The following is a 71,707-nucleotide window of genomic DNA, read 5'->3' on the forward strand; positions in this document are numbered from 1 at the left end:
TGGGGAGAATGGCTCTGATTCTACTGGCTTCTGGAATGTGTATTCTGAGCTGTGGTTTTCCCCATTCTGGGCTATGTGTCTATACAATCTCATTTGCTTTCCACATCACAGAAATTAAAATATCAGGTTTGCTGATGGTACCTCATGTTGTTTTCCATGCTGCAAAAGACTTTTCTTTTTTTATATCTTTATTATCTCTTCATTGGGATCCTAGGGAAGAGGAGATGCAATTATATGTGCCTAAAAATAAGGTTAGAAGCGAGCCACCCTGATGGCTTCATGTAATCTTGACCCCTGAACACATTTTGGGGGCCAGGAGTATGCATCTAACTGAAGCCAGAATAATGAGGAGTTTTGCAATCAGGTATGAGAAACAGAAGTAAGTCTCTAGTTAATAGATGCCTTAGTCCGTATGGGTTGCTATAACAAAATAGATACCACAGACTGGGTGGCTTATAAACTATTTCTCATAGTTCTGGAGGCTGAAAGTCCAATCAGGCTGCCAGCATGGTCAGGTTCTGGTGAGGACTCTCTTTCTGCTTGCAGACTTTTAAACTTCTCACTGTATCCTCACATAATAGAAGAGAGGAGGGATCCCTCTGGAACCTCATTCAAAACGGCACTGACCCTGTCTATAAGGACTCTGCCTTTCATGATCTAATCACCTCCCACAGATCCCCACATCCTAGTATTATCAATTGGGCATTAGGTTTTCAAAACATGAATTTGAGGGAACACAAATACTAAATTTATAGCAATAGATTCTGAGGGATAAAGGTCAGAAACTTTGGGGGCGGGGAGCAGCACCATGTTTTCAATTCTGTACACTAGAGAGCATAAGAGAAGCTGAGAGGCACTGAAAAAGCATAAGGCCCAATTTTACTTGATCCTTGGTTTCGCTAGGACACACTGTATTTTTATAGTAAATGCCTCTCTTGCTTACATTAACTCATTGTGAATTTCTGTTACAAGTACAGAGCCAGAAATCTAATACCATTTTGCTCCTTTTGGAATGTGTTGTTATGGTCTGGCTGGCTCTTGGGGTAAAGGTGGCATCAGAAAGGAGTTACATCAAGGGGCCAGAGTTTCTACCACAGTGCAACAGTGGCCATGACAGTGACCTGTGCAGATAATAAAAGCCTTACTTGCCACCCTTGTAAAATGAAAACTTACAAATATGATGCAGCCTCTTTTCTCTTAGCCCAATTTACAGGCATCTGTCTATAATATGAGGGGAGGGGTATAACATGTCCCCAACTTCCCACAAAGGTAATATGTATTTTTTAACTCAGAAATACTATGTAACTTCAAAGATATATTAGCTTGTTACATTTGAAAAATGGCAAAATGTTCACTAGGAAACAGAAATAAAACCCACCATTATTTTGTTCAAATAGTCTGTGCTTGCCCCCATCCCCTTAAATTTTTACCTTAACCATATTTGTGTATGGTTAAGCCTTACACGAAGGTTTCCTCAGCCCTAAGGAAAGCATTTTCACACTTAAAACCAGCCCCTTCCCCTAACTTCACATTTTCTTTTCCTTAACATATCTGTTACCAAACTTCACATTTTATTAAAGCTTTTACTTTTAGGAATTGCTATCTTACTTGCAGAGTTTTAAGAAAACAATTCTAAACTCTCCACAAATAGATTAATACAACTTCAAAATAAAGATGCAGTTTGCTCAAATCAATATAGTGCCTTCTTGGTTAAAGACTTGAGGGCATAACCAAAGTCATTGCATGGTTTTCATCCTGTGCTTACAACCAATGAGGAGCTTAATACCTTTACAATAAATAAATAAAACAGGACCCGGCTCAAAAATATCACTGTACATAACCTTAACTTCTTGCTCTCTGCACGGTCGGGGATGGGTGGGGCAGTTTCTCCAGTAACGTAGTGACTGATGTCTTCCAATATATTACACGACCCGAGGACTTGGAGTGGGAGTTGCTCAGGAATTTGAACCAGTTTTGTCACGGGAATTGCGGGCCTCAGCTTGCGAGTTCCTGACTGCGGCGGCCTTGGTGTCCGGTTAGTGCTTCAGAACCTCTGGGAGTGACGTGCGACCGCGAGGGCGCGATGGCTTTCTGAGCTCTTAAGTGTCCTAAACTACTCTGGGCACTTGTGGTTTGGAGAACTCAGAGGGAGTAATAATCTATGAGGGGAGGGGACAGGGCAGGTTTGTTGTTTTAGTAATCCGTTGTTTTAAAACCTGAGGTGACAAAATACCGAGCCAGGCAGGAGTCGAACCTACAATCTTCTGATCCGTAGTCAGACGCGTTATCCATTGCGCCACTGGCCCCTCATAGTAGAGCGGGATGGGGGCTATACAAACCATAGAGTAGGAATCCTTACCGAATGGTCACCCCCAACACCCAGCAGTGAAGGAAAAGTCAGACAGGCATGCAGCAGAGGCGTCAGAGTCTCAGGATCTTCGCAGCACACGCATTGGGTACCCGAGTTGGGAATTTTTGCTGGGTGAGTACCTCCTGTCTGGAGACTCAGGTTGTCTTTCTGCGCACGCGTAAAACTACGTAGGCACGTATCTCTCCCGCCTCCGAGTCGCGCATGCTCAAAGATATCTCCTTCGAAAATTGGGCAAGCTCTGGTTTTTATGTGTCGAATCGCTGGAGCCGAAGACTGGTCGTCGGTCCCTTCGATAGCTCAGCTGGTAGAGCGGAGGACTGTAGTTAATCTCCAAGTTATGAGTCATCCTTAGGTCGCTGGTTCGATTCCGGCTCGAAGGAGACAAGTATACACTTTTTTTTCTTTTCCCTCAACATTGTATGACTTAGATTTTTTTTTTTTACGTAGTTACGGTTTTCTAATACATTACATTCCAAAGAACACTGGAAGGTTCTAGCACTTTAGCTCGAGTTTTGGCTTAGCGCAGCATCTCCGGTGTGAAGTCTTTTGCGGACCCCGGAAGCAGGCACCACCGTCCAAGTTTCAGGCGCGGCAGTGAGTCTGCGCTCGGTCGGAGACTGCGGGTCAGAGCTGCTTGTTTCCAAACGGTCCTTGGCGTTTCCCGAGCCCCTGAGCCACGCAGAGAAAGCCAGCATTGCCACGCCGCCGGCTCCCCGGAGCCTCGGACTTTCTTCTCACAGTCCCCGGCAGGGCCAGCGCCGGTAGCGGTCGCTTCGCTGCCTGCTGCCTTGAGGAGGTGGGAGGTCCCCCGAGAAATATCTTGTGCTCCGGAGACCTGGAATCAGGAGGAAAACACACGAAAGCAAGAAATGTGTAAAAGTTAAGGAGAAAAATCAAAACTGCTTTCTCTCACTCCCTTCGATAGCTCAGCTGGTAGAGCGGAGGACTGTAGTGATATATATGCTGTCATCCTTAGGTCGCTGGTTCGATTCCGGCTCGAAGGAGAAGTTTCTGTTTTGTTACTTTCACTTTAGTTTTGAGGAAGTTCATAATCGAGAATACCTATTCTCGCTCCTAAACGTGCTGACGTCTCTCTAGGGGAAGCGATAAGAGGCAATGACAAGCAGTGGGGGATTAGCTCAAATGGTAGAGCGCTCGCTTAGCATGCGAGAGGTAGCGGGATCGATGCCCGCATCCTCCAGTTTTTCTTTTTCCGGAGCCCCGTGTGGTCATTTTTCTTTCAACTCTGAATGTTGTTCAAAGTCAGCCATAGGGCAAGTGAGGAGTACGGCAAGTTTGAAATTTCCGTTTTCTAGAACTTCCAGACAAGGGATATGAGTGCTGGCAGTTTATCCTTCAAGTTTTAAAAGTTTCGACCCACTTGCTTTGGGAAGTTCACAAGATTGGTTCTTTTTCTCTCCTCAAACGATGACAGATTGCAGCCACATCTTGTCATTTCAATTACTTTGTGATTTCTGATTGATGGCTGCTCTTCCGGTGATCCATCTACGACTAAGCTGTCCATAGTTAAAATAGCTGACAGATGGAAAATCAAAAGTAACAAAAAAAAAAAACCAAAAAAACACACAACTTGGAAAAGTGCGCTGACTACTTAGAACTTCTGTTGAACACTGGCAACGAGGACTATTTTGCTCCATCTCAGCTACTTACAATGGTGTGCCTGGCTCTGAGCAAATGGGAGTATGAGGCAGTGAGTGCATGAAGAGGAGAGGAGCGGTGACCAAATGGAGAAAGGCCATGGACCCAGAGTTTGCTGATGAAAGAGAGTACTAATGCCATTTTTTTCCTGAGAAATAACTGTACAGAGTTAAAGACAGGTCATCGCTAAGGAAATTAATTGGAGGAAAATTATACAGGATCTGGCAGAAATAAGGCCAGCTTGAATGTGATTGGTAGGGTAGTAATAAGAATGTTATAATTTATAGTTTTAATTTGAACATTTCATCTAAAATGTCATATGGTGTCCTTGAGTGCAACAGTGTTATGTTACAGAATTACATGCTTATGATTTTGTAATAAAAAGGGGTGTTATTTGTGCCAGACTCTCTATATAGGGCTGCTCTTGGGTGTAGTCTATTTTGTTAAAGACAAGACAAAAAAAAACCACATATACACTCACTGAAAGATTCAGAGATTGAGCAGAACACACCCAAAGGGTTTTCTGGCCATAAGGTCTCCCTATCTTAATTTTCTAAAGTACAGCCACAAAAAAGCTGTTGAAACCATACTGCAGTTCTAAATTTAAAACATAAATTTTATAGACAAAGGCAGAGACATTATCATTTTTTAGTATTACAATTAATAAATGATCATTCTTTTATCCAATGTTCACTTTAGGGTTCTAGGCAACCTGTATGTTTTTGTTACCTGGTACAACCTGCTCTATTTTTTTTGATATACCTTTCATTTTTTAGAACAGTCTCTGTTTTTATCTCATTTTATTCTTTTCAATAAAGTCTTTCAATGGAATGTAGAGTGATTCACTTAAAATATACCCTCATCATTTGGGGGGAAACAAGTTATAAAGTAGGAAAAAGAACTCTTTTATCAAATAATATATCCCAAATTTGGGGATTATGGGTGTTCTAGCTGGCTGACAGAAGGAGCTGGCATGAAACTATATAAACGACTAAAAGAGCAAGACATGCACAATAAGGCAAAAGAATGGGAAGGAATACACCCAAAATCTAGGTGGAAAACACATGTTTAGGGTATATGAGTGAGAAAGTACTCAAACAAGGTCTTAGGATCAGAAACCTGGGTATGGAATGGAATTCATGACCAAGTAGGATTTATTCCAAGAATATGAGTGGTTCAACATTCCAAAATCAACATTAACTCATCATAGCAAATAGACTAAAGAAGAGAACCCACATGATCATTTCAGTAGATGCAGTAAAGTATTTGACAACATTCAACATACATTCCTGATTTTTAAAACTGTCAGCACACTTGGAAGGGCAGGAAACTTCTTCAAACCAATAAAGGGCATCAATGAAAAAACACACAGCTAACATACTTAATAGTATGAATGCCTTCCTCCTAAGAACAGGAACAAGGCAAGAGTATCCATTCTGGTGTTTCTAGTAAGTGCAATAGGCAAGAAAAATGAAGTAGAAGACTTAGATTATAAAGGAAGAAGTAAAACTATCTCTATTTACTGATAGCTCATTTTTGAAATATTGATTACATGTTGAAATGATAATAGTTTATATGTTTGGGGGTTAAATAGAATATATTAAAGAAATTAATTCCATTTGTTTCTAATTTTCAGTGTAGCTACTAGAATCTAAAATTATATATATATATATGGCTCATATATGTCACATCTTATTTTTATTAGACAGTTAGGTCAGAGAGATAGCTAAGGGCCAAATCAGGTCTTAGAGATCCACAGTGAAGATTAATATCTTTATCCTAGGGATAATATGACCGTTAATGGTATTTAAATAGGGAATGATACATGAGAAATAGATTGCAGAAGGCAAGACTGAACTCAAAGAAATAGGTTAGAAGCCTGGGATGAAAGGGAGGTAGGGGAGGATTGTGTATGCTAAGGATGGAGTCATAGAGGACCTGAAGCCAAGGTAAGACATTTAGACATGGTCACTGGGAAGGCCTCAGTTAAAATATTTGCTATTTATTGATACTGTCACTATTTATTTCTGGCCAAGGAATGTTCAAAGGAAAGCACAGTATGTTAGTTTTCAAAAATCTCCTCAGAGATGGTTACAATGAAGAAAAAATTTATAAACAACAGATTTGGAAAAGGAGTAATTATCAAGATAAAAAAAAAGCTTTCAGTCAGAAGTCTGAAAACTACCTAATGAAAGAAATGTCAAAATATTGGCTTCTGTTAACTACTTTTCAAGGTAGCTCATTTCTCTTTAATTTTAGGTTTTGTAAATTTTTTTTCATTAAAAATTTAAAAATCACATATCCACATGGCCTATTGACAGGTAGACTGCTAAATAGAAAAGATTGACAATGTAGATAGAAGGAAAATGTCAAGTATTATCTAGATATGGGCCAACTCCTTACTATAAGGAAATTTATTTTCTCTTCCACCAGAGCTGTTCTTTGCTTCAAACTGTATCTTTGTTTTACTTCCCTTTATCCCTATCTGACCATAAGTCCTCTATTTATTTGATGACTTACCCAGTTTCTTAGGGACCCATCTTTCTTCCTCTGATCCATCTGGAGGATTGGGAAACTGCTGGAGGAGGTGAGAGCAGTGGTGGTTTTGCTTCAGCTTTTAAATGTTTAAACATACTCCTGCCGCAGTCTGGTGGAACTCAGGCATGAGGGGCAATCAGGACTTCCAACTAATTGGCCAGAGTTGCTTCAACCCCTTGTCCTAGTGTGGGTTAGGAAAAGTGGAGGAACTGCAGAGTCCAGGATACCTCCAGGAGACTAGCCTGGTTTTCATGTCTCTGTGGAGGCCCAGGTCCACTCCAAATCTCAGCGACTAGAAGCTGATTTCAATTCTAGTTCAGTTCCAGAATTCTACGTGTCTCTCAGACTGTGTGAATGATTTGGGAGTGGACTAAAATTTTCTGCTTCTTCTCTAGAACAGGGTGCTTCTCCCATGTCTCATTCTCAACTCACATGCCCACCCTACAGATTACTGGTCTCTGAGAGTGGGGCGGGAGTGGGGGGAATGGAGGAATGGAGAAAAGCAGATGAAGAGGAGAAGTAAATTATTATCCATCAGTTTCACTCATATTCCTATGGGTTTCTTGCTGGTTTCCTGTGCAGTCTTCAGGGGCAATTCTAGGAAAAAATAAAAGGCAGAGAGAGCAAGAAGGAGCAGAGGGAAAAAGAAGTAGTATCAACTCTATATTAAATAATCAAATTGGGGATTCTCAATATCAAAATTAATACTGTTTCACAGGGTTTTTCTTTTCCCTACAAATTCTGCAAAATTAGGTTATGAACTACACTCATTTATAGATAAAAGAACTGAAATCCAGCTAGGTGAGGTCAGTTCCCTGAGACTACAAAGCAAAGTGGGCATCAGTGCTGAATAGGCCTGTCTCCTGACTCACTGTGGAGCCTCTCACCACTACATGGCTCATTGCTCAGACTCAGCATCTGAGTCATCTCTGTGAGTTCTACTTTCACAGTTGACCCGGAATCCATTTCCTCCTTTCCTTCCTCACTGCCATGGCCTGGTGCCAGGGCTTTGTGACCTCTTACATAGACTATTGGCAACAACCTCCTATCTGGTCTCTAGCCAGGTCACTCTCACTCTTATCTGTCCCAACCACCACTGTGAGATTAATCTAGCCAATGTACAATTCTCATGGAAACGTCCCTCTGAGAAACTTTTAATGACTTCCTGATGCCTAATTTATTAAGTGTTTAAAACTCTGCAGCCTGGTGTGATATGGCCTGTCAATGAGCCAGCACCGTGCTCTGTACTCCAGTCCAAAGCACCCTACACCCTGATCACTCCAAGCTCTCTGGTACTCACTGTCTTTGCTTCTGTGCCTTTTCCTGGGAAGCCCCACCTATGACACAACTAAGTTCCTCAGTAGATCAATTCAAATGCTACCCCTCCCATGGAGCCCTCCTAATTCCTCTACCTCTGAAATTCTATAACTCTATGTAACATGTTGTCTTGTACTGTGGCTCTGTATATGCATATCTCATCTCTAATGTTAGACTGAGCTCCTTGAGGACAATGACCTGTATCTAGTTTGTCTTTCAATCCCCAGGACCCAGCACAACACATGGAACACATGGAAACACATGATAAACAATGTTTTTTGAAAGAATGAATTCCTTTGATAAGGATAGACTCTGCTACAATGTATATCATCAGTTTAAGTGTTTTTCTTTAGGTTGCAAGGCCTTTTAGAGTAGAAACTTTCTTTCATATTATGCTTAGGCCTTCATAGCCCATGCAGTGATAAACACAATTAATTACCCAGGCTGACTGAACTGAAGTAATGCAGTAAAAAGATTTCACCAGTTCCCTTCTTCATTGTAGTTGCTCAATACCTATTGAAAGGATAATAAAATTCTCCAAAGATCCCTGAAATGTTTATGAATATGTATAACTTATTATTAGTTAGTGGGGCTTTTAGATTTTCAATAAGCTTTCAGTATGCACAGCACTAAAACCACACAAAACCAGTCACACCAACCTAGTTTGTACTGGCAATTAAATGCACACCAGGGATGTGTAAACAAAATATCTTCATTGTTTGAGAGTTTTCAAATCAAGAAGAAACGAAGCTGAAAATTCATCACATAAAAAATAAATATGTATTTCTTTTTCATTTTTAACCTGATTTAAATTTTTAATAAAATATATACAAGGGGGATCCCCTTCCCCACCAAAACCAGAATTATCTTCTGGAGGGCAGACCCCTTATAGTACAAGCTTCCCCTGCCAGATGAGTGTTCTGGGAAGCCAATGTTGTTGTGAGAGGCTGTATTCAGCCTCAGTCAAAGTCTTTTTGAAGACTCAACACATTTACCCATTTCATGATGGGTGATTTACAAGCGTAACTGCCCACACTGCACTGAATGTTCATCAGTTTTTTACCAAAAACAGCATGAACTCTATGCTCCACCCTTCTTATTTACCTGATTTCACCTTGAGCAACTGTTTTTTGTTTCCCTGGATGAAAAAAAAATCCTCAAAGAGAAACGTTTTGCCGATGTGGAAGAAATGAAACAAAAAATGGCCAAAGCACTAAAAGGCATCAAAATCATCGATAGGAATATTGCATCAAATGGAAAATATTTTTTGAAGGTGACTGAAGTTTAAACATGTAAGAATAATCACACAATTTTTTTATAAATAAATTCTGGGTTTGGGGGGTCCTCCCTTGTGTTAATGAGACAATTGTTTCAAAAAATCTTGGCAAATATCGAAATTGATGTTTATGACCCAAGGGCAGACCAAGATCAGAAATTACCAGAGAAACTACCATTTGAAATATCAACTTGGAGGATGAGGCATATGCAAACGGTGCAGGTATTTCAGACCAGGTAAGAAACAGGTATGGAAGCAGGACTTTGTTTTCGCTTCAGTTGGCAGTGGCACTGATATCCGTCACCTGTTATATGTCAAAAAGAAATAATGGGTCTGCTAACCCATGTGCCAGTTACTTCCTCATTACTGATAGTTGTTGCACCTTGTAAAGATTGTCCAATTTCCTTTGTACTTGGGGGTGTACGTAGGGGTGGGAGTGAAAGTACAAGATGAAAGAAGGTTAAAGGAGAGGAAAAGCAGTGTAAACCCAAAAAAAGCATACTAGAGTTTTATCATATAGCTTTTAAAAATAATTGAATCATCCACTGGTATTTGAATTTTTTTTTTTACTTGGTAGACACTTTTATAGTGAAAAAGTTTGAAAATAGTTTTTAAGTTAGGATATTTTCTATACCACCACCCTTCCAAAGGTGAAATATTTAACATTGAGCAAGTCTTTTTAGATGATTGTCCTTGTGCAGCCAGGATAATGATTTTCAAGACATGTCTTGCTTACTTTCACCAAGAAGATATGATCATGTTGCTTTGGGTAACTCACTTTCTAAACTCTCAAGACAGAAATGGCATTTGTTATACAGCTAGACTCTTGCTTAGGATGCATTCTTCCTAGCCCTGGAAAAACCCGTCACCATGTCCTCACTGAAGACTCACAGAGGGCGGCGCTCAGTGACGCCACAGTATGCACATTCACATTTGTTGTTGACAACTGCCCGCTTTCACCTCCTTCTCACAACCCCGTCTAAATGGGGTTTGTAATCCTTCTTCCCACTCACTCTTTTCACTCCCTGGGGCAGGAATGTTGGATCCTGTTCTCTGTCACCTGTCAGAATCAGTCCTCCTGTCACTGGCTTATATGGACAAGTCAGCCTTCTGTCACGTGACCTCAGCTGCTAAAAACAGCACCGGCTCCCACTCTGAAACTGGGCCTGAAACAATGTCCTCCACCAAAAGAAACATGAAGGACACTTGATCACACAAGCCTTGGAATTATTTCCAGGAAACACTTGTAGAGACCATTCGGAACAACCTTTCCCTGGCAGTGCACACGGGGACGGCCAGGAGATGAGCGCATCTTTGAATTATAAGTCTTTTTCCAAAGAGCAGCAGACCATGGACAACTTAGAGAAGCAACTCATCTGTCCCATCTGCCTAGAGATGTTCACGAAGCCTGTGGTCATCCTCCCCTGCCAGCACAACCTGTGTAGGAAATGCGCCAGTGATATCTTCCAGGTAGGTTTGTTTGGAATGTAGGGGTGGAAAACATTCCTCTGAATCAAGTGCTTAACTTTGAGGTGAACTCCTTTAGAAAACTTCAAAAGGCTGCATTCATTTTCAAGAAAAACAAAAATGTTTTCATGATTTGCTTTGTGTTTTACTGTCAGCCTTGTCTTATTCCCAAATCTAATTTTATTTCAACACTAAGAATCATATTTTTTTTTTCAAAAATGGAACCTGTTTCAAAATTGTAAATGTCCAAGATATTAATGTTGGAGTTCTGGCTGGAACTGAAAACATTAGATGGGAAAATCATCTCATGCTGAAAATGGTACATTGCAGTTGACTGTAGATGAGCACTGACTGGCTCTGTTTTAGGGCCACTTGTGGATGGGGCCCTAAGGGATTATCTTATGGCAAGCTTAAAGTAGAAGTTGATGTTGTGTGTAGTCACAGACAGTGAAGAGAAGTCTCAGAAAAGCTACCCACGGCATTACTCAATTCCTCTTTCTTTGCTTGGCAAGAACAGGCCTCTAACCCGTACCTGCCCACAAGAGGAGGCACTACTGTGGCATCAGGGGGCCGATTCCGCTGCCCATCCTGTAGGCACGAAGTGGTTTTGGATAGACATGGGATATATGGACTTCAGAGGAACCTGCTGGTGGAAAATATCATTGACATCTACAAGCAGGAGTCCACCAGGTATGATTGTTCCATGTATGAAACCCATTTGAAGTTTTATTTATTTGTTTGGTTGTTTTAGTGGGTCACTGCATTGAAGCTTGTTTGGCAATCACAGGCTAATTGTTTTGTAGCAAAATGTTGTCCCAAGTCAGTCTTTTCCAATGGGAGAGAGAGTTACTTATAGGAGGAAAGAAGGGAGCCAGTAACCATGCTTTTGTATCAATTTAAGAATGAAGTAACTCAATACTAATCCAGTCCAGGTAGTGACATTGAAAGAGGCATCAGGCTGCCCCACCACATGCTTTATATTATATGCACTGTAGACATTTCTGTACTTCACAGGTCCTTTGTAGCTCTGGAAAGTTATAGCATAGTATAAAATTATAGTATAAAACTTTATGTAAAAACTATGGCATAAAACTTTACAGAAAATCACAGAAATGGCATCTTCCAAAATAGTTCATTCCTAGTTCAGACAGTCTCACCTTAAAATTATCTAGATGATAACAATAAAAACAAAACTTTCTAACATGTTATGGTATTGAGTCTGAAAGTTACAAAGGAAGGCATAGTCCTGGCCTTTAGCAACTTAAAGTTTAGAGACATGGGGGTGGGGGGGAGACGGAGTTCATGTTATGTTTCCCTACCTCTAGATTGTATTACTGCACACTATTAGCATTTACGTGTTGCTTGATTGACATGCATTATATACTCCAATCATTTTTTTAAAAGGGAGGCTTCTTCCTTATCAAATCACATTGCTCACTCTATCAATCTAGAGTTCCTTTCCTAGAGACAACATGGTGAGAGCTCATTCCTCGAAGTCATGATGTGAATAGCCCTTTTTCAATTGTATACAGGTCAGGTGGGTCCGCAAAGCCTGAAAGCAATATTGAGACCATCTGGAAATGACCTCATTGTGATTCTTACTAGGAGACATGTATTTATGGAACATCTGCAGGGCTCTGACAGCCTCACATTCTTGGAAGGAAAGCCGCTTTATAAATCTAACATGTAATTATTGTAATCACTATGGCTATTAGTTTCTGGTTATGATTCAGAACTAAATTAGGTAGTGCCAGGATATAGATGGAGCTGGGGAAGAAAAATGATGGTTGGTACATATTGCAGAGATACGGAGTTGACTATCCCCCTTGAGCCCAAAGTCTCTTGAGAAGGAAAGTACAATTGTTGCTGTTGCTTGGATTTCACTATATTTCATTACTTTAAAATGCAAATACATAGTGTCTCTTTAAAAAATTAAGCAGTTATTAAGGGGATTTATACAACAACTGATTTAGTGCATAGTACAGTGCCTTGGACAGAACAGTTCCTCCATAGGTGCCAGCTGATTAAGCAACACCACAAACCTTCCTACATATTCTAGTTATCGTAATAATTTTCTGTTTTACTGCTTGCCACATTGAGAGCTTGAAACATGTGAAATAACAATAATTGCTATGAAATCCAGAGAAGAGGAGATGTTACAACTCGTAGCATTAGTAAAACTACAAGACGCATTAGTTAACTATGAAGTCTGTGTGGTGCGTGTGCCAAAAATAGTGCCCAGGTGAGCAAATTGTCTAAAAGCAATGAACCAAATGCCCAACAATGAAGCTCATAGCTGAGTGCAGTAGGGGTGTTTTTGTGATTATCAAGTTCTTCTTATGCTATTGTTTCTTAACTTGAGACTTGCCTTGGGACATTTTTGTTACTTGGTAGCAAAACCACAGGTTGCACAAAGGGCTCAGATGAATGTTTGGGTGTAAATCCAGTTGTTTCCTAGAGTCTGGGGGTCTTATAAGCCCAGAGTCATGGGCTTCAGGGCATATTAGGGAACCCTGGAATATACAGAGTGAGGTGAACCCAGCTCTGACCTGAGGTCATTGGGCTTGGGGGCAGAAAGGGGAGGAACTGGTGAACTTTGACTTTCTACAAAAAGGCTAGAGATTGTAGGTCTGGAAAAACTTGACTTCCTTATCTAGAATTCTGCATGGTGCTGAACTAGCCACAGTCTGGGGGAATGACAAGGGAAGAAACTAATTTCACTAATATTAATAGTGAACATAATAATTAACTTTAAAATACAGTAAGTAAAATTAATATGTGTTGAGTATGTGTCAATCACTGCCCTGGGTGCTTTACACATAAATTATGTGTAATTCTTGAATTCTCAGAACAATCCTGTGAGATTTGACTATTATTATTATTACCTTATTAAAAATTTTTAATATATATGATTTTAAACATTCAAATAGAACTACAAGGCCACTTATTTTAGTGGGATTTCAAGAGGAAACATAAATAAATAAATGCATGTGTTTATTTAAATTCTGCTATATTTTATTAGTAGACCCTTAGCCCAACTTTTTGATATGAGCCTGAAAGAAGTTAAGTAATTTGCCTAATCCCCTTATGGAGAAGCTGAGCTGGAACTAAGCTTTATGATTGGTTTGACTCTAAAGCAGAGTTTGACTGCTTGAAATGCCTCTTTGAGACCAGATGCCCATCCCTTAGGAAACTCTAAGATGGTCCCAGCAACCTCAGAGACCAGAGAGTGCCGCCTACAGACTCCATGAGTCGAGCCTATACAAAGGGCAAGGGCCCCTGCCAGCACCTGGCGCTGAGCCCTGAACCACACTGTGAGCTGAGCCGTCCTCATGTCATGAAAGAGCATTTACATCTTTATTCAACACACCGTGTTTGTCCCAAGTCTCTTACACCTTTTAAGTTGTCTAAAGGTTTTCATTATATGCTATTTGTAAGTGGGAAATGCCTCTGGGCCTATGTTGCCACCTAAACAAGGACAACCTAATAAGGAACATGGGAAGTAGTTGCCAATCTGTATTGCCTTATGAAAAATAAATTATCACAATAAGAAACTAAACATAGAGCCTAAGGCTATTTCCATTTCTTCAGTGTTTACATGTACTGAAAAAACCGAGTTCTTTCACAATGTCTGTGGTCAGAGCTGTTGACATCAGAACAGCACAGGGGTGCAGGCCACCTCAGGGAATGCCTTGGAGAGACGAGCTGCAGCAGCACCGCCTGGGCCATTTTCTAGTAAACGTGCTCCAGACACTTTCTTCACATTTACTGTGAGGTGGAATCACATGAGAGGGAAAGTTTTAGGGGTGAACCTTTGCCCAAACAAATACCAAATCACCACTCCTAGTCTCTACATAAGCCCCAGAGAGCTTCGTCATTTATCAATAAAGTCTTTAGGCTGTTGTCTGGTCTTTCCGCCACTCGTGAGTGCTAAGTGACCCCAGGCTTTCCCCATATTCCACACGCCATTTCTGAATGAGTGGATTGATGTTAAAGCTTGGGGAGTACTATCCATTAATCTGACAAATTCTCTTTCGATTCTCACTCATTAATTCAATAAATATTTCTTGAGCACCCACTGTATGCAAGACATTGATTGTTCTGGGCACTGGGGATCAAGCAAAACAGGAGACAGACCATGGTCCCTGCCCTCAGAGAGCTCATATTCTAGTGGAGGGAACAGACAGACCTGAGAGGCGAGACATGTTTTCTTGAGGGTGTTATTTATTTTCCTCTGTTAGCTTCCAGGCACATGGCAGAAATCAGGCTAGGAGGTCACTGACTTCATGGAAACATATTGCTATGAGATGAAGCAAAAATTCCTTTTATAAAAATTACATTCTGAAATCTTGAAGCTGACAGTCCATACAATTTCCTTACCAGATCCAGGGTTCTTCTCAGTCTCAAGCACTTAACTTCAACCTAGTGACTTAAAGATGAGAATCAGCATATTCACTACCTTGCTCTGCGCTCTGGGTCTGCAGCTACATTATATTACATATCAATATTAGTGGTTTTCAAACATTTTGATTCATGTCTCATAGGAGGAAGTGTTTTGCATTGTGATCCAGTGACCATTACATACATGGATGAATACAGACAACAGATACAATGACATATATACTTTTGTTTCAAGTTCCCATATATACTTATGCACATAAGTTGTACCTATATATGTACAACTGAAACAAAAGTTTCATATATCAATACTCAATCCTTACTACATGTAGTTCACAGTATTGGCTATTTTATTTTATTTTATTTTATTTTATTTTTTATTATTTTATTTCATCTTAACAATGCTGGTCATGGCCCCCTAAATTGATTTCATGGACCATAACATCTTGAAGTTTTTAAAAAGTAGACTTTGATAACAACTAAAAAAAAATCAATTCAAAATCTGAGATACTTCTAAATAACCATATATTTGGAAGTATGAGACAAGGTTTGGGACCTGTATTAAATTTTTCAAATACTTCTGAAAACTATTAACAGCCTCAGTCTTTGGACAAGATATATAAAAATTCTTGATTGTGGTGTGAGCAGGCTACATCCACACCTCCCACCACACTCTCCAGAGGGGACCTAAAGCGCCATACCTTGGTGCAAATGCAATCTTGATCATGACACCTAAGCCATGATGATGGTTAGGAGAATATACAGGGTGCTCTCCTGTGTGTGAACTTGGGCTGCTACAGGTGATTCCACAGCTAACAGGTTATCTGTTAGTAGCAATGACTTGTCCGCTTCCCTCCTGGTTTCAATTCTTCACTCCTTGCTTGTCATCTCACTAGCACATGCACAACCAATGCTCCATTATTATCTGCTGCAGCTGGAATAAGTTTTGGTTAGTGCTGACCTGCTGGGAAAACTAAAGCTTGGGGCTTATCTGTGACATTTGCATTTCCAAGGTCCACCATGTCCCAGAACAGAATTCTGCATTTTTCTTATTGCTCATTTAGTATAATTGTTCACTTTCACTGAGTACATACTACGATTCTTAACCACTGCCAAGTCCTCAGGAAGTTATTTACATTTAATTTTCTTGGTGAATGTCAGGTGTTCTCTTGAGAAACTAGTGGCCTATGGAGACAGTGCTAGGGTACTCTCCTAACTTTTAGGAATTGTGCTAGCTGGTTTTTGAACCTTCAATAACATGAAATCTGCCTTGCTCAGAATATTCACACCACCAAGGTTGGCATATGCTGCAGATCAGAGTCTCCAATGCCTCATCCCTACCCCAGGCTGGTTGTTAGAGGTTTGTCAGCACACGACTGCTACCCTTGCAGGGAAGCTGAACGTGGACAGCTCTGGGAGCTTGTGGAATGTGGTCACTAGCTGGGGTTTGCAGTGCTGATGGCCCATCTTGGCTCTGCCTCAGTGGGAGCTGAGGAATTTTTCTGCTACTGTTCCCCAGACCAGAAAAGAAGGCTGACCAGCCCAGGTGCGAGGAGCATGAAGAGGAGCGCATAAACATCTACTGTCTGAACTGCGAGGTGCCCACCTGCTCTCTGTGCAAGATCTTTGGGGCACACAAGGACTGCCAGGTGGCGCCCCTCACTCACGTGTTCCAAAGGCAGAAGGTAATAGAGTCCCTCCTGCCCCTCCTCCGAAGCCCCTTTCAAGTGCCCTTGCGATTGGCTTTCTGCCACCAAAGCCACATGGGGACACAGGGCCTTGAGATAGGAAGGGCAGAGGATCCAGCGGAAGGGATGCTGAGCCCATGTGGCCCGTGGTTGATTCTCTGGTGGGTGTTCTGGAAGGCCAGAGATGGAAGGGATGCGGAGGGTAAGAAGGAGGTTGCAGGGGAAGGCTCTCTATTTTGGAGCCCTTTGCAGGTTGCTGGTGATGAGCAGCGCTGTAGGACCATGAGCTCAAGCTATTCAAACATTATTTGAAATTCAGACTACAGATAAGGAAAGGACAAGTTTGTTTTTGGTTTGTTTTTTTTTAAGATTTTATTTATTTTTAGAGAGGGAAGGGAGGGAAATAGAGAGAAACATCAATGTGCGGTTGCTGGGGGTTCTGGCCTGCAACCCAGGAATGTACCCTGGCTGGGAATCGAACCTGGGACACTTTGGTTCCCAGCCCGCGCTCAATCCACTGAGCTACGCCAGCCAGGTCCGGAAAGGACAAGTTTTTATTCCAGTCACAGGGTATGTTTCTGCATTCACCAACAAAAAGTTCCTTTTACCTACTACTCCCACCCACATACCTTGTCTTCCTCACTCTAGTGGGGCAGAGATACAATGAATGGCATTTGGTCAAAGAACAATTTTAAAACAGTGCCTTGTGCTGGCCCTCGAGGCTAGGTAAAACTGCCCTCCTAGACTTTCACTCCAGGCCAGTTGATAAAGGCCTCTTCTAAATGCCCCTACCCCAGGGCCTCCAGGCTTAGTCCTCTCATTCTGACCAAATGTGGCATCTCCCTCAGCTTATCACTAACCTGTTGGTATAGTTTCCCCCATGGACAAGTAGGAACTTCTCTATGTGATCCAAATAAATGTATAGAGTCCTGTGCTCAAATGGGTGCAGCCACTCCTGGCACCTAGGATTTGAGCAGCTCCCTATCTCTGCTTCTTTCTATTAGAGTCATAGATTCCACACTGGGCAACACCAGTTCTCACTGTGAGCCCTAACTGCTAAAGAAGCAGAATTCAGTAAGACACCTATTGATACAACATTTATTTTTAATCCACTTGTAATTTATTCCTTCCTTCCTTCCATCCCTGCCCCCAATTCTTAGTGTGCTAGAACTGAATAGTACCAGTGTCACACTGCTTTTCTCAGAGCCCTGGAGACTCATATGGGATGGATAGAAGGACAGATGGCAGGACTTCTATCCCACTCCTGTGTGGCCAAAGCAGCTTCACTCTCATCTATTTATTCCATTTAAATAAAGGATTCTGCAGTTTAAACTGTTTTGCAACCACTGCTCTTACCACTTAATGTGTAAGAAAAGTAGATCACACGTTTTGCCCAACATCATAGAGAAGATAAAGGCAGAGATGAATCAAGTAGGTTTCCCCATTCTGTGACCCCTGGTGCTCCTTAGCCAACCTTGGGAAGGGAGTAAGTACAAACAATGGAATCTCTTTGGGTCAAGAATATGAGAGAAATTTCCTCTAGAAACAGCTGTATGTTAGTAGTTTCAAGTTTGTGAGTGTGCGTACACCTAGTACATAGAAGGTGCATAAGTAAATGTTGAATAAGTGTAAGTAAATAAGTGAATGAATGAATATTTACTATATACATTTTCCTAGTAAAACTGATCTTCAGATGACTTGGTAAATAATTTATTTTGGGTCTATGATGTCACATACTAGACTCCATTCAATTTTAAACAATACTTAGAATTCTTTAGCTTGAGCATGCAACTCTATCTGTGGCCTATAATTTAGCTTTTTGAATATTTTTAGCAGGGCCACAGCCAGTAAGGAATTTTATGAAAAATATGAAACCTCACCCCACACAAATGCATTTCTATACTCATCCATACAGAGTTTTATTTCTGAGATTAGGAGGTTCTAAACCTCCCAAGTCCCATTGTTACTCCTTAGGGTTTTATGGATCCTAGATTAAGAACCCATTGAGGACAATGCTATGATTAATACACAATCAGTGCTGACTAGAAAACCCCTAAGATCTTGCACCCCTCTTTTCTCCTCATTAGTCTGAGCTCAGTGATGGCATTGCTGTCCTTGTGGGAAACAATGATCGAGTCCAGGGAGTGATCAGCCAGCTGGAGGACACCTGTAAAACTATTGAGGTAAGTCAAGTCTCCACAGGAGTATAACCCAAGCCCAAACTTATGGGGGTGTGACTTCCTCAATATTACACTAGAAGTCCCGATTTCAACATTTAATGACCTCCTTCCTGGTTTGTCTCTAAAATATTCACCTCCTGCCTGGTACAGGAAGAGGTGACCTCATGAGTCAATAAGGCATATTTCACCACATTTACTAGGCTTTTGTTATATGTGTTGCTCCTTCATGGTCAACACATTTTGAAAGATTGGCTACAAGAAAAATAATTCCCAGTAGTGAAAATGAGTGTTGTCTGTTTTTATAGCACAATTTCTCTGGGGAAATCCAAATGGTTTTAGGAAATGCTAGTTAGTGCTTTAGGAATTCATACGCAGGTTTGAGCTGCATATCTACACCCTGATAGTGGGGCTGCAAAGGGCCAGCAGGAGGACAGAGATCTGCCTGACCGTGGTTCCAAAATGACTCAGTAGCTGGGAGTTCATGGAAGCCCAAGTTCTCACTCATTCAACTCTGCCCTCTTCCTGGCCCAGTACTGGCACATAATGAACACTAAATGAAAACTTGAACAAATGGATGAATGGCTGGTTCTTTAGCTTACACTTAGGGTTGGCATGTAAAAGACATGGGGAATCTATTCTTTCTCAAGGTCATTTACAAACTGTAATTGCTGAAGGCAAAATGCTGAAACCTAAAGAGATTTAGCTCTGTAGCAGATATATTTTCAAGACTTGAAGATTCACAGGCCAGTTAAGCCATGCTGCAGAGGGGTAGGTGTCAGACATCTGGGTCTCTGGCTCTGTACCTGGGAGCCCTTCATTCCTCCCTCCCTGCTCTCAGTTTCGGGGGGATTTGTTTTAGTTGGACTTCAGGTGCAGAGAATTGAGGCTCTGTGCTGCTCAGTTCATGGCTTATTGTCTTCATATCTGGGGGCAAGGTCCCTCTGATTTATTTATTTCCTTTTATCCCCGTTTCCCACTCCTATTCTCTTCTCTGTAAATAACCAGTCTAACATGTTTGATGTTCCATGTACCTGTATTCTTATAAAATGTGTACTGTTTTATATGCATGTCTTTTAATTTTACAAATGGCATTGTATTTCTCTTTCTGCTTCTTACTTTTTTAAAAACTAAGCATTATGCTTTTAAGATCCAGTCACATGTACATTCAATCTTTCAGTTTTATCATCTGTAAAAGTGGGGTAATCATAGTGTCTACTTTATAGTCACTGTGAGGAATTAAATAAGCATAAGCAAAATGCTTAGTACAGTGTCTGGTATAAGGTAAGTAAGTGCCCTATTCTTATTATTTTATCATTAGAAAGGCAACATTGTATCAAAAGCCAAAGGCCATTCCGAGATGATGACTTCAAGGCATTGGCCATAATCATCTCATTATAGACTTACACATAATTAAAGTCAATCTCCTTTCTTCTTCACACTCATAATCCTGTTAAAATCCATGATAAATCTGGGATCCATTTATAGAAGAAAACTTTTGGTGAAAAACTCAAAGACATTGTGAAGTAGACAATATAAACTTTTCTTTTTACTTATTTACAGTAAAGGACAAATACAACTCAGTCATTAAACCGTGATTCAGCACTCCAGTGTGGTACCACACTAAGTCTTGAGTGTGTAAATAGGAGCATGTTGTTAGTACATCAGTGTGTTAATCTGTACTCATCACTGGTCAGGCCTTGATCGGAGACCTCTGTCATGGGAACAGGTTTTCTGTCAGGGACTTTTAGGAACACATACAGGAGAAAAGTCCTGTGAATCACAGTTGGCCTTGAGCAAATGAAAACAAGCTGGCCGCACCTATCCAGGATCAGAGGACACTGAGAGGGCATGAAGGGAGAGATTTGAGAACCCGTTTTGTTCCTGGAGGCTTGGGGGGTACAATAGGAAGCAGCTGTTTTTTCTTCCACTGAGAACAAGACAAGAAGAAACAGGTTTGAAGTTAAGTCAGCAGAAGGAATTTAGTGCAGATGTCAGGAAGAATTTCTTGGCAGCGACCATCAGGATTATGACCTCTAGAGTTACTGATAAAAACATTCAGCAAACATAATGAACTTTTATAAGTACTTCCTCAGGTTACTAGAGGAGGGTGTGTAATTGTCACCTGCAAGGCTTCAAGATGACACTGTAAATTGGCAGGAGTCTTGAAAGTGTCCATCCCCTTTACCTGTTTATTTCACTTCTAGGATTTTTACCTTAAGGAAATACATCGAAAAACCAGTACATAAAACAGTATGGAATGCATATATTCATACATAACCCTACATACATTCATAGGGGGGAAAACTCCAGAAATCAAAAGGGTAAGGGCAGTGAATAGTGGCACCATGGGTGATTTTCAATGCCTTCTTTATATATTCCTGCATTCCACATTTTTCTAAAGCGAGCCTAACACTTTTAATACACAATAAAATAAATAAGGAATGAATGAACATGGCTCAGATAACAGCTCTTAGATCAGTTTAGTTAGCTCATCTGGAAATGCAGGGATCAGCTCAGAGCCCCATGGAGGTCTCTGATTCTGTGATTCCTACTTGATGCCAATGTCCCCATTTGAAGAGGCCCTGAGGACAGACACTGGCACAAAATGGCCACTACATACCTGTAATCACTAAGGTGCTCTCCTGGAGAGGTAGGAGGTTCACTTCCCATTGGTCCAGCAGCTAGTGAAGCACACCAGGTCCTTGCCTCAGAGTAAAAGGGTCCTACCTTGCCAAGCAGGTGAAAGCTGTACCTGGGGTCAGGGTCACAGAGCTCTTGAGTCTCCTGTTTTGCCTGGGTTGTTGTTTCCCTCTCTGGCTCAGCTCACCACCTGCCTGGAAACATGTTCTGAGGAGCCTTTGGTGGCTGCTGACCAGGGGGTGGGGAGCTGTTGTTAAAGAATTCTCCTTTCTGATTGGTGAGGAACCCCTGAGGGATGGGAAATGGAGTAGCCCCTGGGGTGGGCACTATCCTTCCCTAATTACTTCACCTTTCCCCAGGAGGGGCCTGACACCTGCCCCTTGGTCAAGTGTCCATTCCCTGCACATGTCTAATTTTGTTCCTAATCACGCAATGTCTTGCAGAGCTGGCCTGGGCAGGCACCTGGCCTAGGACTGGCCCTGGACAGCTGCTGAGCTTAGGGAAAAATCACACTGTAGACTCATTTTTATCCTTTAAAAATAATGTTTCCAGTTGTTGTAAGTTTGCATTGATGACGAGAGTGGCACTGAGAAGGACTGTAGTCACAAAAGGGCAGTCTGAACTGTGTCAGAGGGGAGCGCATTTTCCTTTGTTGCTGAGGTCTGATGGAAGATGGAGACTTTATTCCTTCTAGCTGTCCTGAATGTGGCTCAGCCTGGGGCATTCCCAGCGCTCTGGATTTCAGGGCACTGGAAGGCCTTCTGGGCTATTCTAGCAGAACTAAGCATGGCTGGGGGCTACCCTTGCCTTTCCACGCCCAGAGCTGTCCTGTTCTGGGACAGACTGGGACGGAAGAGGGGGGCTGCTGGAGGGAGTGGTGAAGTGTACTGCCTCAGAGCTGTTTCCAGGCAAAAGTGTTTGACTTTCATTCTTCATTCCTAGGAAACATAACCTCCCTCTTATACTCTTTATAAATGACACTAATTCTATGTCACTGGACCCCAAGAAAGCAGAATATTAATATTGGCCTTCCTGAGGCAGGTGGGCAGGCAGGCTGGAAATGATCTTGTTTCACATGGATACCTGTTTAAGGGGAACAGCTACAAATTGAATGATAAATATTTGATCTTGAGCATTTGCAATATCTGAAAAAATGAAAACTTTAATAAAATTGTCTAATGATTTTGCAACGAGAACCACTGTATTTCTAAAACATTGGTTTTATCCAAACAGCTTTGAGACATTGTCCATGCAGTTACAAATAGGAAGTATGACTATAATAAGATTCATTTTAATAAGCATGCCCTAATTTTTGAGGCCATATTCTAGAGACAATATAATGTGTGCTTAGAAGAGAATACCTTCTTCACAATGTTGTTGTGATGGCTAAATTGGGATAAGAGCACATGCCAGGGGCTCAATAAGCATCACCTTGTATCATCCTCAGAGTCATCTTAGAAAGAGCACACTTGTTCTAATGATGTTAATGGTCATTTAAAGCACTGCAGCAACTGTAGCCTATTGTGGGTGGCATCAGAGTAAGCATATCAGGGTCTTGGTCAATTTTGATAGCAGGATGAAGCAACCCCCTGCAGAGGGAAAAAGTGAGAATGAATGGAAGCTCCATCTTTACCTAAGAGGTTTTGCGGTAACTGGAAATATTGGTAACCAGCAGAGGCCGAGCCTCTTCTGGAAAAGGTGCTGACTACCCACAGCAGATGGGAATGAATTAAACAGCTGCTCAGCTTACTGTGGTCTCATGACTTTTACTGAACCATGGGGCTCAAGTCAAGATGGGCTCACCTGGCTCTCAGCCCTCAGGGGGTTTTCCTAAGGACCTTCTAAACGATCTGGACTAGTCCAGAAAAACCCCTAATGCCAAGAACCCCAGGAGTAAGCATTAGAATTTCCATAAATTATAACATAATTATTTTTCTAACATAAAGTAGGTAATGACAATATGGTAGAAAAAAAGCATGAGTTTGGAAGTCTTGAGACCTAAGGTCATTGAATAGGGTTGTTCCACTGAACACAGTGCAGAGGCGCCTGGCAGGCTGGAGAGGGGCTGAACTCCAGCCCATGTGCCTGGAGGCACAGCATTTTTCTAATATGTCTGTCTCTTTTCTAGTGCAGCCTGGCAGAGACCTGGGTTCTCATCCTAGTCTGCACTCATGAGACTTCTTCCAAGTGCTTGTAATAGGCCTTTACGAGTGAGGGGATGGTTTTGATATCCTCAGGAGAATCTTCCTACCTTAAGGTAGTTCTTTCTTTAGTATTATTAATCTATTGTCTATTTTTTTACCCTCTTTTGCCTTACTGAAGGTAATTTTGAAGTAGTGTGTATTTCAGGTGAAGCTGAGTGAGCACTTGCAGACCCAGAGCTGCAGCTCCAGACACATGTGTGGTGAATGGAGGAATGTGGTAGAGATATGAATGGGCCCAGTAGAGCCAGTTGCTCAACAACAAGTGGTAGGGCTAAAAGCTTATCTTCATCTCTATTTTGGTCACAGAGCCTCACTCCTTACATGGTAAAAGTGGTGGTCACAACTGTCTCAGGTTTTTTCTGTCATGGCCATGGCACATTGCCATGGGGCTGGTATTGCAGGGCTAGGACATACGATTTATATCTTAGTGCTGTAGATGACCACTCTGAAACTTGCTGGGAATCAAAAGAGGCATTTTATATGTAAAGAGGCATTTCATAGCCCATAGAATATTTGAACTATAGAGAAGAGAGACCCTAGCAACCATTCATTTTGATCCCTTAATGCAAGGGGCCCCAACCCCCAGGCTGCAGACCAGTAGCAGCTCTGGCCTATTAGGAACCAAGCTGCAAGCAAAGTTCTCCTGAGCTCTGCCTCCTGTCTCCACCCTCCACCCCCATCCTCAGCGGTGGAGTGAAGCTCCCCCTTCCCAGCCTCCCTGCCCCTCCCCCACCCTCCCTGCCTTCCACAAAACTAGTCCATGATGCCAAAGAGGTTGGGGACTCCTGCATTAATGTACAGATAAAAATAAAAAAAGTGTCTTGTTGTCCTGAGGTTAAATGAGTTCTTTAATATTGCATAGCTTGTTCTCATTCTTTTCTTTTGAGCATTGAATGAAGCAGTGGCTTGGGGTATCCAGTTAAATACCTATTTCTTTGGAACAGAACAAAACAGAAACTTTTGAAAGCTAACCATTGCTAGATACAAGTCATACTTCATTCATTCATCCAATCATTCAAATCATATTTCTCATGTGAGCATTACTAGGGTTGTGAAAAGATGCATATTCGGTTGATTAGCAGTCCACATACAAATTTTTTTCAAGTTACTTGGAAGTATGTCACTGCTGGGTATGGTGGGAATAGCAATGACCCAGGAGTTCAAAGATCTTGGCTCTAGGCCAGGCACCAAGAGTAAATGATAGTCTAGCTTGAGAAAGTGACTTAATTCTGTTGTATTTTATGTGAGTAAAATGATTGGTTTGTAGCAGTTACATCTGATATTCCATGCAACTTCAGAATTCCATAATTGATTAATTAAAATAAAGGAAAATTATATCCAAATTAGTAAAAACTTATATAGTGCCTACTATGTGACAAGTAATGTAGTAAATGCTTTACAAAATAGGTAGTCAAATGATGAAGATGGTGGTGATGATAATAAATAATTAAAAATATACTATTCATGGGGTAGCATTTCCCAAACTGTAAAGTATGAGCAAATGATGGTTGCTATTAAAATGATAGTAATTTTATCAAAGTTAAATATAATACAAATCATTAAAAAGACAGAATAGAAATAAAATAATACTCGGCATTCCACTTAAGCCACTAGATAAAATTATATGGCCCAAATAAGTGATGTAATCTTTGAATACACTAGCCATGACACATGGCTTCACATTAGTCTCACTGAAAAGGATTTGACTTTCACAAACTTAAATGTTCTCATACATATTAAATCATAGAAGAGAAAGCTTTTATAAAACAAAGACATTCTGCTAGTGTCACATCTTAATAAGATACTCATTATTATAAATGTTTTAAGTGCACAATTCATATTTATTTATTTATTTATTTATCCTCACTTGAGGCCATGCTTATTGATTTTAGAGAGGGGGAAGGGAGGGAGAGAGAGGGAGAGAAACATCCATGTGAGAAACATCAATTGGTTGCCTCTTATTCCCAACCAGACTGGGAACCAAACCTACAACCCAGACATGTGCCTTAACCAGGAATCGTACCCACGGTTTTCTGGTGTAGGGGACAGTGTTCCAACCAACTGAGCCACACCAGCTAGGGCCACAATTTATTTTAGAAGAATAACCCAAAAACTATCATATGTTTACAGTAAACAGCCGAGCATATGAACATCAAAGGCATGTTTCAGAAATGCAGTGGATATATGGTTGCTTGTAAGACTAGGACAGAAGGTAATGCAGAGAAAGAAATGTTGAATGGGAAGCTACTAACAGGCATCAGTTTATAGCCTGCATGATAGTCTAAATCTGAAGCTAAAGGGCTGGAAATGGATGGAAATTTGGTAAGCCCAGCAATTTCCATGTCTGGACATGCTGTGTGTGCCCTAGTCCTATTACTTTGACAACTGTCAAGGCTCCACACATTTTTATTCCCTGCTGTACCTCCTCTACTCCTGTTCATCCTTTGTGGCCAAATTTGGGCACCACTCCCTCTAAGAAGTTTTTCCTGAGCTAACATCACCACTCCTGGTCCTTTTCCCTTCAGATGTCCCCTGCCCAAACAAAGTGTTGGACTAAGGCCCTACCTCTACGCTTCTATAAAACGTCATATAAATATTTAATATATTTCTATTATTCAGCCTACTAGTTTATATTACATTATTGGCCCATATTCTTTCTCATTCATTGAACTGTGAGCTCCTTGAGAACAGGAACAATGTTTAATTCATTGTTAGGGCCCCAGAGCTTTGCACAGTGCTTGACACAAATGACATGTGTAAGAATTGTTTGTTAAATGAATGAATGGTTGAGAGGATGACAGGAATACTATACTTACTATTAAAATGGTCTGTACCATTAGATCTCCTCCATGTATTGTGACTGGTTAGAAATGTGATGAGAACTGACCATTATCCAATGGAGGCAGTGGAGTGAGGGATGTATTAGTTGTACATTTGTGAAGTATCTTCATAATCAGCAATTTGCTTTAGGTTATCCCTTTTTTCTCCTCTTAGTCTGAGAATAGTAGAGAAGTTGAATAGAAGTGAAACATGATTTTTTAAAATCTGTTCAACAGATATTTATTGGACATCTGCTCTCCAAGGTGGTAATGTGTCTTAGGCAGATTCAGATTCTATAATTTAGATATTTAAGAAATTCACACAAAGGAAGAAAGTAATATATGATATCAAAGAGAATAATGTTTACTAAAATGAAAGAATGGGTAATAAGGGTCATACAAAGGTCAGAGATGTCAGAGATAAATTGGCTGGATTCAGGAAGCACCCACTGGGCAGGAGTTCTAGGTTGGATTACCATGACTTAAAACCTGCTCTCAGCTATAAAGGCTCTGGACCCAGACATGGTCAGGTCCAGAGAGACAGGCATACACACACACCAAGCTTACTGAAGCTTGAAAACCAAAAGGCCAATGACTAGGCCAACTGGAAAATTAATTATGATTTAAACATGGACTCAGAGTAAATGGAACTGGATGGTACTGGAGATGCTTTAGACACACAGTGCAGATGGGCAAGGCTGACTTCCCATACAGCCTTTCTTAGGAACCTAATACCAGATTCAGTATTTCCCTCTCTTACACAGTATTGGATAAATAGAGCACCTGGTGGATACAAGTATATGCCATAAGTGATAACTATTATGGAACTTCAGAGAATTAAAAGATGACATTCAGCCATAGAGATCAAGGAAAGCTTCAAGGAAGAAGTGGTATTTCAACATGTCTTTAAGATTGCTTAGTGGTTGCTGCAAATTGGGAAAACACATTCTAAGCAGAGGGACAACATGAGCAAAGAAAGTGAGTGATTCATTTTTGCTGGACACAGGCATAGTATATGATGAAGAAGAACAGAATATTGTGAAGGAAAGCTAGATTCAGGCCATGAAGTGGGTTGAATGCTAGTAGTAAAGTTAAAATGTTATTCTTTGGGCAATGGGGAATCATAACAGAGAGAAAGCACTGAACCTAGGAGAATAAATTTGCTAGCAGTGATGTTAGTTAGCTTGAAGGAGGTATCCCAGATGCAGAGCCATTGGAAGCTTCAGAATCTACATGGCAGGACTGAAGCTAGAACAGTAGTGTATAGGTGGTGCAGAGAGAGACTGAGAGTACAAACCAGGAAGTACCATAGTTTTTTTTTCTTACACATATACACATACACTCATCCCAAAGCAAAATATAAACCTATAAGCTATATAACCAATATATAATTCAAAACAAAACCTGTCCTAATTTATATGAAATTCTCCATTTATAAAGAACAGAAGATTGAAAAATCATTTATCCATTTAACCAATTTAACTGATTTTTGATTGTCCAAATACCAAATTTGATAAAAGAGGGATTTTCAGAGTATCCACACAGTGGGAATCTATAAGTAAATGACAGCTTAAGGGAAAAGAAAAAAAATCCTAGATAAATAAATTTTCTTATTTCCCAAAATATCCAGGTGATTTCTCCAAACAGACATCCTTTCAAACACTTTCTAACATTAGCTAACCCAACTAACAGGAATGCTGCAAAAAACAGAAACAGGAGCTTTGTGAGAAGTTTGATTACTTGTATGGCATCCTGGAGGAGAGGAAGAATGAGATGACCCAAGTCATTACTCGAACCCAAGGAGAGAAACTTGAACATGTCCGTGCCCTGATCAAAAAGTATTCTGATCACTTGGAGAACGTATCAAAGTTGGTTGAGTCGGGAATCCAGTTCATGGATGAGCCAGAAATGGCAGTATTTCTGCAGGTAAGTCTCCTTTTGACACCAGAGGAAGCTGACCAAACAGGTGGGTGCTGGAGAAGTAGTTGTCATCATATTTTTGTTACTTTATATGCAACCTCATCTGATCCATTTTACCAACTAAAATATAAGTCCATTATGTGCTCATTTTCCATCTGTTTAAACAAGTCCATGAGCATATATTTAAGGGCCCACAACATTGCTTAAATATAAGAGGATTCTGGCATAAAGAAGCAGTTGTTTATGGCACTTAAAACTAAGCCACGAAATTTTCAGAGTCAGCAAAGGAAAGAGTTAAGTCTCAAACATCATCTTTGATCAAAAAATTTAAGTAGGCTTATCTTTTGTTTGCTTTCACAGAATGCCAAAACCCTTTTACAAAAGTAAGTAATTTTAATTTTATAGAAAAATGCATATTTTTCATTTTTACCCAGGGCTATCAAACTGTAAACCATGACAGTAAGTGGCAACTTGTCTTTGTTGCAGAATTTCTGAAGCATCGAAGGCATTTCAGATGGAGAAAATAGAACATGGTTATGAGAACATGAACCACTTCACAGTCAACCTTAATAGAGAAGAAAAAATCATACGTGAAATTGATTTTTACAGAGGTTTGTTATTCTTGTGACCATTTGGCCCAAACTGCAGGTGTATGAAAGCTGCAGAAGAGTTCAGTGAGAGGAAATGTGGATTCAGAATCACTTTCAGAATGGATGGTGACAATTTTATGAGGATTGTAATCTAATGTGAAGCTCTATTTCATTGCAAAATCAACAGTTTGTCAACAGTTTGTTGACAGTGTTTATTTAGTCTTGCATATCACAGTGCCCATTGTAATGTCATTATTGGGTATTTGACTCTGGGTAGTCAAATACTTAATAACTGATGGTGATAACAAAATCTCAATTTCAGCCCTATAGAAGGTGTTAGCCACAATGAAGTAAAATGTCATCAGGTGCAAAGTTAAGGATGAGATAAAAATAAAACATAGACAACATCAGAGGGCAAGAATAGTAGCAAGTCACAGAATAAGTCACAACCTGGAATAAAAACTTAGTCCATGTGGCCAGATGTACTCTGTGAGTTATAAACACATTCCTACCATGTGGCTCAGAAATCCCACTCCTGGAAATTTATCCTGATGAAATCATTGACAAGAAGAAAATAACCTTGAAGCTGACCAAATCTTTGATGGCTTGATCCATCCTAGCACATCTAGGTGATGAGACACCTCAGCTGGACCACTACTAATGCCACAAAGGTGGATTACTGTCCATAGATATAACTTTAAAAGCAAATCTTCAGGATAGATCTTTTTATAAATTACTTAATATTATCTCCCCTTAATATTGCCTGAGGGAATAATATTAAGCTTAGAAAAAGAGTCATGGCAGTTATTGTGGCAAAAGTCAGCATTTACTGAAAAAAGGAGGTAAGAAATTAAAATAAGACAAGGGTTTTGTATGTTTTCTCAGATAAGGAAGAGAGCTGTGTTTCTATTTGATTTGATGGAGATAAATAAGTGTCAATCCTAGCCCTTCAGGAGGCTGCAGCTGTGACAGAGTGTGATAAAAATGTGAACAGGTTCTGGGCAAAGGTCAGAGGGATGGTGCATGGTAGTGATGAGGACTATGCATCATAGCAGGGAGGGGAGCAAGGAAGATGATGATGATTTGTGCCCCCTTCACAGTTGTCTTGTCTACATTTAACTAGAAGTACAAAACTCCAGCATGACATACTTAGGCCACAGTCAAGTATCTGTTAAAGATGATTTCTCTAGCCTTGGCCATTAATTGTTTTCATGGCTGCACTAGTAATTGTAATGATTTAAAAATACATTACCTTACCAGAAGAGGAAGAGGAAGAAGAAGAAGGAGAAGAAGGAGAGGGAGAAGAAGGAGGCGGAGGAGAAGGAGAGGGACAGGGAGAAGGAGAGGGACAGGGAGAAGGAGAAGGAGTAAAATTGGAAGAGGTAGAAAATGTTCAAACAGAGCCATCAGGAGAAGATGAAAGTCCGGAGAAAGCCCTGGAACCCTCTCAGCTGGCCTCAGAGCTCCAGGCTGCCCCAGCCACTCTTCCTATTTCCTCTCCAGAGCCACCTCCAGCCCTGCCACCTGCTGCTGATGCCCCGGTGACACAGGTAACCATTCAGGAGTTCTTTCCTACAGGACTTGCAGGTGTGCTTCTTTGCCCAACTGCCTAAACAATTTATTCCATCCTAAGGAAAAGATAACCATGTGCCAGACATCTGTATGTAGAAGACAAAAGATTTCAGGGCAGTCACAATGTTAGGGAGAAAAGTCCCTGTAGGTGATTCAGCTGATTCATTGTTGTTACAACTGGTTGTCAACACTTGGTTTAACATGATTTTCCACCAACATCACCCTCAGATTGGAGGCAATCTTTGTCTGGAAATTGTATGTGTGTGTGACATGTTCATAGAGCACCAAAATTGTGAAGATTAGGTCTGCTCAATATAGATACAGGGTAAAGAGTGAGGAATAAATAATATAGAGTGAAAAATAAAAATGATTATACTTTTAAACTTTGCATTTTCTGTAGATTATAATGGAAGTGAATAGAGAAGCCATGCTAGTTTATGTCCCTCTTGCTTACCCTGAAATATATCTATATCTTTCATTCAGTGGGCAAATATGAAGCTTAATTTTCTATGTATCTTTCATATGATGAGATTAAGTAGTGACAGGATTGTTTAAAATTTTTCTAAGGAAGTTAGCTTATCCTGGATGCAGTACCTGATTGGCTGACCTTATATTTCTAAGAATTTACAGTCCAGTTTTCAAGCCTCTGTGCTGACTGCGTGCCACTTTCAGCAGACAGATCCCAACCTGTTGAGTTTGTGAATAGTGCAGACTCATCACAGAAGAGCCCTGTATTTGTACCTGCTTTCAAAGAGAATTGAAATTACCTACAGAAACAAAACCACAGAGGGAGAACTCAGGGATGAAAGTATATTCTATGCTCTGCCTCCATAGGAAACCAGGCTAAATACTATTTTTATAGTTCCTAGAATCTTGGAAATGTAGGTATACCAATCGCACTGAAATTGGAAGAGGGGTGGTAACTAAATGAAAATAAGATCAATGCTTGGTTTTAGGAGAGAGGTTTTTAGGGGCCCACATTTGTGAAAAATTAATTGCAGTCAATAGTTTCACCTTTCTCCCATATCTGATATTTTGTAAGTAACTTTCATTTTAGGATTCCGTTGTCTGCCTGGCCAGGTTATTCTCTGGTGAAAAACAAGCCCACAAAAGAAGAGGGGCACTTGCGAGGCCACAAAGAAGAGCACTGTTATCATTCCTTCCCTTAGCACTTGCCAAGGGTGGAATGAGCTAAAACATGCACTAAATCAGGCACTACACACAGAGCTCACAGTTGTAAAGCCCAAAGGGAACTAAAATCGACTGCTTTATTTCTTCTTCTTCTTTTTCTCTTTTTACTTTTGAATGTATCTGTCCTGATTAAGGGGGAGGTTATATCCACTGGCTCTCAGCAGACCACAGAGTCTGAAACTCCAGTCTCTGCATCATCGGACACTGCGGATCCCTTGTTTTACCCTAGTTGGTATAAAGGCCAAACCCGGAAAGCTACCACCAACCCACCTTCCACCCCAGTGAGCGAAGGTCTGGGGCACATAGGGCCTCCAGGTTCTGAGGATTCGAATGTGCAGAAGGCAGAAGTGGCAGAAGCCGCAGCCAGTGAGAGGGCAGCAGTGAGTGGTAAGGAAACTAGTTCACCTGCAGCTACTTCTCAGGTTAGTGTTGATGCTGTTGTGTCTGAATGCTTCCCTGTGCCGCCCAGGGTCCTGCTAGAATCATAGCAAGAAAGAAGGGCTTCCAAAGGGGCAGATAGAAGCTGTGGCCTTGGGAAAATCTCAGGAACAACTCAGCCTCAATGCTGACTTATTGTTTATGCCTTATATTGACCTGTTTTTCTAAGCCTTACATAAAACAAAACAAACAAACAAAACACAATTTGACCACTCTGCACATGAGTGGTGACCTCACACCCGGCTTCCCAGGGGAGGGAGCTCTAGAGGGCCTGGCCCTTCCGCATGCAGTTGAGGGCTGCTTTGTCTGCAGTGACTGGCTGGTGTCCCTGTTCCCCTTTGCAAGGCCACTTATCCTTGTTCAGCCTCTTCTATGTCCTCCTTGGGCTTCCAAAGACTAATGACCTGCTTTTGTGCCCGTCCCAGCAAACCCCAAGGAGCACGTTTGAATTGAGTTCTAAGCCTGCTCTGGAAAATAACCGGTGATTCATGGATTCTGGGAGTGTGCTGGCTATGTCTAGACAAAGATAGTCTTGGCTTGATTAAACCAGTGCTTCCTAAGCATGTGCTCCTGGGATCAAAAAAGCACAGGTTTTCTTCCATCGGATTTTTAAAAGGGACACTGCCTTGATTTTTTTTCTCCTTCCTAAAATGAAAGTTTGAGATCCATGTCTTCTTAACACTGGGTTAGATGTTCGCATGGCTCAAAGAGTCTATAGAAGAAATCTTCTGCAGTTTCTTCACAAGGAAGAATGTTCATGGTTACTCCATATCTGTGAGCATTCTTAAATGATGTGTGGGTGTGAGTGTTGCCCAGACAAGGGGCTGTCAAATAAATACTCTGTAGTTCCATGCTCCTGGGTCATCAGGTGATTAGAGACAATATTTCAAAAATCAGAAAATAACATATTATCTTGACTGTACTTGTTCAAGTGAACCTCCATTTCATGAGATTTTAAAAAAAGGAAATGTTTTTTTTTAAAAAATTAAAAGTAACAGGCTTTGTGCCATATATTTATTTTCACAGATGAAAATGATGAAAATAATTGTTTGTTTTGAGGAAAGTTTTTGAGGTAGATTTTGGGTTTAAAAAATGGAGTAGACTTTGACTACTTTTAGAAAGTTTATGGGAATTCTTACATCTTTAGTGGAAGTTGAGTGAGGAAGAGCTGTTTTCTGAAAAAATCCTGTAAGGGGCATTAAATAGGGCTCTGAACCAAAATGAAAAGTCCACCTAAATGATGTTGGAAAATTTTTTTGTGATAATGTCAGTGAAGCTTTCTTCTTGTTTCTCACAGGAGTTAGCAATCTGCCTAGCACTTTTGGCTTTTCTTATACTTCACTACATCTGGAGTCAAATTCAGTGCTTGATTTTTACTTTAATGGGTAGGAAAAATTTTCTTTTCCCTTGACTAACATCTCATGTAGTTTCCTTGATCATGTTCCTCTTCTGTGGGCCCAGAGATAAATTTCTCCCCAAACTTGAGCCTCAGCCACCTAAAAAGAACAAAGTTCCTAGACAATACTGTGGCCTCAAGCTCCCACAATGCAATCACCTCAAGGCACCTTCCTGAGGAGAATTGCTCGGTTATCTAATCCTGCATGGAGGGGAATCCTGACTCAGAAGTGACTCGTGGGCAATTATTCAGTAATCCAGTAACAATGAACCCTCCAGAATGGCCATTAGGGGAAACCAGTTTCAAAAGGTCCATGCTACTGTGAGAATCCAACTGCTCTTAAAATAGAGGGAGGTGCAGCAAAAGACTCTCTAGGGTTTCCATAGAATAAGTAGAAGCATTTCATCTGCTTACACCAGAGGAGCCCAGGAGGTGGCCACATGACTCCTGTTGGAGATACCCAGGCAATTCTTGGTCTGGTGGACTGGTAGTCTAGGTGACTTCTCAGTTGACTTCAAAGAGTCTCAGTCTTTGAACTGTGAGAATCTACAGTGTCTTTCCTGGGAGAGGGGGGTCCCTGAGAGAAAGGGGCCCTGGGTACAGCAACACCAGGGGGACTGCAGCCAGGTGAAATCTGGATGAGTAAAGAACCAGAGACCAATGTTCACTTACCAGCCATAAAGAATTAGAACCAAAGAAAAGCCATGAAGCCAAAAAATAGCATGTTATTTTTGAGACAACTTTCTCAAGTCAAGCCTTTTCTTGATTTCTGTTACAAGGTTTGCTTAGGGACTGACATCTTACTCTTTTAATAGCTTTTTGAATATTATCAGTTTAATTAATATTTAAAGATTCAAACCCCATGTACTTTTAGTAAATGACCCTGCTGGACCTGAGAGCCAGCTTCCTGTGCCTGTAGCTCAGAAGCAATTCAGGGTGACTAGTGCTGAAAGGCCTCCACTATTTCTGGCTCATTGACTTTTCCCTGAGTTCACATTGACTCTTTCTGGAAGCTCCCATCATACCATTTTTTGTTTTTGTTTTTGTTTTTGGCCTTATTAGCTGTCTGCTCCGCAAAGGCAGTGGAATCTTCATGGAGCTCTGTCATGTCTTTACCTGTGTGTGAGTGGGGCCTGCCCCCAATGTCTAATAGTCAGTCACAAACTTGTACCCCTAGAATGTTCTGAGTGTCCTTATAGTGCGCTCAGGTGCTTAACTCCTCCTCCTGTTATTATTCATGTTAAAGAGAAGTGGGAGGAAGTACTGGCCATGGACTCAGTGGGGCAAATGGGGAGAGAGAAAACTCCATGCTTTATTGGAATAATCTAATGTGGATCTGAATAATTGTCTGAAGAGTCCAGCTTACTTTCTGAGAATTCAGGTTTGGGGACTGGTTGCCATATATCCTTGTAATACTTCTCTGAGGCTGCAAGGGGAGAGTCATGCTTCTTGTCTGCCATCCACTGAGCCCATGTCATGTACACTGCCATTATTCATGTGCCTGTCTGGTGAGATGAGGGTGAGGCAAGTGGGGACGAGGTGCAGTAGGGTGAATTGACATTCAGTTTTGCAAAGAACCTTGCTTGTGTAGTTCTTGGCATTTGAAAAAGGGCCTTTCACATAGAGCAGAAAATCTGTTTATGATGGAGTACCACTCTGATCCATGAAAAGAGAAATAGACAGACGAATAGAGATCCCACCATAGTATAAGATCTCCCGGCCTCTGAATTTTTTGCTGGCCTGATTTACCTTCACCACCGTAGAACCCAACTTACTAAATTAGTATTTATCCAATGCAAGGTTAGCTTGTTGGAATTCCATACTTCATCATTAGTCTTTCCCTGAACATTTAGACTGTGATACAAAGTTATCCATGCTTTGCTGGCAGTCTGACCTCTCTTTACTGGTCCCATGTCAGGTAATGAGGTTGCTTTAGAAACTCAGAAGCATCTCAGGCTCACTTGCTCATCTGTAAACTCACTTCAGACCTCATCAACAGAACTGCAAATCTTTTAAGAAGACCAGAGTTCTATTTCCAGGTGCTTTCCTCATTGCCATTCATCTGCCCTTGCTTTTTCTGCTTGTGAGTTCATGCAGCGCCTACTTTATCTGTACTTTCTCTCTTCACCTAATCACATAGGTAGTTTATGTGTTAGAAGCTGGTCATGGCAAAAGGTAGACATCAACTCTTCCCACCACTAGTAAATGGGGACTCATCTTTTTAAAAAAGATTTTATTCATTAATATTTTTAGAGAGAGGGGAAAGGAGGGAGAAAGAGAGGGAGAGAAATATCAGTGTGTGGTTGCCTGTTGTGCACCCCCTACTGGGGACCTGGCCTGCAACCCAGGCATGTGCCCTGATGAGTAATGGAACTGGTGACCCTTCATTTTGTAGGCCAGCACTCAATCCACTGAGCCACATCAGCCAGGGTGGGACTCTGCTTTTTGATAGGTCAGAAGAGCATTGTTGCTTCCCCTACCCTCATTCTCAAAGAAAAACTCATTTCTCAACAAGATTTGAATTCAGCCCTATATCAAATTGGATCACATGTAAGGCCCTGGTTCCTATTTGTTCTTCTGCAGGATGCACTTTGAACCCAATCACACTTCATTCCTCCCAGAAAACCTCCTAAAAGAAGTTACAGGTCAAACTATGCAAAGGCTCTCTACATAAACAGGTCTTTAGCTACAAAACTGCCCTTTAAGTTTCCACCTTTCCAGGTCATGACTGCTATATGCTCAGTCAATGCAAAGAGAGTTTGGTGGAAATGACATTTCACCTGTGTCATGCATTAATTTTTTAATTCATTTTGAAAAAACTATACCAGTCCATAGTCAACCTTGGAACACAGGGCATTAATAAAGTGGGGAGAAGGACTCTGTGTGACAGGTCAGCTTCTCTTGGAAAGCAATATTGGAAAGTGAGCCTCATCTCCTGGGGATGCTTGGTCATCTGCTTCCATCTGCTGCCCTTCCTCTACCTACACTACTTACATGTAAATTACACCTGGGTGTTAACACCGGGACTCCCTTCACCCCTGGCCCCACCCTCATGGGCAATTGGGTATTTTGGGGGTGAATATGAATGGCATTTAGATTTTCTGGAAGTGGAAGCAGATATAAGCCCCTCCCTGTTCCCCTTTCTCCCTTCCCTGTGAGATTTAGTGGTCTTGTGTGCAAGAATTTGCCCAAATTATTTAATGCGAACTGTTCAGGTAACAAAGACTTCCAGAAAAATGTCTTCCTATTTGGTAGATTACCTTGGCAGCTGCTCTGGCTGATACTTGAGGTGGACTGTGGCAGCTGGTTCAAGGTTAGAAGACTACCCCACCATCTCACCTCCTACACACACACACACACACACACACTCTCTCCACAAAGAGCCAATTTTTTTTTACTTTGGAGATAGGGACTTTGACGTTAAGATTTATGCAATTTCTGCTGCTATAAAGAATCATAGGTCATATATTTTACCAGAGCATGAAGTTGTAGTTGTATAAGACCCTAAAAGCTTTATCATATTATAGCTATTTGTTGTTTTCAACAATATAATATCCACTTTTCACATTCTAACCTTCAAGCCTGAAAATAGACCAATAAGTTGGGTAGAAATTCTGCCCAGTCTTGGGGCACTGGAAAGATTAATGAAATCAGAAGAAAAGATTTAGGCCCTAGTCATCTTGCTTTCACAGCTGACTCTGAGTGCTTAATTTCTTTGAGCCTCTGTTTTCTCACCAGGAAAATGAAGCAACTACTCATTGAGAAGGTTCATCTATTTATACAACATAAGAGAGTAAAAAATCTAGTACTAAAGATTTTATAAACTGTTTCAGGATGTTTTCATTGGGAGGATTATGGATTTAGGACTAATGCAAATCATTCTGAGTGACAATGTAACCATAAATTCTCAGTGAAATGGATAGTTCATTTCATTTTCTAAAATATATTTCTTTTTATATGTTTTTTTAATTCTCACCCAAGGATTTTTTTTCAATGCTTTTAGAGATAAGAAAGGAGAGAAAAAAATCAATGTGAGACAAAAATATCAACTGGTTGCCTCTCATATGTGCATGGATGGGATGGACAAGGGATCATACACACCTGGACTGGGGGAACAAACCTACAATGCCCAGACTGGGAATGAACCCACAGTGCAGGCATGTGCCCTGACCAGGAATTGAACCTCAGTCTTTCGGTTAAGGGACCATGCTCCAACTGAGTCACACTGGCCACAGTCCAAAATATATGTCTTATCTTGAAGGTCTTATATAAACTCCCATTCCCCCAAATCCTCCTAGTCATCGATTTAACTGAATGTTTACCCAGCTGTTACTACCCATTTAGATAGAGTTTTGATAAACTGCTGAAAATCCATGATGACTCAACTCTGAAGTCCACTTAAAGGTGCTTATGGAGCTCATTGTCCAGCAGAGCAAAGACAGAAGATACACATTAGAGACAGTCACACAATATTAGATGAATGAAAAGATGAAAGATATGTGATTTTTAAATTTACCTATTTTAAGTGTAAGTTTCAAGAACTTTTTACAAATATGTAGCATTGTATAGCCACTGCCACAATTAAGATATAGAATATTTCTGTCACTCCAAAAAGTGCCACCATGTGTCTTTGCAGTCAATCCCCTCCCTGCATCCCAGTTTGTTTTGCTTGTCATTATAGTTTTTGCCAGTTGTAGAAGATCATATAAATGGAAAGATGCATTCTGTAGACTTTTGTGACTGGTCTCTTTCACTTAGCATGATGCTTTTGAGATTCATCCTTTTTTTTTTTTTTTTTGCATTTATCAGTAGCTCATTTCTTTTTATCCTTAGTAGTATTCCATTGTATGGACATACCACAATTTATCAATTCATCGCTTGATGGGTGGTTGTGTTGTTAGCAGTTTTGGCTATTTTATAAATAAAGCTGCTGTGAACATTCACATATAGATCTTTGTGAATGTGTTTTTTTTTATTTCTCTTGAGTAAATATTTAGGAGTGAAATTGCTGGATTACATGGAAAATTCATCATTAATTTCATAAGAAACTGTCAAACTTTTTCATAGTGGCTATTAAATTTTGTGTTTCCATGAGCAGTGTAAGAAAGTTCTAGTTACTCCATATCCTAGCCAGAAATTTGTATTGTGTTCACCTTTTACATTTTTGCTGTTCTAATAAATGTGTGTGGTATCTTCTTGTAGTTTTAATTTGCATTTTCATGTGCCTCTTAGTCATTTTTATATTTACTTTGATAAAATATCTGTTCCTATATTTTACTGACATTTTTGTTGGATTATTTATCACCTTAGAGAGTTATAAAGTTTTTTATATATTTTGAATAAAACTCCCTTATCAGACACGTTTTGCAAATATTTTCTCCAAATATACAATTTGCCTTTTCGTTTTCTTAACAATGTATTTTGAAGAGCAAACATTTTTCAGTTTTAATAAAATCCAATTTGTCATTTTTTTCCTTTGTGACTTATACTTTTTGGGTCCTATATAGAAATCTTTGCTTAACTCAAAATCAAAATATTTTCTGCTATTTTTTATAGTTTTAGCTCTTAAATTAGATCTAAGGTCACTTTAAGTTAATTTTGTATATGTGAGGTAAGAATATAGGTTTTTCATTTTTTGTGTGTTTGTTCGTTTTCCATATATTCATTTGTCCCAGCACTATTTGTTTAAAAAAATTATCCTTCCCTCAGAGAATTATCTTGATGGCTATGGAAATTCAAATGACTGTATATGTGTGGGTCTACTTCTTGACTCTCTATTTTGTAGCATTGATCTGTATGTTTGTCCCTCTACTAATATCACACTGTCTTCATTATTATAGCTTTATAATGGTATCCAGAATAGGTAATGTAATTCCTCCACTCTAGTGGTTTTATTTGATTTCATGGGGTTTTTTGGTCCACTTACTATTGTATTCACTTTTTCTCTTTATTATTTTCATCCTTATGCTGACTTTGGGTTTCATCTTCTTTTCTCTTTCTAATTTCTTAGGTTTAAAGCTTGGATTATGGGTTTAAAATCTTTCTTTTTTCTAATAAAATACATTTACTGCTATAAATTTCCTTCTAGTCACTACTTAGACCATCCCACAAGATTTGATATGTTGTATTTTTATTTAATTCAAAATGTTTTCTAATTTACTGTGTTACTGCTTCTTTGACCTTTGGCTATATAGATAAGTAGTGTTTAATTTCTAGATATTGGGAGATTTTCTAGATATCTTTCTGTTTAATTTCTGGTTTGATTCTGTTGTGAAGAAAAAATATTCTTTATATTATTCCAATCATTTTGAATTTATTAAGATTTGTTTAATGGCCCAAAATATGATCTAACTTGGTGAATGTTTCATGTGCAACTGAAAACATTGTATGTTCTGTTGTTGTTAGGTAGAGTGTTCTACAAATACCAGTTAGGTCAGTTGACTTACAGTGTTGTTCAAGTCTGTTATAATTTTACTGATTTTCAATTTACTTGTTTTATCAGTTGCTGAGAGGGAAATTTTGAGATCTCTGACTACAATTGTGGATTTTTCTATTTACCCTTTATGTCCTATCAGTTTTGAAATTCTGTTTAGGTGCATTCACATTTAGCATTGTTATATTTTCCTGAAAAGTTTATCCCAAGATGAGTGTTAAACAAGATAACTTCTTTTCTATCTTCTTTTTATGTCTGCCCACCTGAATGGAAACAAAGAGGGCCCTCATTCACATATACTATCTTTTAAGGTAGCTAAGAAAAGACAGGGTGCAGGTGGGAAGGAGCCTGGAGGAGGAAGGTGCTGACACTCCTTATGGCATTCTAAATGGCTGGTCTAAATCCAACAAGCCTGTCCCCCCTTCCTCCTCCAACCATGCACAAGACCAAATATAGCAAAGGCTATATTTCCTGATGCTTTTAAGTGACTAGGCTGAACTTTACAATCTGGTGATTAGTTGCCAGTGATCTGTGGGGCCCTATTTTTAGTTTTGATGTACACTGCTTTATGAACTAATATCTCTATCCATTTTCATGACAAACCTATGCCCTAGTTCACTCCTTGTCATGTCTAAACTAGTTTCCACAGGGGTTACCCTGTCATGGGAAAGGACTTCCAGCACTGGGCTTGTTCTCTTGGTGGAGAAGGTCCAAGGGTCTCAATCCAAGAGGTGCAGTTGTCCCTTCCCCTGTCCTGAGTGTTTCTATATAGCATATCATGAACTCAGAGACAGAATTTGAGGAACAGTGTGGATCATCCACATCTGTGAGTTCTTCACTCTAAAATAGCAGAAGGACATGAAGGTCAAGGCCATTGTGGAAAAATATCACACACACAAAAAATACTAGTCCATGGCCATCTTAATTCTCAACTCAGGACATTATAAAGGTACTTCTAGAGGAAAATGATAAAAAAAAGAAAGAAAGGAAGGAAAGAAGAAAAGAAAAAGACCTGTGGTTTAAATGATTAAGAAGACAGGCTGGAGCTAGCAAAGATTCTTTTCTCTTCTCAAAGCCCAGGGTTTATTTCCTAGGCTCTCAGAAATGAATACATGAGTCCTCAGAACCGAGACCTTATCAATATTCGCATCATCCCAAGATTCAGTCCCCTTGAAAATATTCATATTTTCTTAAACCAGAATGAACAATAGGCCAAAGCAGGCTAGGGGAGCCCTGAGTCTCCACAAGTTGTCACACACACAAAAGATAAAATCATTTTCATGCGAATAACATTTGAGACCAAATCAGTCACTCTGATTTGAAAGGCAAATACCAACTCCAGCTGCCACCAGAGACTGAGAGGTGAGAGTACCAAAAGCTAGGGGCTAGAAGGCTTTTTTTCTTTTTTCTTTTTTCTCTTTTCTTTTCTGTTCTTTTCTTTTCTCTTTTCTCTTTTCCTTTCCTTTCTTTCTTTATTTTTTAAATCCTCACCTGAATATATGTTTATTGATTTTAGAGAGAGAGGAAAGGAGAGAGAAAAAACATCAACTTGTTGCCTCTGATACAGGTCCCAACTGGGGATCAAACCCACAACCTACCTATGTGCCCTAACCTGGAATCCAACCAGCAACATTTTGGTGTAGGGAATGATGCTCCAGCTGACTCAACTGGCCAGGGTGGAAGCCTTCTTTTCTAAGCAAGATTAATTTCATAAGGTATTATAAGACATTTTAAAAAATAAAGTAGGAGACCCAAAACATGATTTCCCACAAGGGTGACTATAGGTTCTGTGGTTATTGAAATGACCTATTTAATTTTCCAAAAGAAATGGAAATGAATGAAACTGTATCTATGTTCTCTAAATTTGATTGAGGGATTAAGGGTGTCAAATTATTTTCTAACAGAAATTCCTACTGAGAGTGATTGCTGTATTTTACAAATTAGGAGATTCAATTTTACAAATCACTGATATGCCCCATGTCCTGACTATGCTGGAATTTCAACTTAGTAAAAATAGAGAGAAAACTGATCAGTGGTTAGGACTAGCCTGCATTTACTGATTAACATTATCCAGACTTAATAATCCTGGAAATTATAAGAAGGTACAATAATGAAATGCAGTCATTTTTACATAGAAAAATTGTAGAGCAGAGTGAGTTTTTCTTAAACAAGTAAACATTAGTGAGATCATTACATTAACATTATTAATGCTTTTTCATTTGTATCCTACAACTGAAAATTTCTTTTTCTGGGCTCCCCCCACAACCCCCCAATGGGAAAGTGACATCCTAATAATTGTCAGTTTGAGGGCTTTTCTAGAAGGGAAAAAATCTGTACAAAAACTGTAGACTATATTTCTTAGTATTAAATAGCATTCTTAGTAAATGTCACTTTAATAGGAAGTTAAATGGATATATCCACTTTAAGGAAGAAAATATAATGTAAATTGTGTGTGAGCAATGTAATGAATTCATTTCCCTGGCAACCTGTGCCCACAGCTCTACAATTCTGTGAAAACAGTAGCGCGAGCACTAGGGAGAGGTCTCTGGGGGAAGTTATGACAGCTAGTTGAATTTTCCTTCCTGTGTTTTCAAATTTCTTATTGCTCTCTTTTAACCTAAGGCCTATGACAATGCTGTACATGCCTTGGACTTTTTTCTGTCTTCACGTATCTCAATGATTTCCATGAAATGTCTTTGTCCCCACTGCAGCCCACAAAGTGAAGAATTAATCCACCATCATGTTAATGCATCTAAAAAGCCAATTTCACATAGCAATGGTTGTAACTAATGTGTGTATATTGCTTTATCATTTACATAGTCTTTCATAGAGATTCTGTCACATAAACCTTCCAACAACCCTGTACAAAAGGAATTGTTAAAATTCTCCATTTCATATTGAGGGATTTTAGAAGATGAGTGACTTGCTCAAGATCACAGAGCAGTTGGAGCTTGGTGCCCAGTGATCTCTTATCTTTCCCTATGGAGTGTGTGTGTGCTTTAAATGGAGGCCAAGCCCACATCTAGGAAGAGTGAATCCCCACTTCTCTGGAGCTCATGTGACAGAAGCAAAAATAATGTGACCAAGGGTTCCCTTGCTTTGACTCACTATTCATGACACAATAGCACAGCTTCCACAGGGCAGAGAGGTCATTTCTGGCCTCCACTGCTTGCAGGGATGTGGCTGTCCATTGGAAATGATAGCATTACTATGCCATAGTTACACCCCATGCTGCTGATCAACCTTCCTCTCTGTCTGACTTCCAGGAGAGGAATTGGCAGTTCCCTGAGTCTCATCTGCTCAACAGCAACAGCTGCTGCTTTTCTCTTTGGGTTTGTGGTCATTATTAACAATTTTCAGCACTTTATCCTTAGAATCACTTGGAGCAAGTTCTTCAGCCTTTTTGAGTTTTTCCTGTAAATCAGGCATAATAGTACTATCGCCCTTCCATAGATCTTGAGAACCTGTCTGGCAAGGCAAAGAGGCCCTTGACTATGAGGAATTAATTATGTAAGTAGCAGTTCTTTCTAATTTAGTTCTCCTGTCAGAAACAGTGAGGACACACAACTATTCTACACAGGACACACAGTCATCATGTTCATATCTGAGAAAACAGCTGGTTTTAAATTTTTGCTTCCCCACCTGACCCCATCAATTCCTGTTTGGTTTGTTTGAAACAAATAGAATGCACCATACATCTTCCCCTAGGTTAAGAAAAAGGGAGCAAGTTTAAATTCTTCTTGTTTCATAGGCTGGAGGGTATTACTCATTTCAGATCTTCCCTTAGCAAGAAGGAAGCAGCTAATGGCAACAAAGCCCCCAAATCAACTCCCTTCACCCATCCCATCAGTCACTCAGTATGGAAATCCTCCAAAAGAAAAAAAAATGTGTTTTTATTGAGTGTTTTCCTTCCAGAGCTCCTTTGGGGGAGGGTGTACCTATTTTTTCTTCTAGTTTTCATGGAGAGCGTGCTATATTTTCATGGCTCTGTGCTTTGTTCCTAATATATCTTGCTTATTCTGCCACCAAGCAGAAATGTCTACATTCTTGTTGAAGAAGTGACCACAGTGGCAGACCTGCCCAACAAAGTTTCCAGGGCTTAGACCCTTACCTGTGAGCCACAGACCACCTCACTTACTTGTCTAGCATCATGACTGACCCAGGCTCTTGGCTGTACTCTCTTTTCCAGTCTGGAATCCATAATCCTTAAGCTATCCAAGGGTCTGAGGTTCAGGAATGCTAAGTATGGGGAGCTGGCCAATGCTTGGGTTTAGTCTTTCTGAATGAACATTCTAAACATGACCTCAGCCTTCCTACTCACACCTGTTTCCAGCATCTGGCTTTGATTCTCTGACCCAGCCTAGCAGGTGCAGGGTAGACACACAGTGATTGCCTATTCAGCAGTCTCAAGTCTAGCCTTACCCCTCCTATCCACATTCCTTTAAGACAAATGTATTTCATTATAGACAAGCACGGGTTCTTCTGAATTGGCCTAGAAAGACAGGCATTTAACATGCAGTGGATCTGGTTACCAAAAGCTTGCATTTGTGATTGACATTCACAGCAGCAGAGAGGAGATGAAGGCCCAAATGTGGGGACCTGCACATAAATTTCCTCACTGCATAAATGGCCTGGCAGAGTGGCTAATGTGTCCACAACAGTCATCCCTCAGGATAAGACATGGACATTTCTAGGCAAAAGGTTATCTTGCAGGAATGTACATCAAACTGTTATCATCCAGTAATATATTACTTGTAATTCAGTTTATCAGATCAGTGACTATCACTTGGATAAGCCTGAGGGAAGGGGATGCAAGACAGATAAATTTTAAGGGGTCAGGATCATGAGTGATGTAGAGGATGACCATTTTCAAAAGGGCTGAGGCTGGCACCTCTTGGAGCCCTAGGAAGCTTATTGGCAGCCTGTGGGCACTGGTTACTGATCAAAACAACCTGGCAGAGCTCACTCTTACTTTTGGTTAGCTAAAATAATAATAATTATCATAATTAGTAGTTATATCCTAAATGTGGCTACCCAGACTTGTCGCAGAATGAATATCAGGAAAGCATCTGTTCAGTTCTGTTCAGTCAGTGTATCATGTGCTATGAGCTCCATTTAGGTAAAAGGAACTGCTGGTGTCACATCAAGCCAAAGCAAGGGCATATTCATCAGTCTGTACCCAGTTATATCCCCTATGCTAAGTGCCCAGAGATACATCTGGCCTCAGCTGAACACTGAAGGCAGTTTCACACTTTGATTTTCAGGAATTGTGCCACAAGAAGCATGTTGGCTTTTTAAAAACTCCATCACATTTAGCATAAAAATCAAACTAAATATTCCACTGAGCATTCTACTCCCTTTTCTTTGACACCTTCCTACTAAAAGCAAGCCTTCTGTTAAGAGCAACAAGCTGGTGTGCCCTTGGAGACTAAGATGGTAACATCAGTGAAGAAGCAGGTCAAGTAAAAGAAAATGTTGATAAAAGCATAAATACAAAATATAGTTTGCTTTCCTCGTAACTGCTCTGAGCATAGCCACTGTACAAACACAATGATAAATGACCATTGAAACCAGCCTTGCATTAGAGAGGCAAAAGGCAGTGGTGGGTCCTGAGCAAAGCAGAAGAGAGAGAGAAAGAGAACACACACAGTGCCAAGTGGCAGTGCTGCTTTGAGCTCCATGCAGGTTCTTTCTCAGCTGCTACATTTCCACTTTGTCAAGAGAACCTAAAAATCCAGATTTTAATGTGAAGTCTCCTGATTTTAAAAAAAATCAATTTTAGTAAAAAAAATAACATAAAATTGCCTTCATAATAATTTCTAAATTACAGTTCAATGGTGTTGAGTATATTCACATGGTTGTACAACAAATGTCCAGAACTTTTTCATGCTGCAAAATTGAAACTCCACCTATTAAACAACTCTCTATCGCCCCCTACCCCCAGCCACTGACAACCAAGTTCTGCTTTGTTTCTGTTTTTTGACTCCGTTAGATACCTCATATCAGTGGAATCATACAATATTTGTCTTTTTCTGATGTACTTATTTCACTTAGCATAATGTCCTCAAGGTTATCCATATTGTAGTATGTATCAGAATTCTCTTTGTTTTTAGGGCTGAATAATATTCTATTATGAGTCATATGTGTATGACTCATTTTGTTTATCTTTTTGCCCAGTGATGGACACTTGAGTTGCTTCCACCCCTCCACCTCTTAACTACTGTGAATAGGGCTGCTATGAACACGGGTGTGCAAATATCTGTATGAGCCCCTGCTTTTATCTCTTTTGAGTATATACCCACAAATGGAATTGCTGGATAACATGGTAATTCTATGTTTAATTTTTGAGGAACCACCATACTACTTTCCACAGAAGCTATAGCATTTTCCATTCCCACCAACAGCAAAAGAGTTTTTCTCCATATCCTTTCCCTTGATTTTAAAATGCTTTTCACCTAAAGAGATTATGGATAATGTCTTCTCTTGGCCCTCTTTCTTTTCTGAAAGATAGCTTATCTGAAAGATAAGGTCCATATTGTTTGGAGGAAAATCTAATAACTGGGGACCTGACAGTGTGAAAGTAGCAAACCCAAATTGTTTTAATACCAAATTTTGAACCCTGTAGGGCAATAACAGCTAAAACATTTGAAATGGAAGATAGATTTTAAGCTTGAGTACAGAAAAGGACAAAAATATATTGAAATTCCAAAAGCAGTCTGTTTAGGGTAAAATCTGATAAAGTGCAGGACAAGCACTCATTTTTCACTCTAAAATATTTTGAGCAGCACCAAACTACATACTTATCAACGTTCTGCTTTGCCTGCGCCAGATATTGTCCATTCATGTAGCAGCTTCATAAAATCACCTGGGGCGTCTATGTTGAATGCATGTGCCTACCTCATTGCTTTGAAATTATGAATTCTAATCCAGTGGGATAATCTAAGTCATCAGAATATGTTAGTTTGTCATTGGTAGTTCTCTTAGGAAGACCTGTGTTTGTTGTGGTTGTTTAAATATAAGGAGTCTGAGTTTATACATCAACTGCATCTCAACAAGATTCTTTATAACTGTCTCTCATTTCACCAAGTTACAGTTGAAACTCAAAATGACATAAATACAGGGTGTGGCAAAAGTAGGTTTATGGTTGTGAGTACATAAAACACAGTTTATTCTTGTATTATTATGTATTAATTACTGTATTATCTTCCATATGAACAAAAGTAAATCTACTTTTGCCCCACCCTGTAAATTTCATTTGTGCAATTAGATTGATCAATTACTTCAAAATTACAACTTGTATCTGTTCAGTATCTATAAAAGACAAATATCTTTTATAGAGGTATTTAGACAAAAGATAGATACTGAACAGATACATTGATATTATTAAATTTTATGGAAACATTGATATTATTAAATTTTATGGCCTAAAGAAAAAAGTCTTTTATTCATGATTTGCTCAAAACTAAGCCTGTATTTTTGCAAAAATTATACTGTATATTCACATCCTAGTAGAAATCCTTACTTTAGCAGTGGAGATATTATAATTATAATAATGTCCTGTGATATCATATGATGTAGCAATGTCATTTAAAATAGGATTTTATTTATTCTGCAGACTTTTCTAAATCCAAATTCCTGTTAGTTCCAAGGCAACTTTTATTTCAGTAAATAATGTATAAGTGACCTTTTAAAAAATGTAGACTAGCCTGGACTCTTTCCTAAGAACTTCCCACTGCATGCATTACTGTTGCCCCTTTTTGGATCATGAGTGTGAATTACGTTCATGGCTCTTGACCATGGCCAAGATAACCTGAGCTTGCTTTCCATCCCTAATAATAATTATGTTCTGTATAATTATTATGATGATGATCCTTTCTTCTCAGTAGAAAAGTGGCTGGACCAACCCTAAAAGGACTAGCCTCTTATTCCTCTGACTCAGACTTTCTTCTGTTGCAGATTGGATTTGAGGACTCTCCCCTCCAGGCACAGGCTGCAGTTTCAGGGAGTGGGGATGGAGCTGATTCTGAGCCAGCTCGCCATGTCTTCTCCTTTTCCTGGTTGAATTCCCTGAAAGAATGATGTTCATTCCAACTGCTGCCCCTCTGTCTGCCTGGCTGAGATGCACACAGGCAGGAGGGAAACTGGATGAAATTAATATGATGCAGATGATGAAAGGGACCTCTGAACAAGATTTCTTTTAAAAAGATCTTTAATTCCAGATGACTTCTCTAACACACTAACAGAAAACAGTTGCAGAAAGCATTGGAAAAAAGAAACTTGATCTTATATAAATCTTTTATTGTGTGGGAAATATTACAAAGGATGTGTAAGTGTGGTATGTGTGAGTGTGCGTCAGTAACAAGTGGCAAGTGTTGAAAAAAGAGCACTACACTCTCATCTCAGATAGGCACTGGTTTTTGTTATTGTACCATAGTAGCTCTTATTCCCTTTCCTTTTTAACAATGCAGGTGGTCAGTGAAATTCAGTATTAATTCAGAAGTGACTGATTTATCAATATGTGGACAAAAGGTAAATCATTGACCAAAGGTATGAAATGTTTCACAAAGGTTTTCTCTTTCCCCTTATATATATTGCTGGATGTATATCTAGAAATGTTCTTTGACTCTGGAGACACTTTCATAGTCCAGAAGGCTGAAGGCCTAGGACATTTCTTGTGACATTTTTCTAATCTTAGTTTTAGATATGCAGATATCAGTCACTGTAATCGAAAAAAAACTTTTCAACAGGAACCGTCTACTTTCTCATGTATCCACTGAGACACAACTGCATGTATTTAAATATATATACATACAATATAATATATGTATATATATTTAAATCGTGTTTTATTTGTCTCACTATAATGCCTCCTTCAGAAGATAAGTATAACTTTATTCTGTATGAACTCTTAAATAAATGCTGTTTTTAACAACTTAGTCTTATAATGATTTATTCAGTGTTTCATATTATCTTAGTAATCCATTAGTTAAGTGTATTTAAAGGGTCTGAATCCATTTGGATTCATACATCCTTCCATACATCCAAATTAATTTTGAAGTATTACACATTCATGAATTTTTAGTTATAACTAAACTACTAAAGGTGGATGCATTGTAAAACTAATTCAGTGTGTTATTGATTTTAGAAGTGAATAAAGATAGTTTATATTTCTAAGAATTAAAGTGATTAGGGTTGGCATTAACATAAATGAGGAGGGTATCTGTGGAATTACTAAAGTCAAAATATTCTTCATAAATTTTTTTCCTAAGTGCCATTTTATAGCAACTAAATTTAGTTGTTTTAAGTGGAGAGGCTATCAAGTTCTCCTATTAGAAGTAGGCATTGAAAAATACTTAGAAAAAGTATTTTATGAATAATGTGTGAGAATTCCTCATAGAAAAAAAATGAAGCATTTTGGCCTTAAGGTTTGGAGAAGTGCTCTTTCTCAATCCTTCCTCTTTTTCTTTTCTTCCTTCCCCAAACATCTCCAATTAGTTTGCATCTTATAGTTAATCAGGGTTAAATGTCATTTCCATTATGAATTGATCTTAGAGTTGAAAGCAACTTCCCAAATTATTTAACTCAATCTCAGAGTAGTAATCTGAGGTACAGAGATGAACCCCAAAAGATCACAGGATATATTTGTATTTGTGGTAGAAAAAAATGCCAGGGGTTTTGTTTTTTCTTGTGTGGAAGTCAGCTTGGAGGAAGCCAGGAGCTGAGAGTATTTTTTGCTGCAGGCATTGAAGAGGAGAAATAAAGTCATGATTATGTTTGCAACATTTATTCAAAATATAACTATTGAACATTCTCTTACACAGCCAAATTGACCAAGGATTGTAAAGACGTTTTATTACTGAAACATTTGCAAGGACAAGTTGATTCAAAGAGCTTACAGGTTTTCTCTCACCCACCCAAGAGAATGACATTCTCTTTGGCTTAGCAACAAAATCAGTTGGGTGACTTCTGTCTGCTTCTTCAAAATGTTTCCTCCTGGGTCTATACTCTTTTAAACACCACTAAAGACATTTGGAAATGGAAACTAAAAGTAGACAATACAAATACCATTTTGTTGCTATTACTGCACGTGAATACACTTTGTGCATGCTAATTAAGGAGTAGAGGTGCTTTTGCTGTACATCCTCTACATTTCGAGCTATATAAAAATAAACAAATGATATCAGACCAACGCTATGGTACAGAATGCTGTATATTTTTATTTTTGTGCTAAATGCAGAATCTTTTAGGGCAACAGCCAAACGCACCGTTTCATTTCCCAACAATCTCCATCAGTTTCCTGTTGCTGTGAGCTTGCTGCGCTAACTGTTCAGCCCTGGCCAGTTCCAAGACTTCTCGGAGGAGGTGGAAGGTGAGATCCAGCGAGATGGGAGCTTCCTCAGATCGCCTCTCCTTTTCCGGTGCCTCCAGGAGACCGTGGAGGACGCTCTCAGTGCCACGCCCCGCGGGGCTCGAAAGCCTGTCGAGCGGGTGCTGGCCCTGCGACTGCTGCTGCAGCAACACGCGGAGAAAGTTGTCAGCTACCTTGTCCTGCGAGAGGCGCCTACCACTGCCGCCCGCGACAGGCGTGGAGGCAGACCAGAGGGGAGCAGCGGTGCTCTTATTGGGGTTGCCCTGGCGGAGGAAGTATTCCTCCCGCATTCGGAGCTGGACCCGCCGAGGCTGTGGCTGCTGGGGCTGCTGGGGCTGCGGCGGCGGCTGGAAGAAATCCGTGTGTTGGGGGAGCTGCCGGGAGCCTTGGCCAGGCCCGCGGATGAGGAGGGCCCTGCATGGTGTGCAGGGCAGGAGTGCCACGAGCAGGACACCCACGGACACGAGCAGCGGCAGTCTCATGTTAGGGACGCTAGCTGCGACACAGATGTGGGCAGAGGGCAGAATAAGAGAAGAAAAGAGAAAGACTTGGTCAGAGTTTAGCTCAACAGAAGATGAGCTTAGGGGAGGGGCAGGGGGTCTTCCTACAGGGCCTGGGTAGAAAGATCTCAGGGGCTGGGGAGGGTGCTGTCCGTGGTGTTGAAGCCCTTGAACCGCGACTTCCAGAGCGGGTGTGAAAGGGGAACAGGAAAAGGCACGCCTGCGGGGCTCAGAGCCAAAGCTCAGCCCCTCGCCCAGCTGGAGAGACCCTTCTTCTAGACCCCTGAAGTCCCCTTTCTATCCCAGGGTCCCCTTCCTAACAGCGCCTGAAACTGATTTCTCGAGCTCTAGAGAGGATCTACAAATTCAAGATCTCAGTTGCTCTAAGCCCCGACCCCTTTCCGGATGTTTCAGCGTTTTCCTCCAAATTGAGAAGTTCTGCCTGCTCCTCCTCCTTATCTACCCCTGCCCCAGCGTCCTTCTTTCGGGGATCAGGATCGATGGGGTGCTGGTCTACACAGCCTGCGGGGAGTAACTGGAAGTTCGGGTAACGATGAGTAGCCGTCTAAGTTTTCTTTTGCCGCATCCCAGCTACTCTCGGGATCTTGAGGCACCGTCAGCAAACACACACACACACACACACACACACACACACACACACACACACACACGCAAACACACGCCCGCCCGCCCGCTCGCACAGGACAGCGGCCGCGGCTCCGCGGCGCGCAGGAGGCAGCCCGGGCTGCGTGAAGTTGGAGGCGCATTTCCGTCTAAGCGCTCCCTACCTTCTGAGGCGCTGCTGCAGAGGAATGTCTCCGCGGCTTTCAAGGGGGCTTTCTTTCCTTCTCCTTTCAGTTTCCACTCTGTTTTTCTGTACCTGTTCTCTTTCCTTTCAGTCTCTCAACGGACTTGGACTCTGAGTTTCTCCTCACCAGAGCCTGGAGTGCGCTTTTATAGCGTCGACCCTCTTCAGAAATCACGCATTTGCCTAATAAGCTGACGTTCTCTTGACAGCTCGATTGCGTGCTGCCTCTGCTCCTGCATAAATCATAAGGCCCTGCCAGGGAACCAGGGGCAGAATTTTCTCTACTTCAACACTGAATCTCACATCCAATTATGTCAACACATATTTATCGCCTCCTTGGTGACGTCAAACAGCCCTAAAATGGAAGGACGTCTTTTGACTTGTCCATTGACAAAAATTCTTGAATGAGATTTCCCAAGTGTGAAGACATATTGACCTCTTACTACGAAAAGCCATTTTGAGGATCAGAGAAAGAGACAGCGAATGGGAGGGGATAGGAAGGGAAAGTTCAAGGGGAGGGAGGTCTATCAATGCACAGTCCTGCAGGGAAAGCAGCCAGTTATAGGAGCAGTTCTGGATCCTCTTCCCTTGCCCTCCTAACCTCTCTGACCCAAGTTGTCTTGGGCAATACCTCAGTATCTGAAAATATCCCTTTGCTACGAGACAAAGTGTCCCATCACCTTCCTGCCTGGATAAGAATGAGGAACTAGGAGCTGCTGCAGGTACACTCAGTTTTTACGCCTCTAATTGCTTTTTCTTCCCAAGAACAGATAACAGAATTTTAACCCTGCAGAGCCAAGACCAATAGCCTCTTAAAAGGCAGCTCAGGTTTTTAAAATAATGGCAAGAGCTACTCCTATGATGAAGGGGCACAAACCAGGTTCAGTCTGGGGCACAGCAAAGATCTTAAGTTCTTCTAGGGCCTTATTGCTCCTTTTTTGTCTCTTCTATCAGAACCTGAAAGTAACTGTGGACTTTTCTATTCCCAAATTAGAGAAAGAAAGGACTAGTGAGAGGTGTATGAGTTAAATAATCTTTAGTCAGTTTACTAAGTACAAACACAGTGAGAAAAGCATCTGTTAACTTCCTATTCCATCTTGGAAAAGGCTTAACCTGCTTTATAATGGAGCATGCTTACATTAATGGATTAAACCTGTTTAAAGGTAAACTACTCATTCATTATACTTCCAAATACTATTAACATCTACAATAGTATCCATATCAGGGGCACCTGGGTTTTTTATTATTAATTATTTATTTTTACAAGTTCAAATATGCCCCACGGGAGGTTGATAAATAAATACTCTCTGGCAGCACCACAGAATGGAATGCTTATCAAATGCACACTCACATTTTGAATTAAATTGATACTACCATATACGTGGGAGGCAGTTACCTCTAATTCTGCAATTCAAAATGCAATGTCAGACTCTGGTATCTACAGTTCAGCTTCTAGATAACAATCAGAGATGTTTACCAGAAATTTCCTCATTCCTCATTTCTGGTACCTCTACCGCTTTCCTTGTTGCTAACATGACAAATGATACAATGCATATTCCAACTCCACTTTGGGCTCTATACCAATCTACAACTGCTCTTAGAAATAAAAGGAAGGTAAAAAGAGAAATTCTGGCAGTTTCCAGAGAAGTCAGCCCATATTTGGATAATTGTGCTATAGAACGTCCTTTTGACATGAGAGAACAGAGAAAGAAATGTGTCTTTAGGGAAAGATGTGAGTCCTTAATAGAAGATCATGATTATGGAAAATGATTGAGATTTTAGAGGAAAGCTGTGTTTTATATTGTCAGGGAGCCTACAGAACCTTAATTTTTGTTTTTTGTGGGCTTTTATCCCTTTAAGTTGGAATGAATCTCAACTTTTTTGGTTACTTTCCTTTACAAACCCTTCTCTGTTCCCATTGGCAGATACCAGCTTGGATGTCACCAGCTTGGGTGGAAGTAAATTTGGAAGGCAAAGTTCAGGTAAATGGATGCAGAAGAAAAAAGAAAGGAATAAATCCAGCACATTAGCTAGGGAGGCCTGGGAGGTTCCTCCAGAGAAGACACGTTTTGGGCCTATGGTATTGGGCCATATGGAGGATGTTGTTTTAGCAGAGCTCTCTCATCATTGTTGAATCCTTGCTGTGAGATTTTCCTAGAGTCGGTAGTTAGGGTCAGAGTGGCTCTGACTGAGTGAGGAACAAAAGGCCTATATCCCTGAAGAACAGGGACTGGGCAGAGTAGTCCCTCCCTACTGATAATGTATCCCAAAGTTAGATCTCATCAAATCACTGAATGTTCACCTTAGAAATGGCTTGAAGAGATCATTTGGTTTAAATGAGAACCAGAGAGGTTAGTGACTTACCTGAAGTCACTCAAGTAGTTATGGGAGGTTCTTTTGACCACCAGCTGTATTATTTTTATAATATAACAGTACCCTTTGAACTTCCTTTTCCATCAGAGATACATAAACAAACTGAAGTGAGAAGACAAATTTAGGTAAAATGTTATATTCACACATTAACCCTGAGCTACATTTTCTTAGATTTTCCTTATATTGATAAATTTTATCACATACACATCTCCCTAGCCATGAGAACACAGAGATTTTCTATGCATGCTGATGCCTGGGAACCAAATTTTAAGTTTCTGTGTGCACAAACTGCAATTTACCTTTAAGCTGAATCTTACAACAGGAAGTTTTTAAATGCATTGTCAACTTAAGATGCGTTAATTTTGATAAAGTATAGAGTGATATAGTTCTCAAAATAATGATACAGCTGTATGATTGGAAAAATAACATGATGCACAGGACTTACATGTGCAGTAAACTAAATACCTAAGTCTGTAAAAATCACCACTGACAGATTCTATCTCACATGAAGGAATAACTTTTTGAAAGGAGTCACTGGAGAACCAATTTAAATAAAACATAATTATATTGTATAGTTAAAGTTAAAAACACATGGCACAGCAGTGCATAGAATAAAGAAATATCCAAAACAATAGCCCTGCTGGGCTTATTCCTGTCATCTTCATATCCTTGCCCTTTTGAGGAGTATCCCAATGCATGCTTCTATTGGCAAAGTTTATCGCAAACAAAGACAGTCTCCAAGTCTGGTAACTGAAACATTTGTTGAAAGAAATCTACCATCTCCAATGACAGCCTTTAAAAATGCCTAGGATGGACAGGTGGTTTGATAACTTCCTGTAACTGTGCTTTAGATGGATTAATAACTAACTGCCTCCATATCCATAGGAAGGGCTAGAAAAAGGATCTCAAATAGCATAAATATCTAACTGTTTCTCAGGTAACATAATTTCTAGTCTCTTCTGATTATCAAAACTATTCATCTTCCTTGTAAAAACTTGGAACACTAAGGAAGGTATAAAGAAGAATATAAAATTCCTCATATTCTAGAATCTAAAGACAATCTCAGTTAACATTTTGTTGTTTCCATTGAGAAATTCTCCTGAGTTTATACATTTTACTTAGTTGAGGTAAGACTGTGTTCCTAATTGTGAATCTCTTACTTAAAAATAAAAACAAACAAACAAAAAAAAAACCCTCTTTTAGTTAAGAGAAAGTTAATTGGTTAAATAAATCTTTTCCAGATTCCTAGGTTAGGCTTAGGACCTGTGTTTTTTGTTCATCTAACATCATGAATGTCCTCCATCACAAAGCTCACATTTTAAAATCATTACTGGTACAACATGCATCTTCATTGCTGAACTATAAATTGTGTAATAGAGATTTGATTGTATTTATGAACTTCCATATTCATTACTCCAGCCCCTAGTAAGTATTAAAACATGGTAGATACCCAACAAGCCTTGAATAGGTAAACTATAGAAAATTTGTTGAATGAATAAAGTATAAAACAACCATTCATAAGACTATTCATACATAAATAACTAGATATTTTGTAACTAAAATTTCACAACCTACTTTTTTCACTTAAAATTATATTTCAAACATTTTCCTATATCTAAATGACATCTATTTTATTGACAGCATGGTATTCCATCAAAAAATGTATCACAATTTCTATTTATTCCTCATTATTGATCACCATTCTAATAACTTGCTTTTTAATTTTTCTTCAGTATCTTACCCTTACACCTTTAAATAATATTCCCACATAATCTCTTCCTGATCTTTCAAATATGAACATTATCTGTTTACTCCCCAGACTGTAAAATATAGAACATAACTATACCTTCAGATTTTTGCATACTCTCCTGCACCTTGAGTTCCCAAGCTCTGTCATCTGTACTTTTACTTCTAGAATGCCAGTATTACTATTTTTATAATCATAGTTAGGTCTTCTACTTTGACTGTAGATTGAACTAAATTTAAAGTTTTATATAGTGTTTAATTATTGACAACATAAAAATTGTTTGCTATAGAACAAAGTCATAGCTCTGATTAGATTTTCTTCCTTGTTTTTATCTTACAATTATCCACTGTCTTTTTTATATTCACAGTTTGGTTTTCCCTAGAATTGTTTTAATTATGTTCCCAATCTTTTTCAGATTGTCAATCACAACAAGTAATTTATCAAGTCCTCCTGCTCTTTTTAAGACTCCTCTCCTTGAACACTCAAACCTGCTGCTTTCAGACTGGTCACTTTCTATTTCAAAATTATTATTTGTGTTTTCTATTAAAAGGGTCTGCCTCAAAATTAAAATAGCAAGTTATTTTACCAGAGAAATGAGTGTATTCAGAAGGCTGGTCATGTTCTAAATCTGCTGCACATCTTTCTTTCTGGGACTTCTCTGTTTTTCTGAATTAAATTCATTTATGATTTATTTACTCTTGATATGTACATTTACTAGAACACATCCACAGATAACTTTAAAAAAAAAGGATGTATGGTAGGTAAATTTTCTGAGTTCTTGCATTTCTGAAAATGGTTTTATTTTATCCAAATCCTTAAGTGATATTTTAACAAGGTAAACAATTTCAGGTCAAAAATAGGTTTTTCCCAGAACTTGGAAAATATTGTTCCCTTGTGTTTTATCATACAGTGCTGCTGATAAGAAAATCAACATCATCTGATTCTCATTTCTTCATAGAACCTGTTTTTTTTTTAATTCTTTCTTGAAGATTTTAGTATCTTCATTGTTGATGTTCTGAAATTTTACAATGGTGTTTGGGTGTTTTTACATTTATTTGTTTTAACTTGGAGACTCTTGCTCTTCAAGCATGGGAAAATCTTGTGCATTATTTCTATAATAATTGCCTCCATTTTCTTTCTTCTTTCTGGGACTTCTATTATAAGATGTTTGCCTTCTGTTGGCCCTGTGTTATGTCCTTTACTCCTAAAACACGTTGGGTTCTACTTTCTGGGAATGCTTTTAAATATCCTCTAGCTCTTTTGGGGGGGGGGTTGTTTTATTTTATTTTTTTATTGTTTATTTACACTTGTTCCCATTTTTTCCCCATTATTCTCCCCTGCCCTACTCACACCCCACCTACCACATTCAATCTTCACCCCACCCTTTGTCTTTGTCCATGGGTGCTTTATATATCTTCCTTGACTAGACCCTTCCCCTGTTTTTTCCATTCCCCCTTCCCCCTCCCCTCTGGTCACTGTCACTGTTCTTTATTTCCATGTCTCTGGTTCTATTTTGCTCACTTATTTGTTTTGTTGATTAGATTCCACTTACAGGTGAGATCATATGGTATTTTTCTTTCACTGACTGGCTTATTTCACTTAGCATAATTCTCTCCAGTTCCATCCATGCCATCTCGAAGGGAAGGAGTTCCTTCTTTCTTTCTACTGTGTAGTACTCCATTGTGCAAATGTAGCATAGTTTTTTGATTCACTCATTTACTGGTCGGCACTTAGGTTGTTTCCAGGACTTGGCTATTATAAATAATGCTGCTATGAATATTGGGGTGCATAGGTTTTTTTAAATTGGTGTTTCAGGATTCTTAAGTTATAATCCCAGCAGTGGAATTACTGGGTCAAAAGCAGTTCCATTATTACTTTTTTTGAGGAAATTCCATATTGTTTCCCACAGTGGTTGCACCAGTCTGCATTCCTACCAATACTGTATTAGGGTTCCCTTTTATCCATATCCTCTCCAACACTTGTTGTTTGTTAATTTGTTTATGATGGCCATTATGACTGGTGTGAAGTGGTATCTCACTGTGGTTTTAATTTGCATCTCTCTGATACCTAGTGATGCTGAGCATCCTTTCACATGTTTCTGAGCTATCTGTATATCCTCCTTGGAGAAGTGTCTCTTCAGGTCCTTTGCTCATTTTTTAACTGGGTTGTTTATTTTCCTGGTGTGGAGTTGTGTGAGGTCTTTATATATTTTGGAGATCAAACCCTTGTCTGAGGTATCACTGGCAAATATGATTTCCCATATGATTGGCTCCCTTTTCATTTTGCTGATGTTTTCTTTAGCCGTGCAGAAGTTTTTTCATTTGTTGTAGTCCCATTTGTTTTTTTCCTTATATATCTTGCTCTAAGGGACATATCAGTGAAAATATAGCTGCATGGACTACCTGAAAATTTCCTGCCTATGTTTTCCTCTAGAGCTTTTATGGTGTCATGACTTATATTTAAGTCTTTTATCCATCTTGAGTTTATTTTTGTGTATGATATAAGTTTGTGGTCATTTCATTTTTTTTGCATATAGCTATCCAGATCTCACCACACCATTCATTTAAGAGGCTATTTTTACTCAATTTTATGCTCCTATCCCCTTTCTGGAATATTAGTTGATCATAGAGACATGTTTATTTCTGGGCTCTCTATTCTGTTTCATTGATCTATGTGTCTGTTCTTATGCCAGTACCAGACTGTTTTGATTACAGTGGCCTTGTAATATAGTTTGATATCAGGTATTGGGATCCTTTCTACTTTGTTCTTCTTTCTCAAAATAGCTGTGGCTCTTTGGGGTTGTTCATGGTTCCATATTAATTTTTGAAATGCTTGTTCTATGTCTGTGAAATGTGTCATTGGTATGTTAATAGGGATTGCATTAAACCTATAAATTGTTTTGGGTACTATAGACATTTTGATGATGTTAATTCTCCCAGTCTATGAACACAGTATATGCTTCCATTTATTTGTGTCTTCCTTAATTTTTTTCTTCAGTGTTGTGTAGTTTTCTGAATAAAAGTCTTTTACCTCCTTGGTTAGGTTTATTCCTAGGTACTTTATTTTTCTTGTTGCTATAGCAAATGGGGCTTTTTTCTCCTAATTTCTAGTTTCTGATATTTAACTGTTGGTATACAAAAATGCCTTCAATTTCTGAATATTGACTTTGTATCCCACTGTTTTGCCAAATTCACTTATGGGGGTGAGTAGTTTTTTGGTGGACTCTATAGGGTTTTCTATGTACGCTATTATGTCATCTGCAAACAAGAAGTTTTACATTCTCCTTTCCGATTTGGATGCCTTTTATTTCTTTTTCTTGTCTGATTGCTGTGGCTAGAACTTCCAATACTATATTGAAAAGAAATGGTGAAAGTGTATGGCCTTGTCTTGTTCCCGATCTTAGTGGGAAAACTTTTAGTTTTTGCCCATTGAGTATGATGTTGCCTGTAGGTCTCTCATATATGGCCTTTATTATGTTGAGGTATGCTTCCTCTACTCCCACTTTGTTGAGCGTTTTTTATCATAAATGGGTTCTGTACCTTATCAAATGCTTTTTTCTGCATCTATTGATATGATCATGTGATTTTTGCTTTTCCTTTTGTTTATGTGATGTATTACATTTTTTGGTTTGTGACTATTGTACCATCCTTGCATCCCTGGATGAATCACACTTGATCATGGCCTATAGTCTTTTTAATGTGTTGCTGGATGTGATTTGCCAATATTTTGTTGAGGATTTTAGTGTCTATGTTCATTAGCAATATTGGCCTGTGGTTTTATTTCTTTGTTGTGTCTTTATCTGGTTTTGGGATTACGATGATGCTGGCCTCATAAAATTTTGGCAGTCTTCCTTCTTCTTGGATTTTTTGGAATAGTTTGAGAAGGATAGGAATTATCTCTTCCTTAAATATTTTGTAAAATTCTCCTGTGAAACCATCAAGTCCAGAGCTTTTGTGTGTTGGGAGTTTTTTGATTACTACTTCTCTAGCTCTTCAACTGGTTTTATTTTACAACTTACATTCAACTTCCAGACTTCTCTTTTTCCATTCTTTTTTCTTAAACCCCATTTTTGTTTTGTAGTATAACATTTCCTCAAATTTCCTTAAGAATCTAAACTAGAAAGTTTCTAGACTTTCTTTCTATGAATTATCTATTCTATTGATGATCATTTAAAATATTTGTTTATCTTGGTTTCTCTATTTTATGTTGGCAACTACCCTTAAGTCCCTTAAGATAATTATATATATGAATAATTACACTCTCATATTTACAAATTAGGCAATACTAAGCTAATTGATAACTCTTTTTAATATATTTTATTGATTATGCTATTAAAGTTGTCCCATTTTCCCCCTTTCACTCCCCTCCACCCTGTACACCCTCTCCCACCCATATCCCCCCCTTTAGTCATGTCCATGTGTCATACTCATAAGTTCTTTAGCTTCTACATTTCCCATACTATTCTTACCCTCCCCCTATCTATTTTCAACCTACATTCTATGCTACTTATTCTCTGTACCTTTCCCCCCCTCCCCCTCCCACTCCCCTGTTGCTAACCCTCCATGTGATCTCCATTTCTGTGGTTCTGTTCCTGTTCTAGTTGTTTGCTTAGTTTCTTTTGGTTTGGCTTTAGGTGTGGTTGTTAATAATTGTGAGTTTGCTGTCCTTTTACTATACATATTTTATCTTTATTTTCTTTTCGTAGATAAGTCCCTTTAACATTTCATAAAATAAGGGCTTGGTGATGATGAACTCCTTTAACTTGACCTTATCTGAGAAGCACTTTATCTGCCCTTCCATTCTAAATGAAAGCTTTGCTGGATAGAGTAATCTGGGATATAGGTCCTTGTCATTCATGACTTGGAATACTTCTTTCCAAGAAGCCCCTTCTTGCCTGCAAGGTCTCTTTGGAGAAATCAGCTGACAGTCTGATGGGAACTCCTTTGTAGGTCACTGTCCCCTTATCTCTTGCTGCTTCTAGGGTTCTCTCCTTCATTTTTACCTTGGCTAATGTAATGATGATGTGCCTTGGTGTGTTTCTTCTTGGGTCCAACTTCTTTGGGGCTCTCTGAGCTTTCTGGATTTCTTGGAAGTCTATTTCCTTTGCCAGAATGGGGAAGTTCTTCTTTATTATTTGTTCAAATACATGTTCAGTCTGTTGCTTTTCCTCTTCCCCTTCCAGTACCCCTATAATTCGGATGTTGGAACATTTGAAGATGTCCTGGAAGTTCCTAGGCTTCTCCTCATTTTTTTGAATTCTTATTTCTCCATTCTTTCCTGTTTGGTTGTTTTTTTTCTTCCTTCTGGTCCACTGTATTGTTTTGAGTCCCAGTTTCCTTCCCATCACTATTGGTTCTCCATGCATCTTCCTTCATCTCTTTTATGGCAACCTGCATTTGTTCATCTAATTTGTGCCCAAAATCAACCAATTCTGTGAGCTTCCTGATCACCAGTGTTTTGAACTGTGCATCTGATAGACTGGCTATCTCTTAGTCGCTCAAAAGGATGAATCCTGGGGCATTGACCTGTTCTTCTGCTTCAGACATGTCTCTCTCTCTCTCTCTCTCTCTCTCTCTCTCTCTCTCTCTCTCTCTTTCTGTCTGGTCACTCCTGTTATGGTGAGGGGTGGAGCCTTAGGCGTTCACCAGGGCTGGGCACCCCAGTCACTAGATTGTGACGTTGTATGCGGGGGCGGGGAGGGGAAAAATGGTGGTAGCTCCATTCTCCTGGGACCTCAGTCCCTTCTCTGGGATCCTGGGTTCCATGCTCTGCCCTGCTCCATAATTGCCACCTCACTGGGTCCGCCAGCTGCCGCTTGCGTACTCAGGGTCCACCCACTGCAATCTTGCGTGCCCCAGATGCCTTATGCACTCGCAGTTGCCTTATGCGCCCAGTTCTCCCTGTTCTCTGTGTGCCGTGGCCCGCGCCTGGCTGCTCCTCTCCACCCCTCCTACTGGTCTGGATGAACGGGTCTACAACTTCTTGGTTGTCCGGCTTCCATTCAGATAAATTCTCTATCAGTTCTGGGTGTTAGTTTACCTCTAAATTGTTGTTGTTCTAATCTTGGTTGTGTGTGGAGGTACGGTGCATCCACCTATGCCTCCATCTTGCTGGCAGTGTCCTGATTGATAACACTTTGTGAAGGACAAGGATCTTGTCCCACCAGCCTTCCTTTTAGGCTGATTAGATGGTGAAACAGTCACTACTTTGGAGATACCATAAATGACACATTACAGAGAAATTTTCTCTAGAGCTGTTCATTTTCAGTTAAGGAAAATATATGTATTAGTTTCTTAGAGCTACCATAACAAAATGCCACAGGCTGGGTGATTTAAATGACAAAAATTTATTTCCTCACACTTCTGGAGGCTTAATGTCCAAGCAAAATCAAAGTGTAAATAAGATTGATTACTTCTGAGGCCTCTCTTTTTGGTTTGCAGATGGCAGTCTTCTTCCTGTGTCTTTACATGGTCTTCTCTCTGTGCCTGTCTGTGACTTAATCTCTTCTTCTTATCATGATACCAGTCATATTGAATTAGGGCCCACCCATACAACCTCATTTTACCTTAATTACCTACTGAAATACCCTATTTTTAATTAATTTATTGATTAAGGATTTTATTTATTTATTTTTAGAGAAGGGAAGTGAGGGAGAAAGAAAGGGAGGGAAACATCGATGTGTGGTTGTCTCTTATATGCTCCTACTGAGGGCCTGGCCTGCAAGCCAGGCATATGCCCTAACTGGAAATTGAACCAGTGACCCTTTGGTCTGCAGGCTGGCACACAAGCCAGGGCAAGACCCTATTTTTTAAATACAGTAACTTTCTCGGGCACTAGGACTTATGGCTTTAACATATAAATGTTAGGGGGACATAAGCCAATAGCAACGTGTTTTGCAAAGGTTTATTTATTTATTTGCTTTTTGCTTAACAGGTAGACATTTGAGTGCTTGACATTCTATATATGAGAAAGGTTAGTAGAGGGGTTGACTGTCCTTATAAGGGGACTTTCAAGTATCCTCACTATTTTTGACCCCCCTTCTTATGCCTGCCTTTGATAATACTTGGAGTTTCCAAGCCTAGCACCCTTCCTGAGCTCCTTCTGATGTTGGAGGGGTGAGTCCCTACAGGACAGTTGAGCCCTAAGCCAAGAGGGTTCTTGGCTTCATGCATGGAAGAATTCAAATGTAAGCCAGCATATAGTTTAAAATGAAACAAGTTTATTGAGAAGAGAGAATAAACAAGAAAAGCCACACCACACACATAGTGGCAGATTCTCCTCACAAGAAAAGGAAGAGAGACCCCAACCATGTCTAGAGGTTGAGCTTTTATCTGTTTGTAGTTTCTTTTCTTTTTTTAAAATCCTAATCCGATGACATTTTTCACTGTTTTTTTTTTTTTTTTTAGAAAGAGAGAGGAAGGGACAGAGAGAAACATTGATGTGAGAGAGAAACACTGATATGAGAGAGAAGCATTGATTGGTTGACCTCCCGTATGTGCCAGGACCAGGGCTCTTAAATGCCCAGACCAGGGTCTAAACCTAAGACCTAGGTATGTGCCCCAACCAGAAATCAAACCTGCAACCTTTTGGTCATGAGATGACACTTCAACCAACCAAGCCACACAGGCCAAGGCTCTGTTTGTACTTTCTATGGAAAATTACTGGTATGGGGAAATAGTGGGGAAAAAACACTGGAATTAATTTTAAACTTTATGAGGTTTATTTTGTGGTCTGCTTTCCTTTCATGGTATGGGTAAATGATAAGGTATGGGTGAATAGCTATTTAGAAATTTTTACAGAAGTTTTCTTTGTTCTAGAGGCTTGCTGTGGTCTGCTTGTATCTGTGGTCTGCTGATTTCCATGCCAGGCAGCATATAGCAGTCCCCTGACTTAACTTAGTGCTTTACTTCAGTAATTTATATAGTTTTCAGGCACCTTGCCTGTACTACTTCCTCACCTGTCTGCCCTTTGTGTGCCTTCTGCCACAGCTTCCTAACTGTTTTTCTCAATAATTACTCCATCTTCTCTGCTTTCATTCCTCAGCTACCCCTTTTGCAGACCTTTTATAGCTGCTTCCTCTGCCTTGTTTCCTCAGATACCACTTCATCTTTTCTGCTCTCCTTATTTCAGAAGTTTGTTAAAACCTTCTCACCTACTTATGGTCCTTACCCTGTTCTCTTCATCAGTTTAGGTTTATACTATAATTTCAGTGGAGTCTCAGAGGGAGAGGAAGTAAAAACACATGCAATTTTGGAAAGGCCTTTCTGAACGCAATGGGAAGAGTAAATTGGAAGGGCAAAGAAACAGACAAGGGACTTACGGTCCTTAACTCATTACTGAGACAAAAGCTAGGAAAATTCCTTGGCAAGTGGAATGGGGAAACTGAGAGCTGATTCAAATTGGCTTCATCCAGCATCCTAACTCACCTGCCTCCTTCTCTTCTGCAAAACCACTCCCTTAAGCATTAAGCCCTCAGGTCAATAAGGTTCTGATCAGCATCAAATAATACTAGGAACAAAGCCTCAGGTATGTTCACCACAGAGAGAGAGAGTTTTTGTCAAACTATATAACATCTTAATATTAGCTGTGTTTCAACTGTAGGCCCAGAAAAGTAGCAAAACCAGATAAAGCAACACCATGGCTGGCATCAGGATCAGATGCAATGACCAATGACCTCCTACCTTAGCACTAATCAATAAGTAGAGACGATGAACCTAACCCTACATGCTCATTTTGATGAATCAATATATTAAAGGACACACCTAGAAAGCTGATAAATATTCTATTGAGATCCTCCCTTGAAATCTCCCCTAAAATTCATGCCTTCAGAAAATGGAAATAAAACCCTTTAGACAAAGGACTCAGTGCAAGCTCTCTCTCTAGAGCATCCCTGCACCTTCTTTCCTTTGGCATATGTCTTTACTTTCCTTCTCCTGAGCTCTAAGGGTCCCCATGAGACTTGCAACCAGGGGACCAGTGGCCAATGGCAAGCTCTTCCTGGAATAGCTCCCTGAAGTTGCCTCTGAGGGCCCTTCTTTTGCATCTGTAACTTGTTACCTGGGTCCGTGAGGCCCAGCTGGCTTACTTCTTCTACCTCCATGACTTTCTTTCTAAAAAGCTAAGGCACCTTTCTGAGTAGGCTGCTCAAATCTTCCTTTTGAGTGTATTTTCACTTCGCATGCTAAATAAACCTCCTCTTGTGCTAGAGTTTTGGGCCCTGAATACTTTCTGTGCCACACTGAAGAAATGAGAGTGGACATCACAAGTAACAATTACCACTGGACCTCTATAGAATGAGTATCAAATGCTAATGATGACAAGAACTACACAAGATAATGACCATGTCTCCTGTGGATTGCTCCATGGGCTCAGGACACTATCTGTGGTTAGCCACACTCCTACTCAGGGAGTGGTGGGGCAGGGCTTCCTTTCAGTTCCCCATCAGTCATTAAATCTTTCAACATCCAGAAATTATCATTGGGTGCCTTATCTCCATTCTTGAGAAAATGACAAGAACTTTGTTACCCCTCCCTTATTTTTCCAGAGGTTAGGAAGTAATCTACCCTGGGGAGATGACTCAGAGCATTGGAAAAGGGGCATAGTTCTGTTTCTCTAACAAGCCTTTGTCTTGATAGACAAGACTGACCTTTCTATTTACATCATAATACATCAAATTTTCTGTTTTAGGCTCCAGATAATAAATGGAGGGCAGTGAGCGGATGTGTGTGAACTTTCCGTCATGAAGGGCAATTTGCAGGAACTAATTCTCTCACAATAGTTGGTCATAAGAAAGAAATCCATCATCCAAACATCCTGAATAGGTATTTATATTCATGAACATCCCTTGACTCTAAAGAAAGCTCTTCTAGGAATGTTACTTGTGTTACAAAAGGGTGAAAGAGGGAAAGGTGTTAAAGAAAGGTTAAACATATTTTTTACTGCAAAATTTGCTAGTGTTTCAAGATAATTTTTCTGCAGTAGATTCTCAGTACTTCAACATTTCCAGACTTATTTGACTGCAGTGCATGTTTACTGTGGGAGTAGTTGGGAAACATATTACATCAAGGCATTGAAAGGACACAGCCAGTGCCATTTGCTATTGTGGTGCCATTTGCTGAGCAGGCCTATGACCTTGTTAAACATGACTGCCATTTCCCTCTTCTGAGCTTAAGTCCCCAGGACTGGAAATTACTGGAAAGCAAGAACAGAACCTAACTAACTACTCCCACAGCTGCAGGCAACAGATAACATTGGAGCAAACTGCAGCTTATGCAAAACCAACCAAAACCTCATGTGTAGCAATGCCCCTAACAGCCCAGAGGCCACACAACAGCAAACCCCCACCCTTATAATCTAATAAAAGCTCAAAGCCCCCATCCCTCAGAGCTGGTGCATTTCTCTGTGCCTAGTCCCTTTCCACACTTGGAAAGTGAATAAAAATTTTGCTCTTTGCATTTTCTTCTCTCTGTGAATTCTTTCATAGACAGCATCATTGTCCACCCTAACAGGCATCTTATGAGGAGTCAAGCTACACTTTTGTTCTTTGCCGTCCATATTAAAGTCCATGATTAGAGCTATTGAATATTTTCTACCACTCTTAGGAGAAATTTTCACCCTTGAAGAGAGGGTTTCAGGGTATGGGGAGACATTGTTGCCAGGGTTTTTGAATATCATCCTGCAAAGAGTCATTACCTTACAGCAAGGAGAAGCTAAGCTCTCCATCACTACCCAAGAAATGGTTAATTCTGTTTGTATACTTCCTAGCCAGGGAGAGGAGTTGGTCTCTACAATAATTTAGCCCAGTATAAATCTGTCTTGCAAAGGAGGACCTTTTTTGAGTGTGAAAATGTAGAAGTGTTCTACACAGAACTGATTGCAATGGGTGACACCAGGTTTTTAATAAAGGGTATTCAATTTCTCAAGAGGCAGTAGGCAATGAGGGTTGCAGGGGTGAACACAGATGATGGGCAGCCAACATTCAGCAGCTGTGGATTTCAAAGACATTGCTACTGGTTGTGAGTTCAAACATTTTGTGAACCTTGCTGCAAGCTCTGTTTATCTCCAAGTCTTCAATCATTCCTCTCTGGAAAATGTGATGTAAACTATCATTATGAAATCTATAGTTAATTTTCATGGGTGTGCTTCTTTGTCTGTCTCTCAGCTTGCTGTGATCTTACTTTCCACTTCTTTGTAGTCTGTAACTTCTAGTACACTGCTTACACATGATAAGTGTTTGTTGGTTGTTGGAGATTGACTATGTATGTCCAACTTAAGAGAAAGGCTAGATCAATTCAACGGAGTTTTGTAACTATGAGTCAATGACTTCTCAAAGGGGTGGTTATATGAAACCTATATATGGGAAAGAAAGGATCCATCTGATTTGCCACATTCACCATTCTTTTTTTATGCCAGGTTTAGGAGGTGATCTGATCAACAATGCTCCCAGGATAATGGGAAAGATTTAACAGCCTCAAGCTGTAGCAAAGTTTAATGCTCCCATTTATTTATTATTTTTAAATATATTTTATTGATTATGTTATTATGGTCATCCTATTTTTTTTCTCCCCTTTAGTCCCCTCTGCCCTGCACTCCCCCTCCAACCAGCATTCCCCCACCTTAGCTCATGTTCATGGGTCATACATTTAAGTTCTTTGACTTCTCCATTTCCCATAGTATTCCCAATCTCCCCCTGTCTATTTTGTACCTATCATTTATGCTTCTTATTCCCTGTAACTTTTCCCCCATTCCCTCTGTCCTCCTCCCCAATGATAACCCTCCTTGTGATCTCTATTTCTGTGCATTTGTTCCTGTTCTAGTTGTTTGCTTAGTTCATGTTTTGTTTTGTTTTGCATTTGGTTGTTGATAGTTGTGAGCTTGTTGTCATTTTACTGTTAGTATTTTTGATCTTCTTTTTCTTAGATAAGTTCCTTTAATATTTCATATAATCAGGGCTTAGTGATGATGAACTCCTTTAACTTGACCTTATCTGAGAAGCACTTTATCTGCCCTTCAATTCTAAATGACAGCTTTGCTGGATAAAGTAATCTTGGATGTAGGTCTTTGCCTTTCATGACTTCAAATACTTCTTTCCAGCTCCTTCTTGCCTTCAAGATTTCTTTTGAGAAATCAGCTGATAGTCTTATGGGAACTCCTTTGTAAGTAACTGTCTCTCTTTCTCTTGCTGCTTTTAAGATTCCTTCCTTATCTTTAATTTTGGATAATGTAATTATAATGTGGCTTGCTGTGTGTTTCCTTGGGTTCAGATTTTTGGGAGTCTCTGAGGTTCCTAGACTTCCTGGAGGTCTATTTCCCTTACCAGATTGAGGAAATTCTCCATTATTTGTTCAAATAAGTTTTCAATTTCTTGCACTTCTTCTTCTCCTTCTGGTACCCTTATGATTCAGATGTTGGAACATTTAAGGTTGTCCTGGAGGTTCCTAAGCCTCTCCTTTTTTTTTTTTTTTTTTTTTTTTTTAATTCTTGTTCTTCATTCTGTTCTGGTTGAATGTTTATTTCTTCCTTCTGGTCCAAACCATTGAATTGAGTCCCAGTTTCCTTCCCTTCACTGTTGGTTCCCGTTATTTCACTTCTCATAGCCTTCACTTTTTCCTCTATTTTGTGACCATACTCAACCATTTCTGTGAGTATCCTAATTACCAGTGTTTTGAACTTTGCATCTGATAGGTTGGCCATCCCTTCATCACTTAGTTGTATTTTTTCTGGAGCTTAGATCTGTTCTTTCATTTGGGCCATATTTTTTTTTGTCTGGATGTGCCTGTTACATAGTAAGGGGTGGAGCCTTAGGTATTCACCAGGGCAGGGCAATCCTTGTTTCTGCCATGTGGTGCTGTATGTAGGGGAGGGGTCAGAGAGGAAACAATGCTGGTTGCTCAGCTCTCAGCCAGCTTTCAGTCCCTTCCCCTGCTATCCATAAGCAAATTGGGCCCTTCTGGTGCTGATTCCCTGGGTGGGCTTATGTACATTCTAGGACCCTATGGGTCTCTCCAATGAACTCTCCTGTGAGGCTGAGAGTTTCTCCCACTGCCTCAAGACCCACAGGTTTTTTCAGTCAGAGGTTTTGAGGCTTTATTTCCCCACACTGAAACAATGGGTTGTGCGGTCTGTCTTGCTTTCCAGTTGCTCCTCCTGGTTTATCTGCACTCAAATGTGGGACAGCCTGCTCCACCAGCTGCCGCCTTGCTTACCCTGGTCCTCCATCCACCACCTTGCCGTGAGTCCTCTTCACCCCAGCTGCCTGTCTCTGCCCCTCCTACTGGTCTGAATGGATGTTATTTCTTAAACTCCTTGGATGTCAGACTTCCATACAGTTCAATTTCTGGAAGTTCTGGTTGTTTTTTGTTTTTAAATTTGTTGTTGTCCTTCTTTTGGTTGTGTGAGGAGGCACAGTGTCTACCTATGCCTCCATCTTGGCTGGAAGCCTCTAATGCTCCCATTTATATCAGGTTAAATATAGATACATGTTTGAGCCTCATTTCATTTTCCAACTTGTTTTCTTTGTACTTTAATTCTTAATAGTTATAAAGTTCTGCCTTGTGCTTAATGTACTTTCATCTTCCTAGCAACAATTGCAATGAAGGGATTTTATTTGAATGGAGAAGTACGATTCAATAATCTGATAGATTTTTTTTCTGTAAAAATGTTATTCAGCTGTTTTGAAGCAAAATACCATACTGATTCCTGTTTATGGTGGAATTTGTTCTAATATCTTTACTCGAAGATTTCATTAGGAACAAAACTCTTCAACACAGCCTTGCAAATAGAGTGTTACCAGACTCTCCCTTCCTGTGGGAACATACTAGATTTCCAAGTATGGCACTTGTCAAACTACCTTAGTACACTTTCCACTCTATTACTTCCTAGCTTGGGGACCTTGGACAAGTTATTTAAATTTCCCAAACTTATTTCCATACTTGTCAATTATAAAATTATAAAATATCAGCTTCCTTATTTTTTTTCTTAGGTTTGTGGAATTAAATGAGATAGTGAATTCAGGGCCTAGAATATAAGAAGCATTCAATTGACATTAGTCAAGTATCAGTGTTGGGCTAATGATATGGTTGTTGTTGTGATTGAAGCTAGTGGTAATCTCAGCTCCTCAGACCCTAGCATTGTGCCAGTATTTATTAGGCCTAATACATGTTTATTAATGAAACAAAATAAATATAATCACTAAGTTTTTCTTGTAATCCCAGATGTTTTTCAGTCATCCAGCTGATTTTTAAAAATTTAATAAACAGACTATTTCATAAGAACAGTCTTAGTTTTACAGAAAAATTGAGCAGAAATTGGGAGTTACATTATACCCTTTCTTCTGCTCACCTATCCTCCTCTTAGTTTTTCCCCATTATTATTATTACCATTAACATCTTATGCTGGTATAGAACATTTGTTATAATTGATGGGCCAATGGTGATGCATTATTATTAACTAAAGTTCACAGTTTACATTCAGGTTCTGTCTTGGACATTTTTAGTGTGTTTTGACAAATACATAATGTCATGTATCTACCTTGACAGTGTCACACAGAATCCTTTCACAAGCCTAAAAAATTCCCTGTACTCTACCTATTCATCTTTTCCTCCTTCCTTCCCAGCTCCTGGCAACCACTGATCTTTTCACTGTCCCTATAGTTTTGCCTTTTCCAGAATGACTTATAGTTGGAATCATACAAATTATAACCCTTTTAGGCTGGCTTGTTTCATTTGGTAATACAATATGCATTTAGGTTCCTTCCTATCTCCCTACATTTTTATTTAAAGATAGAATCATTTTGACCTGGGAAGTATCTTTTGGCTGATGTTTCACTACTTAGTAAATGTCTGCTCACATAAGGATTATTTCTGTGCCGAGACTTCTGTTCTCAACCTAAACATTTATTGATTTAACAGAAAGTAGGTGCACTCAAAGAGGAAATTTGCATCTTAAGGAGGGGTTAAAAACAAGTGATAATCCTAATTAAAAATAAAATACAAGAATATACACTTTTTTCTATTCCAAGATTAACAGGTCCCCCACCTCCTGTGGAAGCCCATGTTGTCCCCCAGGCTGCTATGGGTCTGTCAGATTCTCCAAGTGTGACCCAGACAACCACTGCCATCAATCTGGCCAAGAGTTCAGTTTTTCTCCACACCCTAAATTCTCCTAGACAACTTTACTATTGCTTTATTTTTAGTCTCTGTTATAAGGACAGGCAATAGAAAACAATCATTCACCATAAATTTTAAAATATCACCTTTTACTCATCTTATCTGCCTCCCTGAATCAACCCCTGCAAGACCCACCCCCCAGCCTGAGGGAGGTGGTGAGAGAGCACAGGTACACTGCCAAAAGGCCAGGCCAAGACCAGCATGTCTCTTCCAGACTTCATTTCCTTGAAAATTTCATGTTTGTCCTATTTCACAAGACATTCTGAGATGTAGTTTCTTCTGTAGCCCTTCAGCTTCTTCTTACCTTAATGTTTATACCTTTCAAATACTTATAAACACTATGTCTCTCCACTGCTCTAAATTTAGAAAGTCCATAAATATATGTATTTGGCTGTTTCAGTGCTTTTCTAAAAGCCATCTTCCTGGGTGCTTGAACTTTTTATAGGGCATTTTGCTGGGGAAATGGAGAAAGAGTAGGCTTTTCACCAAGCTCCTTAAGATGGGTGATCTAGAATTCCTAAAAGATCTGTTGCATCCCTCCTGTTTTCATTTCTGTGTCTAATCACAAGGGCAGCTCTGGATCATGGAGCACAGTAAAATCGGGACCTCCATTTCCATATACACAGGCAGACACCCCAGCTCAGGG

At 39.8% G+C, this 71,707-nt stretch overlaps 2 protein-coding genes and 4 non-coding genes across 13 annotated transcripts; 4 read left to right on the top strand and 2 right to left on the bottom strand.

Annotated features, from left to right (window-relative positions):
- Positions 1 to 2,233: 2,233 nt before the first annotated feature.
- Positions 2,234 to 2,306, bottom strand: TRNAR-ACG. Its single transcript has one exon. It is a non-coding gene; the product is annotated as a tRNA-Arg (tRNA).
- Positions 2,307 to 2,657: 351 nt separating this feature from the next.
- On the top strand, positions 2,658 to 2,751 carry TRNAY-GUA. Its single transcript has 2 exons — positions 2,658 to 2,694; positions 2,716 to 2,751. It is a non-coding gene; the product is annotated as a tRNA-Tyr (tRNA).
- Positions 2,752 to 3,286: 535 nt separating this feature from the next.
- TRNAY-GUA lies at positions 3,287 to 3,375 on the top strand. The gene is given in 2 exon segments: positions 3,287 to 3,323; positions 3,340 to 3,375. It is a non-coding gene; the product is annotated as a tRNA-Tyr (tRNA).
- Positions 3,376 to 3,499: 124 nt separating this feature from the next.
- TRNAA-AGC lies at positions 3,500 to 3,572 on the top strand. Its single transcript has one exon. It is a non-coding gene; the product is annotated as a tRNA-Ala (tRNA).
- A 6,611-nt stretch (positions 3,573 to 10,183) lies between these two features.
- On the top strand, positions 10,184 to 48,471 carry TRIM55 (tripartite motif containing 55). 7 transcript variants are annotated; one of them, XM_036031169.1, is made up of 11 exons: positions 10,184 to 10,631; positions 11,146 to 11,318; positions 16,546 to 16,711; positions 18,802 to 18,897; positions 28,250 to 28,483; positions 28,838 to 28,860; positions 28,964 to 29,088; positions 30,328 to 30,617; positions 31,965 to 32,252; positions 33,566 to 33,653; positions 48,054 to 48,471. In XM_036031169.1, exons 1-11 carry the CDS (start codon positions 10,464 to 10,466, stop codon positions 48,062 to 48,064), a joined length of 1,662 nt encoding a protein of 553 aa, XP_035887062.1. In that variant the 5' UTR covers positions 10,184 to 10,463; the 3' UTR covers positions 48,065 to 48,471. The 7 variants fall into 7 exon arrangements, with proteins under 7 accessions (XP_035887062.1, XP_035887060.1, XP_028389685.1 ...); XM_036031167.1 differs by having other exon boundaries at positions 31,965 to 32,217; XM_036031171.1 differs by having other exon boundaries at positions 10,186 to 10,631; positions 30,571 to 30,617; positions 31,965 to 32,217.
- Positions 48,472 to 48,723: 252 nt separating this feature from the next.
- CRH (corticotropin releasing hormone) lies at positions 48,724 to 52,121 on the bottom strand. Of its 2 annotated transcripts, none has more exons than XM_028533886.2 (2): positions 51,755 to 52,119; positions 48,724 to 50,962 (listed from the first exon to the last, which is right to left on the bottom strand). In XM_028533886.2, exon 2 carries the CDS (start codon positions 50,946 to 50,948, stop codon positions 50,367 to 50,369), a length of 582 nt encoding a protein of 193 aa, XP_028389687.1. In that variant the 5' UTR covers positions 50,949 to 50,962; positions 51,755 to 52,119; the 3' UTR covers positions 48,724 to 50,366. The 2 variants fall into 2 exon arrangements, with proteins under 2 accessions (XP_028389687.1, XP_035887066.1); XM_036031173.1 differs by having other exon boundaries at positions 50,328 to 50,958; positions 51,755 to 52,121.
- Between the last annotated feature and the right edge of the window lie 19,586 nt (positions 52,122 to 71,707).

The sequence above is a fragment of the Phyllostomus discolor genome, chromosome 7 (genome assembly GCF_004126475.2).
Source record: "Phyllostomus discolor isolate MPI-MPIP mPhyDis1 chromosome 7, mPhyDis1.pri.v3, whole genome shotgun sequence".
NCBI classification, from domain to species: Eukaryota; Metazoa; Chordata; class Mammalia; order Chiroptera; family Phyllostomidae; genus Phyllostomus; species Phyllostomus discolor.

Excerpts from the sequence above, each read along its gene's own strand:
- TRIM55 (XM_036031167.1), top strand. The coding sequence starts at position 10,464 with ATGAGCGCATCTTTGAATTATAAGTCTTTTTCCAAAGAGCAGCAGACC. Across the intron at positions 28,861-28,963 it reads GCCAAAACCCTTTTACAAAA|AATTTCTGAAGCATCGAAGG; the intron begins GTAAGTAATTTT and ends TCTTTGTTGCAG. Across the intron at positions 29,089-30,327 it reads TGAAATTGATTTTTACAGAG|AAGAGGAAGAGGAAGAAGAA; the intron begins GTTTGTTATTCT and ends TTACCTTACCAG.
- CRH (XM_028533886.2), bottom strand. The coding sequence starts at position 50,948 with ATGAGACTGCCGCTGCTCGTGTCCGTGGGTGTCCTGCTCGTGGCACTC.